This window comes from Bos taurus, chromosome 4 (assembly GCF_002263795.3).
Source record: "Bos taurus isolate L1 Dominette 01449 registration number 42190680 breed Hereford chromosome 4, ARS-UCD2.0, whole genome shotgun sequence".
In the NCBI taxonomy this organism is placed as follows: Eukaryota; Metazoa; Chordata; class Mammalia; order Artiodactyla; family Bovidae; genus Bos; species Bos taurus.
The window spans coordinates 71,612,265-71,684,353 of NC_037331.1; the positions used below are offsets into that span (position 1 = coordinate 71,612,265).

The 72,089-nt window shown below is 40.4% G+C and overlaps 1 protein-coding gene across 4 annotated transcripts; it reads right to left on the reverse strand.

The window, feature by feature from the left end:
- Positions 1-4,590: 4,590 nt before the first annotated feature.
- On the reverse strand, positions 4,591-29,546 carry NPY (neuropeptide Y). 4 transcript variants are annotated; one of them, XM_059885436.1, is made up of 5 exons: positions 29,457-29,546; positions 27,049-27,120; positions 10,299-10,486; positions 6,580-6,660; positions 4,591-4,789 (listed from the first exon to the last, which is right to left on the reverse strand). In XM_059885436.1, exons 2-5 carry the CDS (start codon positions 27,061-27,063, stop codon positions 4,765-4,767), a joined length of 309 nt encoding a protein of 102 aa, XP_059741419.1. In that variant the 5' UTR covers positions 27,064-27,120; positions 29,457-29,546; the 3' UTR covers positions 4,591-4,764.
- Positions 29,547-72,089: the final 42,543 nt, after the last annotated feature.

The following is a 72,089-nucleotide window of genomic DNA, read 5'->3' on the forward strand; positions in this document are numbered from 1 at the left end:
GACTCTGCGACCCCATGGACTGCAGCACGCCAGGCCTCCCTGTCCATCACAAACTCCCAGAGCCTACTCAGACTCACCTCCATTGAATTGATCATGACATCCAACCATCTCATCCTCTGTCGTCCCCTTCTCCTCCTGCCTTCAATCTTTCCCAGCATCAGGATCTTTTCAAATGAGTCAGATCTTCGCATCAGGTGGCCAAAATATTGGAGTTTCAGCTTCAACATCAGTCCTTCCAGTGAACATTCAGGACTGATTTCCTTTAGAAAGGACTGGTTGGATTTCCTTGCAGTCCAAGGGATTCTCAAGAGTTCTGTCCAACACCACAGTTCAAAAACATCAATTCTTCGGCACTCAGCTTTCTTTATGATCCAATTCTCACATCTATACATGACTACTGGAAAAACCATAGCCTTGACTAGACGGACCTTTGTTGGCAAAGTAATGTCTCTGCTTTTTAATATGCTGTCTAGGTTGGTCACAACTTTTCTTCCAAGGAGCAAGCGTCTTTTAACTTCATGGCTGCAGTCACCATCTGCAGTGATTTTGGAGCCCCCAAAAATAAAGTCTGCCACTGTTTCCAATATTTCCCCATCTATTTGCCATGAAGTGATGGAACTGGATGCCGTGATCTTCGTTTTCTGAAAGTTGAGCTTTAAGCCAACTTTTTCACTCTCTTCTTTCACTTTCATCAAGAGGCTCTTCAGTTCTTCACTTTCTGCCATAAGAGTGATGTCATCTGCATATCTGAGGTTATTGATATTTCTCCTGGCAATCTTGATTCCAGCTTGTGCTTCTTCTAGTCCAGCGTTTCTCATGATGTACTCTGCATATAAGTTAAATAAGCAGGGTGACAATATACAGCCTTGATGTACTCCTTTACCTATTTGGAACCAGTCTGTTGTTCCATGTCCAGTTCTAACTGTTGCTTCCTGACCAACATACAGATGTCTCAGAGGCAGGTCAGGTGATCTGTTATTCCCATCTCTTGAAGAATTTTCCACAATTTGTTGTGATCCACACAGTCAAAGGCTTTGGCATAGTCAATAAAGCAGAAATAGATGTTTTTCTGGAACTCTCTTGCTAGCATAATGCAGGTATATTAGAAAGAGAGGAATGACTATCTGCCCTCTTCTTTGCTTTCCTGCCATCAGCAGGGCACATGGAGGATTAGTGTGGACCTGGCTCCAGATAGCCCTCTTTGCTTAGTGGGAAGAAACTTTGTATCATTATGTGGAAGTCCCAAACAATGCTGATTTTTCCATTTCTTTTTATCTGCTCCTCTGTCCTGTTCCTTATTTAAGCAGGGGGAAGAGGCTGGTAGGTATTTAGGCCGTTAAAATACAGCAAAAGTGAGTTGTATCTCTCCTGAATTAGGGAATAGAACCAACTCTAAAATGTTTATTCTCTGAACTTGTAGGTTTGTCCATAAGATCATGATTAAGAACTCCCAGGCTGAGAAGTTGAGTCCTGATTTGGCTAAATGAAGAATATTATTAGGGGGGCTGGTTTTCTCCCAGATCCAAGTCTATAGGAAGGACAGGTGGGGTTGGAGGGGAGGAATGCCTGGGAGAAAAGGGTTTGGGGTGGCTATGGGGCTTGATTCCATCCTACATGGGATTCTGCTTTTAGAATAGTAACCCAGAGGTCTGAGCTTAGCACACGGTCAGTTTCAAAGTAGAGGAAACATGAATAATTTAAAACTACTCAAAATAGGTATTGTTTTCTCATACCTGCAGGTCCTCTACCTCCTACCTTGCATTCTTCATCTGGCAATTGGTGTTCCACCTTCAAACCTCTGCTCAAGCATCAGTTACTCCAGGAAATTTGACCTTCCTCCTCCACTCTTCCCAGCCTGGGATGGGTGTCCTCGCGGAGTTCCTGAAACACCTCATGCCCACTTCCCTGTAAGAGAGCGAGGAGATATCACGGCCCCTGAAATGGAATTACAGCTTTGAGTGTATTGAATTTGAAAAGCCCAAGTTTTGTCTTGGCTAGCAGAGGCTTCTGGGCATTCCTCCTCTATTCTCTTTTACTGTCTGCATCTGCATGGAATGAAGTTGCTATTCTGATTGATTCTTGAGACCACATTGCTCCGTGGGCACGAGCATTGTACCAGGAGGTAACATGGTTTCATGAGTGTCCCTTCTCTTCCTCCATCTGCTGCTGGACACAGCAGGCTAGCTCTTCCTGTCTGTGTGTCTGTTTAGGTAAGCGCGTTTGGGAAGCTGCCACAAACCTCACTATTCCTGCACTCTCCACCAGGGAGCTGAAATTTGGTGTGGGGGCTGGGCTACTCTGGAGGCTTAGACTTCAGCCAGGCATCCTGAGTTAGCTTAGGGCAGCCCTGCCTTTGACCTCACTGGATCGGCTACTTTGTTCTCCATTTGCCCACTGATTGTTAAATCTATAGCTCTTCTGTCAGGAAACTGCAAAGGGAGACATGATGAGTGGAAAGGAGGCCTCTAGCACCCCAAACTCTAACAGGCCCACCTCTGCAGTTCCAACGATACACCATAACTACATGTCTCCCTCATTAGATGACAAATTCCCTGAGAAACTGTTATTGATCTTTGTATCCCCAGTGTTCAGTGTAATGTCCAATGGGTTCTAGGTGCTCAAAACATGGTAAGTGTGTGAATGAATGAATGGATGAATGAGTTTGGTCATTTTTGGACTTTTCTTCACTGATCCAACCCTGGCCACTCTGTGAGCCAACCCACCTCTGTGTGGAGCTTAACTGGTCACCCTACCCAGAATGTACTCAATCCCAGCTTAACATTCACATTTTCTGTGAAGTCTCTTCTAGCTCATTCTGCCCACACTCATTTCCTCTTCTAAATGCCCTTTGCATGGTTTATTTGTTATTGTCTAATTTGTTTTAAGTGTGTCGTGATTAGGTTCTTAATTAGATTATATGTGACCTGGTCTTGACTGACTTCTTCCACGAAAACATCACCAGGCAGGCCTGAGTTTGTAAACAGAGCAGCTGCCATCAAACCTCCCTAACTTGAATGAGGTGGGAAAAGTCATTTGTTTTCTTTGGGCCTCAGTTTCCTCACCGGTGAAAATGGGGGGGATAATCCTCTACTTGAATGTGTCATGAGCATTGAAAGGATCAAAATAAAAACAGTGGCATCTACAAAAAACATACACAATTTATACCTCATAGAATGTCAGATAAATCTAGGATCAGAGGAGAGCTTCATAAATTCTTATACATTTACTTCATAATGACTATGTTGCTCATAGGCATCTCATTAATGAAGGTTGAATTTGTTCTTACTGTAACTCTAGTGAAGATGATTACAATTTGCAGTGATAGATGTGTGACATGTTGCATTTAAACCCATTCCAAGAATGGTTATCAGGCTGTAAATGTTTCAGAAATACTACTATGGAATCTCTTGGAATGTAGCTTTGCAATTAAAGTTTAAAATTTAAAGTTTACCATTATTATATTTCTTAAAGTGAATTTTTGTTTATTAGGAATGTCTTAATCCTGTTGGGCTGTTATCACAAATTACTATAGACTTTGGGGATTAAAAACAACATGGATTTGCTGCTAACAGTTCTGGAGGTAGAGAAGCCCAAAATCAAGGCACCAGCAGGTCTGATGTCTGGTAAGAGCCTGCTTCCTGATTCATAGCCAACCCTTGTCCTGCTATGTCCTCACGTGATGGAAGGGATGAGGGGCCTTTTTGGTTCCTTTCATAAGGGCACTGGAAAAACATTAGAATGCTTTATGAACACAGAATATCTTGTATATCATAAAATTCCCTAAGTCATGATGTGCTACAGGGATTTGGTAAGCAGTTTTAAGACATCACATAGAAATATTTATGTATATTTTTTAGAGTGTAGTTCAAAGTAAAAATATAGAATGAGACCCATTTCTTTGATTTAGAAATTACACATAAGAATCTAATAACATTAAGCCTATGCAGATAAGTACCTGAAAGAGAGGGGGAGTTTAATAACCTGTAGCTAAATTAACATACCCCATGTTGTGTGAAAAGATAATTATCCTACTCAGTGTGTTTCTGTTTATGACTCAAATTCTAAGAGTACTGGCCTAAGGAAACGTGCAGATCTGAGCTGTCTGATACAGTAGCTGCTGGAAACACAGGGCTATTTAAGATACACTAAAATGTAAAACTCAGTTCCTTGTTTGCACTTGATACGGGCAAGTGCTCAAAAGTCATGTGTGCCTAGTGACTACTATACTCAACAGACATTTTTGCAGAAGGTTCTATTAGACAGCAACCCTTTCTGCTGACAGCATAGGCTAACAAGGCTAACATGAATTCCCTGTGAATGGGGGAAAAGTTCAGCAAAATTGTTCCAAATTAGCATTGCTCTGCCCAGTGTTTCAGATATGTCTCCTGTTCACACACATACACACACACACCCCCACCACAGCTGAGTCTTAGTCATCATAAATTGTATCTTTATATCTTCCATAGCCACTGCTTTAATATTGGTGAAACAAACCTTGAATCTGCTACTTGAGGGAGATTGTGATTTAATGAATAACTTCAAATATTTCTTACTATTGCAACAGCAGATTTTGCATTGAGGAGCATACACTTTTGAGTGCATAGTGCTTTATTTAAACACACATATATACAATGATGACAAAGGGAAACTGCAGAGGTGAGCACAGGGGCTGCATGCATTGGGAGGACTGGCAGACTCTAGTTTTACAGGATGAAATGGGGGCTGAAAAAGAGGCAGAGACTGGAGAGCAAGTTTCATTTCCCATCACCACATAGAAGGGTCTTCCAGCCTGTCAAACACAAAAAGCAAAGCACGTAAGAGAAGCTTCTAACTTCCTGGGAGGCTTGCAAGGGTGATACATCCAGCTCAGAACTTAAAGATGATCAGAAACTGTTGAAAAGGCTGCTGGCATTCTAAATAGAAGACCATGTAGAATATCAGAGTGGGAGACAGTGGCATAATGTACAGAGACCCAGCTGAGTAGCTTTTCTCATGTTAACGGGAGTCTCAGGCAAATCTCAGAGGGAATATTTAAAAGGCTCGGTATTTATCAAAGAAGCCAAAGAACTCTGCAATATTTCTGAAGATCAAAACTATAGGAATCACATGAAACTGTAAAAAGAAAGTTATTGTTATTCAACTCTGAATATGCTTCCTGTGTTTTCCTGCAAGGCTTTTTATATAGTAAGATGCTGTTTAATAGACTATAAAGAACCCTTTTGAATAAAATCACATTCACAGCAATTTTAAGGCTGTCAGGTTTTGTCTCCTTCTAAGTGCACATGATTGAAGCTGTCAATCAGAGTACAATTAACTCTATTTCATTCACCAGCCATGTGACTTTGGGCCACAAAACAAAGAACAGCGTTAAGGCTGTAGGTTGGTCTGGATGATCATATTTCTAATCTTGAGTAGATATAGCATATCCTAAACTTATTACTGTGACAAACATCATATGCCTATTAATGAAACATTAAAGCATGTATTGCTTAGTATTTTAAAACCACCTTTATGAGTTTTCCACCTGCTTCCCTTGCATTTGCTGTTCAAGTCTGCTAGTGCCACCAGGGACAAGAGCACTGAGTTTTATTCCAATCCAAATTGTGTGTCCTTCAGAGAAAACAAACCTGACAACTCTAGACTTGCACCTTCCCACTGCCTGGCCATTGCACAAGAGAACAGAGGGAGAACCCAATGAAGAGTGACAAGCCAGTCACATGCACTGAGCAAGTGTTCTAGTGACCTCTTCTGGGGAGCTTGGTTCTTGATGTTGTAGAGCTCTGGGTTTAAGGTAGACAGGCCATCTTACTGGGGGAAGGGACAGTGGGCCTGGGACAGGAGAGCCAGCTATGGAAAAGGAGGAGGAGCAGGCGTCTTTTCACTTTCAGTCTTTACCTAGAATGACCCCAGCCCAATGTTTGACACCTAGATATTAGAGGGCACCTGTCCTGAGGCAGCTCCACACTCCAAGAAAGCCCCAAGTTTCCAAGCAAGCCCTAAGAATAACATGTTGTTCAATGCTCATTCACTGAATGTGATAAATTACAATGTGACATCAGATGAACTAAAATAAGTCAAAAAGTAAACAGGAGCACCCCTTGATTTATCTACAGCTTCTTGTAAAACCAGTGTGACTGGAGTGAAGCCAGGAGGGAACATTTCCAAGGATGTGTAAATCCTCTGCGTAGACTATAAGAACTAAAGATTACCTCAGCCAAAGACAGACAGTTGGTTTTTTCAATGTAGATATTAGGGCATACCCTATGCTTCCCCAATCTAAGTCAATCAGAAATTTTCTATACAGTAATTTTTGAGGCAAAAATCATTTATATTTGAAAATTTCAAAGGAGCATCAAATTAAGTTGAATCAGAAAATATTATCCCACAAGTTCAGAGATTTGTAAATGAGTATGTGAAGAGAAAGGTCCTCCATGCTCTGTTCCCCATCACTCTTTCTGTCCAAATCTTACCTGGTCTGGAGGACCCCATCCCAACACCTTCTTCCAGCAGTCCTCTCTGATTTCCTTTCCCTGACCACCTTGAGCTCTGCAACAGTGTTCCCACTAAGTCTTTTCATACCTAGTTCTGGGAATGTTTCCCGTGCTTTCTCTCATCAAGAGGTCTGAAATCAGGGTCTCGGGGCTAGATCGTTTCCCGTATCTGGAAGAAAAAAATGGGTTGGGGGAGTAAAAGTCCTTTAAGGCAAGTTTGGAGAAACCATAAACACCTTTAGAAAAGAAAGATTTGTGGTATTAAATATAAAACATCAACAAAATCATAACTCCTGCTTAAATTAGAATCTTGATGAATATCCACTGTAAGTCACAATGCTCTGAAAGCAACAGAGTGATATACAAAAATGCACATTACTGCTGCTGAAATGCATCCATTCTCACAGCTACCAGCAGATTCTGAGTCCTATATTTTCCATGTTTATTTGGGGTGCCAAAAGCTAAAAGTCTTCTCTCCTAACATGATTTTAAACTGCCCTGAAAATATGAAGGAAACCTACTGGTCCATAGAAATGTTCTTGGTCTCTTTTCTCCCATAGCAGGGTATGGGTAGTCTCTTTTCTCCCATAGCAGGGTATGGGTAGAACAATATATGGATTCAAGGTTATGTTTTCCTGCCAGGGTAGTATATGCTGCTGGCCCCAGGTGAGTGAGGACATGGTCTGTTTGTCTGTCTCTCTCTCTCTGCCAAAGGAGCTGAGAAATCTACACCAAGTTGTATTTTTTTGAAGACACTATTTTTCCCTTTCTCAAAAAGAGCATTGGACATCAGTAGCTGCTTTTTTTCACAAATAAAAAAATAGTCTACTGTGGATTGATTAGATATCAGATAAAACAGTGGAATAAAGCTGATAGAGAGTATATGCTAGCTGCCTATCAAGCACAATTAAATCTAAATTTGGAGGAAAACGTTCCTATTATTGCTCCTTTGCAGGGACTCAAGGAATACAAAAGCAAAGCCAACTCTCTCGCCCCCATCATTTGCGAGATTTCCTCAAAGATTTTCTGGTGTTGTGATATCAGACTGTAGGCAGCAATTTATATGTATTTATTCTGTCCATCAGTTGATTTTACTAATCCTAAAACTCTTGGGCAACCTTAACTCGTTTATTTTCATCATGCTGCAGTGAATTAAAGAACTGGTGAATATTTTCTCCAATTTACCATTAGAGAACTTAAGTCTGCAATAGCAGAATTTGTAGTCAGAAAGTAGTAGGTACCCAGAGCAGCATCAATGACTGTTCTCCCATCTCGAATTAATTCTGGATTATCCTTCTTCTTGACAATGCTTTATCTTTCAAAGATAGCATCTCTAGGAAAATCAAACCTGGCTAGATGTTAGAATCACCCTGGGGGTTTTTAAAAAGCCCATGTCCCACCTTCTGGGAGATTCTGATTTAACTCCTCAGGGGTGCGGCTCAGCATCAGTATATTCTAAAAGTTCCCCAGATGATAACAATGAGACTAGGAGGAAGAAACTCTAGTCCAGGGCTGAGTTTCTCAGTCTTGGCACTGTGCACATTTTGAGCTGGATAATTCTTTATTGTCAAGGGCTGTCCTAGGGACCGCAGGATGTTCAGCAGCGTCCCTGGCCTCTACTCACTAGATGCCAGTAGTAGCCCCCATGCCACCCCACCCCACCCCACCCCATCCCACCATTATGACAACTGAAAACGTCTCCAGATATTGCCCAATGTCTTGGGGAGCATAAAGTCAACCCCAGTTGAGAACCACTGATATAGATGACTGTAAAAATAAAATGCGGTAGATCTATGCTCTAGAATAAATGATGCCACCTTTGGAAGCAATGAACGAGGAGTATATAGCTTTAGAACATGAACCAAGTAGAAAAGGGGAGGAAAGAGAATATCACAGTACCATCTATACCAAATTAAAATGTATGTGTATAAACGTAATTTTCAAAAATACAAATGTGCAGATGAGTGGATGTGTGTGGTGGGAAGATGATGAGAGTATAGAATGGAGGTGATGGGTGCAGATTATGAGCCTCTGAGTGTTTCTAAGAAGGAACTTATATGAAAAGGAGATAGGAAACTGCTTCAGGAACACTTGCTAACCTGAATATTAGCCCTTTCCCTTATTTTCTCCTCCTCAAAGGTATTGAAGATCACTCTAAGTGCTGATAGTAGTGACAACATCCAGAGATCAAGAGGAGGGCTCCAATTTAATCACCCCTAAAAAAGGTTTCCATGAAATGTCCTTAATTTCATGATCTGTAAACTGGGGATAATTATACTCACTTCAAAGCTTTGAGGTAAAGACTGAACAAAGTAATGCCTAGGAAAACATTTTGAAATGCCAAAGCTTTACACAATAGTAAAGGTTTATATCAATCATCTTTGTAAAACTAAGTTCCATTATATGCTATAATTAACAGACTAAATAACTAACAAAGTCTTTCCTAGGGGGAAAAAAAAACAATTTGTACAGTTTTTTCTCTGGTCTTTATGATGCATAAGCAAGAATATGAAGCAATTAACTTTCTGAAGGTCTATTAAGATATAAGACATTCTTGCTTTTCACTAATGAAAAGTATCAGACTTCAGGGATCATAAACCAATGCTATTTAATTCTAGCATTTTCATATATTTCTAATTTCATATAAATTGGTTCTTTAAAAGCTTTTTGATGAAACAGAAAGTTTCATCAAAGTTAGAGTTTTCTTTAATACAAATTTTTCCCCACTTTAAATTCTTTCCAACTATTCCTTGAAATATAGTAAAACAGCAAAGAAAAAACAATACTTTAAAAACATAAATATGTTAAATAACATTAAACTTTGTAAAAAGCTCATTGTTTTCAGCTTGTTAAGGGCATTTGATCTCAGTAATAAAGCTCATTGTTTTCAGCTTATTAAGGACATTTGATCTCAGTAATTTTAAAAATTGAATGATTCAAAACTAAGATGAATTAATTTTGGAAACAAATTTTAAATCCTATGTTACTTCTAAAATAGTTTGGATTTGATTTCTTGCTTAAGATTTGATGTTGAGAATGAAATGTGGCCTTTCATTTTAGCTTTCTAGGGGTTCAGAATAAAGATGACAATTTCTCAAAGTACATGTAATCCCTGGATTCATCCTAAAGTGAACAGATCATTGTAAGTTTCTCCTTAAAAAAGCACCAAGTGGGCATTTTCTTTTCCGAACTCACCTGCTATGAAATGGGAAAAGTCTCAGCATTTTAGACTAATGTTTTCATGCTAAATCTCTACTTATTAGGAGCAGGATTTTCAGGTAAGGGGTTCAGACCGAAATAAAACACTGTACGGGGGAAATAGTTCTAGTCGTCTTTTCACTTCAGTCTGGGCAGGCTGAAAAATCTGGCAATGTCTTTGGTGACCCAGCTGTTTCCTCCCTAGCTTGTGCTGTTATTTTTCTAGATACCCTGCAGCCCTCTCAGCTAATAGCCACCTCCCAGCGCCCTCCTGACCCCTTTCACTGGGTACTTTCCTATCCAGGTTTCCAAACAGTCCCCCGACTGCTCTAAGAACAAAAAAGACAAAGGGATGGGTGAGAGGAAATGGCCAGTCAGACCCCCAGACTGGAGGACCTGAGTCTGGGGATCAGGATTTTGTGACAGTAGTGGCCGAGGTAGTTGCTCCCTGTGCAAACATTTACTGAGAGCTGAGTATGTGCCTGATGTTGTCTGGCCCTGGGATACAAAAAATAAAAAGAAAAAGACCTTGTCCTTCAAGATGCCCATGATCTCCGGGTGTGCAAGTGGGGCGCTCCCGGAGTCGTGAGTCCCGCGCAGCCCACCTACCTCTGCCTGGTGATGAGATTGATGTAGTGTCGCAGCGCTGAGTAGTATCTGGCCAAGTCCTCCGCCGGAGCGTCCTCGCCGGGGTTGTCAGGCTTGGAGGGGTACGCCTCGGCCAGGGCGCCCAGGCACACGAGCAGGGACAGGGCGAGGGTCAGTCCGGACAAGCCCAGTCGCTTGCTACCCAGCATCTGCGGACACCGAAGGTGCAGAGAAGGGGGCTTAGGGGATTCAGAGGACCCAAGCTCCGAACCTTCCTTCTCTGGCCCCAGCGCCCATCCCACTCCTACGACCCCCACACCCCAACCTTCAATCTACGCTCGACCCAGTCACGCAGAGGGAGCAGAGAGTGGTGAGACCATCCTGTGGGTTCAGGTCAAGATCTGCTCTGGCCCGGCCCCTCTGCTCCGCCCGAAAACTCTGAACAACTTTGGTCCAGTAGCAGAGCCAAGGATTCAGAGGTGAGAGGCGCTGAGTTGGGGAGGCTCCGGCGCCAATTTAAAACACTTTAAAAAACAGATTAGAAGTTCCTCCCCCTGCACTGAGAACTTATCCCTTTCCTACCCTCTTCCCCAAACGCCCTGTTAGAGGGAAGAGGTTTCTCCTTTTTCAGTTTTGGTCTGCCCCGCTGCAGGAGCTCGACAGTAATGGCAAACAGTACTCGGGTGGCGGGGAGAGGGGAGAGAACGGCTCCCTAGCCGGTGGGTCTCAGATCGGATCCGAAAGATCCTAAGAGGCAGCAGGGAGCGGCTCTTCCAAGCTCCGGGGATTCCTCATTCCGGAGCGCTGCCTGGGAAACCTCCCTCCAGGCGGCGACCCTTGAGGAAACTGCCAGCTGCCCTGGGATGGGGCTCGTGTTCTCCCTCCTTATCCACCATAAGATAACCCAGAGGGCCGGCGCAGCCAGGAGGGTCGGGGAGAGAGCAGCTGTACCATCAGAGGGAACAGGAAGGGGCAGGTGGAATTTAGCCGCCAAAAGGGGCTAGCGCGCGTCGAGGCGCCTGAAAGCCCGGCGCATAGGGGTTAGGGATCTGGGCGCGACCCTCCCAGCGCCCCCGGGAAGTTCACAGGCGCCCCCTCTCCCTTGCTTCGCGTCAAGTAAGCGGGTCTTGGCACTCACAGTGGCGGGCTGGCTGGCTGGCTGGCGGGCGTGGCTGGGTGGCTAGGGCTCAGTAGTCTGGCGAGCCTCTTCTAGGGGTGAGAGCCGGCAGAAGGGGGTGTCCGGAGCAGGTTGCAACAGGGTTTTTATGGCTCTCCCTAGCCACGGCAGGAGGGGCCTCGGGCAATCACGCTCCGCTACTCCCACCCCGCAGCTTCCCGCCCCCGTTGGCGGGGGATAAGGGAGGGGGTCCAGAGCTACTGCCGCGCGAGCCTCGGCTCTGGGAGCCACCCACACCCCAATTTGCCAACGCCAGCCAGGCCCCAGGAAAGGGAAGCTAGCAGGATGCTAGCGCAGCAACGTGCTCCGAGAGCACTGGACCACGCCAAAGCACAAGTTTCCTGCCCTCCTGCGGCGGCCAAACCTTGCCGTCCTCCACGCCCGGTCTAGTCCTGCCAGAGATAGGTGCAGCCCAGATCTTCTCTGTCGCCCGTCACCTGGACTACCACCAGCTGGGCACCAGGGTTGGGGTACCCGTATCCGCTACGTGGTAAAGGCTTTCTGGGATCCCTGTGGCTAGGTCGCGGACACGACTCCTGAGTGTTTTCGGGGGAGAAAACTTGGTGCCGGGATTTTCCTGCGCCTAAAGCAGCTCCCAGAAGCCTGCCCGAAGTCCCGAGCTAGAGGACCCCAACACCCACTCCTCCAGGGCTGAGCAAAACCTTCTGTGGCTTTGTCCCTTTTCCCAGCTTGGTTTTGGTGGAGATCGGCCCTCTCCAAGAACTCGCCCGAACGCCGGGAGTCCAGTCGTTACCTACAGTGTGTAGCGACTGAGAACTACTCAGAGGTGGGACACTTTCTGGGTTTGCTGAAAAAGAACGGAGTTTTAAGCTCGGAGAGACTACTTAAAGCGCGAACGAAAAGTCTTGGTCCAAATCGACCAGGTAGTCAAATGAACAGCAATTTTCTTTTATCTGCTGGCCTTTGAATAGTGCCAAATAGGTTTGATTAATTGATTGAGAACGTGGGTTCTAATTGAAACAGGTTTAAAAAAAATCATTAATTTGCCCATCGCATTAAACCTACAGAATGAATATGAAAGATTCATAAACTATTTTTACAGGGTCAGGATTTCATGTAGTGGATTAGGTCTTAAAGTTCCCTGAATAAATACTTCTAGAAGTCTGAATCTTCCTAAATAAATGGCATGTTAAGGAATTAAAGCACTAAGTTACAAGTTATTTCCATGCTAAAATGACAAGTGATTCTGTTAAACTGACATGTTGTTTTTGTGCTGTTTTAACAGCATTAAATTAAATATAAATTACTGTGCAGCAAGCAATCCCGTGTGTGTGTGTGTGTGTGTGTGTGTGTGTGTGTGTGTGGTTTTGAAGACCAACATCCTTTTCACTTAGGTGACATCCCCTTGCCACATTACACAAACATATGCCAGGAACACAAATGCCAGGCTCTCGGGGCTGCTCAGGAATGCTTATATGAAAGAGCCTTTGCTAAAGTTAGAGCAAAACACTTTCTAAGTCTTATTCCATTCTTGATAAAAAGAGAGGCACTTCTAGCTGCTGAACCATTTCTTTCCTTTGTTTCAAAATCATTTATTTATGCTTATTCTTAACAGCTTTGTTGAGATACAATTGAGATATACTAAGCTACAAATGGGGCTTCCTTGGTGGCTCAGATGGTAAAGAATCTGCCTGCAATGGGCGAGACCCGGGTTTGACCCCTGGGTTAGGAAGATCCCCTGGAGAAGGGATTGGCTACCCACTCCAATATTCTTGCCTGGACAATTTCATGGTTAGAGGAGACTGGCGGGCTACAGTCCATGTAGTTGCAAAGAGTCAAACATGACTGAGTGGCTAACACTAAGCTACAAACATTTAGCATATCCCATTGGGTACATTCTTAGTCATATTCCAGTGAAGTCATCACTACAATTAAGTTTCCTCATGTCCCTTTGTAATTCCTACCTCCTGCTTGTCCCTGTTCCCCTTCTCCATTGATCTGCTTCCTGTCATTATACATTTGTTTGCATTTACTGGAGCTGTATCAATGCAATTCCATGGTATGTATCTTTTGTCTGCCTTCTGTCATTCTGAATCATTGTTTTCAGATCCACCTATGTTGTTGCATGTATCAATAATTCATTTTTTACTGCTCAGTAGGATTTTGTTATATGGATATAATTTAAACTTAAAAAAATCTATTCAACTGCTAATGGATTTTGGGTTGTTTCCAGTTTGGACTATTACAAATAAAGTTTCTATAAACATTTGTTATAAACTTTTATACCAACATATGCTTTTATTTCTCTTAGGGAACTGCTTGGGATAGAATGGCTAGGTCACATCATAGGTATATGTTGTCCCACAGTTCACTGCTGGTCTGTTTGTTTTTGTATGCTTTGCTCTTTGTGTGTGTTGACTAATATTTTCCTCTGCAATGTGTAATCACTACAAAGACCATATAGTTTTATCTCTAGAATTTCAATTTGGATCCTTTTTTATTTCTTTCATGTCTTAATATGTCCAATCTTTTCTTTGGCTTCTTGAATGTACATTATAATAATATGTTTACTATTTCTCATTGGTATCACTTCTGCGCTACTTAGGATTATTTCTACCTCGCTATGACTTGTATTTTCTTTTTTTGTCTGCCTGATAATTTTGGAAAGGATGTCAGCCATTGTAAATTTTACCTTGCTGTTTTGTTGGATGTTTTTACAGTCCTAAAACTTTTTTTGAGCCTTGTTATGGGACACAGTTTAAAAAACTGGGAGTAGTTTGATTTATTGCATCTAAGGTTTTTTCACGTGTGCCCAGAGCTGGCTTTAGTCTAGGTTTAATTTTCCCCACTTTCAAGGAAAGCACCTTCTTACTTTAATTGATAGCTGATGTCCCCTGAATTATGAAGCTTTTCCCTCTGGCTGTTGGAACAGGATTATATTGTGGACACTGCACACTGTTTCCTCTATTAAGCATTTCTTTTCCTGGTCTCAGGTGATTTCTTCATGTGCACGATCTGATCAGCAATTCATTATATATTTGAGCTGGACACTCTGAAGATTTTGAGTGTTCTCTCTCTTATCTGGTACTCTACTCATAAACTTCAGCTGTTTCAGTTTCCCCCTCTACACTGCAACCTGGATAATTTCTTCATGCAGTGGGCTGAGACAGTCATACAGCTCCCCTCAATTGTTTCCCATCTCTAAGAGATCACTGTCCTTTGCTGCCTGATGTCCAATGTATTTGAATGTTGTTTCATGTATTTTTGTCTGGTGTTTCAGATATTCAAACAGGAGGGCAAATCCAGTTCCTCTTTTTATTTCTTTTATTTCTTACCCAGAAGTAGAAGTTTCATAGTGAGGCTTTGGGGGGAAAAAAGATGTTTATACTCATTGTCTCTTTTTCTTCACTTTGGTTTGGTCATAAAACCATGGCAATATAAGTTTGTCTGAATCTAGCTACTGAACCTGCTATCAGTAAGACCTCCAAATTGCAAGCTGCAAGGACCTTTACTAGTTATCTAACTTCTCTTGACTGTAGCCTTCACTGTTGTCCTCTGGGTCACTTTCTTTCCCTCTGAACTGGCCACAGTCTTCTCTGCTAACTTTCCCTTCTGTAACTACAGCCCCACCCTTAACCCTTCCATTCTGCACACACTAAACAAGTGAACTCATCTACTTCCATGGTTTATGAGTCTGAAATCTCTACCTCTAGCTAAAGGCTCATACCTGGAATCTGGGGCTAAATGTCCAAATCAGAAAATCCTGATCAAGCCACAAGTACAGATTATCTAAAATAGAGCTTCCATGAACATAAATTTCTAATTTTCTAATTCTGAAATTCCTAATTCTTAAATTTCATAGGAAGTCCAAAATATTTTCAGAATCCTTAAATTGAAACGCAGGGTTCACATATTTTGAGCCTTATGTACCTCCTAGGTTTATCTAACCTAACTTTCTCCTTCATTCCCTATATTCCTGCCCATGGGCTTTCTTTCTGATCCTTAAATAACCTTTCAACTTGGGTTTTCATAGTGCTATATTCTTCCTCTGAGACATTCTCTCTCTCAACTCTTTACCTGGCCAACACTTACACATCCTTCTAGTTTCACATTGAAACGTCACTTTAGATTTTCCTAGTCCTTGAGGCTGGATTAGATCCCCTATTATAAATTCAGAGGACCTTGAACTTACTAAATGCCCCTAGCTACAGTTTGAGTGTATTATATAGTTATTATATTGATATTGTTAATATCTATTAATGCCATAAGAGAAGGAACTACACATTTTTTATTAATTTCTGTATCCCTAGTGTGATTCCTGGAGAAGGCAATGGCACCCCACTCCAGTACTCCTGTTTGGAAAATCCCATGGATGGAGGAGCCTGGTAGGCTGCAGTCCATGGGGTCATGAAGAGTCGGACACGACTGAGCAACTTCACTTTCACTTTTCACTTTCATGCATTGGAAAAGGAAATGGCAACCCATTCCAATGTTCTTGCCTGGAGAATCCCAGGGATGGGAGAGCCTGGTGGGCTGCCGTCTATGGGGTCACACAGAGTCGGACACGACTGAAGCGACTTAGCAGCAGTGTGATTCCCAGCACTAAACTGACCCCTAAAGAATACATCTTGATCAGAAATATTTTTATGAAATTGAGTTTCATAGGAGCCTATTATTAAGAATAGGGATTGGCAAACTATAGTCTGAGCCACTTCCATCAATAAAGTTTTCCTAGAACATAGCCATGCCCATTCATTTACATATTGTCTAAGGCCACTTTCCTGCTATAATGGCAAAGTTGAGAAATTACGACAGACGTACTGTAGGGGTTGTAATCCTGGCCCACAAAATCGAAAATATTTACTCTGGCTCTCTATAGAAAGTATTTTGTTGTTAAGTTACTAAGTCATGTCTGACTCTTGTGATCCCATGGACCATAACCTGCCAGGACACTCTGTCCATGGCATTTCCCAGACAAGAATACTGGGTTGCCATTTCCTTCTCCAAGGGATCCTCCCAACCCAGGGATTGAACCTGCATCTCCTGTACTGCAGGTGGATTCTTTACCACTGAGCCACCAGGGAAGCCAATAGAAAGTATGCAGACATCTGGTTTAGAACTTTAATATTTTACATAAGGGGCTTCCCTAATGGCTCATTGGTAAAGAATCTGCCTGCAATTCAGGAGACACAGGAGACAAGAGATTGATCCCTGGGTCAGGAAGATGCCCTGGAGGAAGAAATGGCAACCCACTCCAGTATTCTTGCCTAAAAAATTTCATGGACAGAGGAGCCTGGCAGGCTACAGTCCAAAGGGTCACAAAGGATTGGACACAACTGGGCATAAACCACAATTTGAGGGTCCTTAATATGCCAAACTACTTCCCATCCCAGGTCTCTTGCATATGCTTTCTCTGCCTGGAACACTCTCCTTTCCTTTGATTCTACTGGCCAACTCCCACTTATCCTTCATATTTTACTCTGCATGTCATTTCTTTATAATCTCTGAATCTAGAATAGGTTTCTCTCCATCTTGCCTCATTGTATGTTTCATAGCACTTTAATCTTTCCCTTTAAAGATACTTTCATAGCTGTCATTGTCAAATTAGCTGTATTAGTATATGTATTATTATTTGCTTGGTGTCTCTGACATTTCATAAGTGTAAGCTCTGTGAGAGCATATGTTTTGTTCATCATTATATTTCCAATGGGGCTTCCCTGGCAGTTCAGTGGTAAAGAATCTGCCTGCCAATGCAGAAGACATGGGTTCCATCCTTGGGTTAGGAAGATCCACTAGAGAAGGAAATGACAACCCACTCCAGTATTCTTGCCTGGGAAATCCCATGGACAGAGGAATCTGGTGGGCTACAGTCCATGGGGTTGCAAAAGAACCAGACACAACTGAGCAAATAAAGATCAACCAAAAATACTCCCATAATATAGAATAATGAGTTCTATGGAGAAAATTAATTGTCAGAGAAGGGAGATTGAAAGTGCAAGTGGGGGATTTATAGGAAAGTTCTATTCACAACACTTCTGATAGCAAATGTGTGAGTTTTTCTATACCAAGCAATCCTTCAGTTCTCAGTGGTCACTGATTGTATGTCCTACCATTAAACTCAGTTCTGACACTACCTGCCTGGACTTAGTGCAGCTCTCACAAGTTAAGGATTCAGTCTCACAAGACTGCCCCCAACTTCTGATGACAACCTTAAGTCTAAGATTGTCAACTATACTTCTGGCCAACCAGCTATAAATTGGTTGAGGTTGGGGTTCTAACCTGAACCAATTTATATTGGACTTGGTTCCCACAAGCCACCAGTTACTCACAAAACATCTGGTAGAATGGCTTACAAAACTCACGGAAACATTTACTTAAGTTTTTTGGTATATTACAAGGGGTTTTGTAAAGGACAAAATGAACAGCCAAATGAAGGGCAAAGTATGGGAAAGGGGCACCGTGAAATTTCCATGTTCTCTCTGGATGCATTATCCTCCCAGCACCTCCAGATCATCACCAACCTGGAAACTGTCTGAGCCCGACAGTTTGGGGGTTTTTCAATGGAGATTTCATCAGAAATGTGTGATAACTCAATTTCTAGCTTCTCTTCCTTCCTTGCAGGTTGCAGGGTAGGAACTGAAAGTTCCAAGCCTCTAATTATGACTTGGTTTTCTGTGACCAGCCCCCAACCTGAAGCCCTCTAGGACCTTCCAGACACCAATCATCTCATTAGCATACAAAAGACACCCTTCTCACTCGTGAGAGTCCAGAGGACTTAGAAGTTCCTGTGTCAGGAACTGGAGTTAAAGACCAAATATTAGAACAAAATATGCACCTAACACCCTTTTATCACTCAAAATAACAAGGGTTTTAGGAACTCTGTTCTAGGAACCAGGAACAAAGATTAAATATATTTCTTGTTATAACACAAGTGGTCAGGGCAGATCTCATTGAGAAGATGACACTAAGCAAAGACTTGAAGAAAGTGAGGGAGTGAGCCATGCAAATGACATGAGCAGAGCCGCAGAGGCAGAGGAAAGCCTGATGTAAGGACCTTAGGGCAGGTATGTGCCTGGTATTTTCAAAGATCAGGAAGGAAGCTATTGGGGCTGGAGCAAAGTAAGAGGGGAAAAGAATAATAAAAGATGAGGTTAGAGAGAAATGGAAGAGAAAAGATCTTAGAGTGCTTTGTACATATTTTGGCACTTCCATTAGCAAATTGGAGAGTTCACTGCAGGTTTTGAAGCAGAGGAGTGATATAATCTGACTTATTTTTAACTGAATCACTCTGGCTGCTGCATTGAGAACCTGATGAGGGCTTGGGCAGCAGTAGTGAAGCCAGTTTGGAGGCCAGTAGAGTAATGCAATGAGACATCATGGTGACTAGGACCAAGGTGGTAGAAGAGGAGAGGCGAGAAATGGTTGATTCCAGATATATGTTAAAGGTAGAGTGAAGAGTGTAAAAGAAAGAGGAGATGGTCCCACATATTTTGGCCTGAGCAACTAAAAGGATGGGGTTACCTCCCATTATAATGGAAGTAACCTTGGGTAGAGTATATTTGAGGTTGACATTGGGAGCTCAGCTGAAAATATGGTAAGATCTTAATGTTTATTAGACTGCAAGGGGAGAAGTCAGGTGTATGTAGGAATCCAGAGTAAAGGAGAGTGATCTAGCTTTGAGACTTAAATTCCAGAGGTATTTACCTTTAGGTGACGTTTAAAGCTGTGACAATTTGTAAGACTGACCAGGAACCCAGTTAAGAAAGACAAGGGCCCCCAGTGGAGTCCTGCAGTGAGTGAAAATTGACGAGTTCAGGAGATGACAAGGGATGAGCACAGTAGCCTGCGATGGAGGGACCAAGGAGGTAGAGGACAACCAAGAATTTGATGCTTGATGTTCTCACAGTCAAGTGCAATTTTTTTTTTTTTTTAAGGAAGAAAAAGTGAATATCTACAGCACATACTGATGAAAAGTCAATTGAGATACAGGCTGAAATTGACCACTGTCTTGAGCAATGTAGGAATCTTGACTACAGCAGTTTTGGTGGACCAGCAGAGCTTAAAGGAGAAAGAGAGGAAAGATCTTGGAAACAATTCTTTCCAAGAGTTTCACTGCAAAAAGGAGTAGAACATGAGGTAGTAATTGGTGACAGAAATGGGGTCAAAAGAAAGGTTTTTTAAGACTTTAAGACTGGGAAAAGGAGTAGGTTGGCCTGCTAATGGGAATAATTAGGGAAGAGCAAAAAATAATGGAGAGAGTTCTAGAAGTTTTATATATTAGGAATTTTATCCCATTTTGAAATGAGTTGCAAATATTTACTCATGGTTTATCATTTTATCTTTTGACTATCCTTAATGTGTTGTTTTTCCCCACTGGTCATGTATGGATGTGAGAGTTGGACTGTGAAGAAAGCTGAGCGCCGAAGAATTGATGCTTTTGAACTGTGGTGTTGGAGAAGACTCTTGAGAGTCCCTTGGACTGCAAAGAGATCCAACCAGTCCATCCTAAAGGAGATCAGCCCTGGGATTTCTTTGGAGTGAATAATGCTAAAGCTGAAACTCCAATACTTTGGCCATCTCATGTGAAGAGTTGACTCATTGGAAAAGACCCTGATGCTGGGAGGGATTGGGGGAAGGAGAAGCGGAGGACAGAGGATAAGATGGCTGGATGGCATCACTGACTCAATGGACATGGGTTTGAATGAACTCCTGGAGTTGGTGATGGACAGGGAGGCCTGGTGTGCTGTGATTCATGGGGTCGCAAAGAGTTGGACATGACTGAGCGAATGAACTGAACTGAACTAAATGTGTTGTTTTTACCTTGTAGAAGTATTTAATTTGTGGTTGAATGTATCAACATTTTTTTTAGTGGCTTCTGAGTTTGGGGTCTTACTTTCACATGCTATAGGGGCTTGTGAAATATGGCTCAAGGGTTATATCCAGCCCTTTATTTGTTTTGTAAATAGAGCTTTATTGAAAAACAGCTATGCTCATTTGCTACAGTGGCAGAATTTTGTAGCTGCAGCTACTATTTACTATGTGCATGCTTGTGCGCTAAGTCACTGTAGTCACTTTTGACTCTTTGTGACCCTATGCACTGTAGCCCGCCAGGCAAGAATTATGGAGTGGGTTGCTGTGCCCTACTCCAGGGGATCTTCCCAAACCAGGGATTGAACCCACATCTCTTATGACTCCTGCATTGGTAGGCAGATTCTTTACCACTGGTGCCACCTGGGAAGCCCATTTACTATGTGACCAACCAGTTAAAATACTGCTAATTCCTGTTCTATAATTAAAAAAAAAAAAGACTTTGCCCTTTTTTGTCTTGTACTTTCATAATCTCTTCCTTCTTTTATTCCTCCCTCCCTTCCTTCCTTCCCTCCTCTCTCTCTTTTCTTATATTAAGACCTGGAATTTATCCTGGGTATGGTGAATAAATTAGGATTTCAAATTTATTTTTTCTTTAGATTATCTATTAGTTTTCTCATACAACTTATTGAAAAGTTTGTAATTTTTCCCATAGCTTTGGGATGCTACCTTTATGTGTACAGTAATAAATTTCCATAAATATCTGTGTCAATTTCTGAACTTTCTGTTTTATTCAATTGGTCTTTCTGTCTATACAAGTATAAATACAAGTACCATACTGCTTTAATGATATAGGTTAATATCTTTAATGATATAGGTTATTTCCTTTTGTTTGCTATCTTTTGCTTTATAACCTATGGTTGTTGTTGTTGTTCAGTCACACAGTCATGTCCGACTCTTTGCGACCCCATGGACTGCAGCATGCCTGGCCTCCCTGTCATTGACCATCTATCTCCTAGAGCTTGCTCAAACTCATGTCCAATGAGTCAGTGATGGCATCCAACCATCTTATCCTCTGTCGTCCCCTTCTCTTCCTGTCTTCAATCTTTTCCAGCACCAGGGTCTTTTCTAATCAGTCAGCTCTTTGCATCAGGTGGCCAAAGTATTGGAGCTTCAGCTTCAATTTCAGCATCAGTCTTTCCAATGAATATTCAGGATTGATTTCCATTAAGATTGACTGGTTTAATCTCCTTGCAGTCCAAGGCACTCTCAAGAGTCTTTTCCAACATCACAGTTCAAAAGCAATTCTTTACTGTTCAGCCTTCTTTGTGGTCCAATTGTCACATCCATACATGACTACTGGAAAAACCAAAGCTTTGATTATACAGACCATTGTTGGCAAAGTAACATCTTTGATTTTTAACATGCTGTCTAGGTTTGTCATAGATTTTGCTGTCTAGGTTTGTCACAGCAAGCGTCTTTTAATTTTGTGGTTGCAGTCACCATCTGCAGTGATTTTGAAGCCCAAAATCCTATTTCCATTGTTTCCCCATTTATTTGCCATGAAGTGATGGGACTGGATGCCATGATCTTAGTTTTTTGAATGCTGAGTTTTAAGCAAACTTTTTCACTCTCCTCTTTCACCTTCATCAAGAGGCTCTTTGGTTCCTCTTCACTTCCTACAACAAGGGTGACGTCATCTGCATGTCTGAGGTTATTGATATTTCTCCTAGCAATCTTGATTCCAGCTGGTGCTTCATCCAGCCCAGTATTTCACATGATGTACTCTGCATATAAACTAAATAAGCAGGGTGACAATATATAGCCTTGACATACTCCTTTCCCAATTCTCTTTAAGAATTTTCCACAAAATCACAGGCTTTAGAGTAGTCAATGAAGCAGAAATAGATGTTTTTCTGGAATTCTCTTGCTTTTTCTATGATTCATCAGATGTTGGCAATTTGATCTCTGCCTTTTCTAAATCCAGCTTGTACATCTGAAAGTTCTCAGTTCACATACTGTTGAAGCCTAGCTTGAAGGATTTTGAGCATGACCTTGCTAGCATATAGTAGTGCTTTGCTTGTAGCTCAGCTGGTAAAGAATTGCCTGCAATGTGGGAAACCTGGGTTCGATCCCTGGGCTGGGAAGATCCCCTGGAGAAGGGAAAGGCTACCCACTCCAGTATTCTGGCCTGGAGAATTCCATGGACTGTATAGTCTATGGGGTCACAAAGAGTCAGACACAACTGAGTGACTTTCACTTCCTAGCATGTGAAATGAGTGCAATTATATGGTAGTTTGAACATTCTTTGGCATTGCCCTTCTTTGGGACTGGAATGAAAACTGACATTTTTCAGTCCTGTGGCCACTGTTGAGTTTTCCAAATTGGTTGGCATATTGACTGTAGCACTTTAACAGCATCATCTTTTAGGATTTGAAATAGGTCAGCTGGAAATCCATCACTTCCACTGGCTTTGTTTGTAATGATCCTTCCTAAGGCCCACTTGACTTCACATTACAGAATGTCTGGCTCTATGTGAATGATCACACCATCGTGGTTATCTGGGTCATTAAGATCTTTTTTTTGTATAGTTCTTCTGTGTATTCTTACCACCTCTTCTTAATATATTCTGCTTCTGTTAGGTCCATACTATTTTTGTCCTTCATTGTGCCCATCCTTGTATGAACTTTTCCCTTGGTATCTCTAATTTTCTTGAAGAGATTTCTAGTCTTTTCCCTTCTATTGTTTTCTTCTATTTCTTTGCATTGATAATTTAGGAAGGCTTTCTTATCTCTCCTTGATATTCTTTGGAACTCTGCATTCAGATGGATATATCTTTTCTTTTTTCCTTTGCCTTTTACTTCTTTTCTTTTCTCAGCTATTTGTAAGGTCTCCTCAGACAACCATTTTGCCTTTTTGCAATTCTTTTCCTTGGGGATGACTTTGATCACTGCCTCCTGTACAATGTTATGAATCTCTGTCCATAGTTCTTCAGGCACTCCATCAGATCTAATCCCTTGAATTTGTCACTTCCACTGTATATCACAAGGGATTTGATTTAGGTCATACCAGAATTTTTTAGTGGTTTTCCCTACTTTCTTCAATTTAAGTCTGAATTTTGCAATAATGAGTTCACGATCTGAGTCACAGTCAGCTCCCGGTCTTGTTTTTGCTTACTATATAGAGCTTTTCCATCTTTGGCTGCAAAGAATGCAATCAATCTGATTTTGGTATTGACCATTTGGTGATGCCCATGTGTAGAATCATCTCTTGTGTTGTTGGAACCTATGGTAGTTTCTTTATATGCTATTTCTAGCATATTAGAAAGTGTATGATCTGTTTTATTTCTTTCAGTGATTCTCATAACAAGTTAGAATACTCTGAATTCAATAATGATTGTTATTTTGACTGCCCATCTAGTTGCCTGCTGCTTCTTTGCTAACAGATCCCAGTTTAGTTCTGACATTAATATTTCTAGCAAGGGATGGATTTATGACTATTCTCTTGCCTTTGCCAGTGATTAGTTTAGGGGTGAACATATGAACCACTTCTGGCCAATGAAATACCAGGATAAATAAGCTGAGAGCTTTTAGGAAAGTATTTCCTTTCTCAAAAGAAAGAGGAATATCCTTTGCTTTGATTCCCCTCTTGTTCTGCTTTGAATACTGTTGCATGCAGCTGTGAATCTTAGAGCTATGGCAACCATCTTGTGGTCATGAGGAGCAATATTGCAAATATATGGAAGCTGACAGAATGTAAACATAAGACAGGCCTAGATATTGATGAACTCAGTGATGCCAAACTAATTTTGGTACTGCCTACCTCTGGATGTCTTAACAATTGATGTCTACATAGTTTAAGCCACTGTTAGCTGGGTTTTCTGCTACTTGCAGTCAAAAGTATTCCTAATTAGAACTCAGTTTTTAATTCTTGACTTTCTTTACTTTTTCCCTCTATTTCTTTTGGTATTTCATTCTTTTTTATTTTTAGATATTGTGGAAAATTATGTGGAAAATTCTTAAAGAGATGGGAATACCAGAGCATCTTACCTGCCTCCTGAGAAACCTGTATGCAACAAGGTCAAGAAGCAACAGTTAGAACTAGATATGGAACAATGGACTGGTTCCAAATTGGGAAAGGAGTACCTTTCCCAAGATAAGGAAAACCTCTATTTGAGTCTTGTATTTATCTTTCTATTTGTAATCAATTTCTTTGCATTTCTCTTAGGCCTAACTTAGGCTGTTGTATTCATGGGTTGTGTTACATCTGCTCTTCAGTTGTCTGAGGAGAGGGCAAGGATGGGACCAAAGGGAGTCTGGGGTGGGAGGATGGAACCAGGGCTGTGGGTATCACAGTTGGAGGGCTTTGCCACTGAAGACTTTTGCTGTGACTTAGTTAAAAGTTCTGTACTGAGTTTTACTCTGATTAGTTAAGGGTGCATCTGATGCAGTGATAAAAATATTTGGTTTTTAGGTTGTTCACCAGATGCTGGGGAAATCCAGGGCCTCTTCATTTCTCAAAGACAAGTTGCCTTAGTGGTAACTTCCTCCCCTCTTCTCTATTTGTCTCCCCTGTTTCCTTCTGGGATATGGGTGGAAAAGGCATTAAGAAAAATACACAAACTAGGAATTCATCAGAGGTGTCCCTTTACTAGTTATATCCTGTGTTTCTTTTAGATAATAAAACAAAGTGCCAGTTCTTAGTAGTTCTTACCATCTCTAATGAATGAGCCATTTTCCTCTCACACTGAGACAGGCAACCATTTAAAGAGACTCCTGATACTTTTCTTCTGAGCTTCATTTCCAAACCCCATCCCTCACATCATTGGCCCACTATCCTCCAAATAAGAGGTAGAGTTCATTTTTTAAGGACTTTTATTTCTTCACATTTTTATCCATTGTTCAGCTTCTGGAGGAGTCAAGTAGAAGCTACAGTCAATTTCTAGACTCTTTTCTCAATAGACATTGTTTTAAAATGGTGACATTATGAGGCTGTGCTTCTTCCTTAGTTTGGATGTTTCTGACTTTTTTTTTTTTTTTGCTATTCTTATAGATTTGTCTGCATTTTATTACATTTGAGAGAAGAGAAGCTTCTTGATTCCTGTATATCTTTCCCAGCTTCTCTGTGAAATTGAAACAGGGTTTACCAACAGCACTGCTTTGATTGCTATGTATTTTTAGCAGTGTCTAGAAGTACATGTACAAGAGAATTTGGGCAATTATAAAGACTGTTTGGACCAAAATTACCCCCAAATTTATCTGAAATATCTAGATAATTGCAGGAAAATATAATTTTTAAAATTTGAAAGTATTTTGATAATTGCTGCAAATCTCTCCTCCACTTTGCGTATGTGGGAAGAAACTGAAGATTCCAAAATAGCATCCACAATGCTGAGTTGACACTGGCTTTGTGTTTTTCTCACCACAGTTTCTAATAAGTTGTTGTTATTATTATTAACTCAAGTCCCGTGCTTCTAGTCACAACAACTTGTGCAATAGCAGAACATTTATTTTGCTAAAAGAGAACCTTAAAAGTGATTGTAGGGATAAGAGCACTTTTTACCACATTGAAAGCAGACTTTCTAGGAAAGTATTGATTTCTTTTTTTGTAGCTTGTTAAAATTCAGTGTAGAGCAATATGCCCCTCAGGTGATAGCATTGACTACCTGGTGGGCTCACTGAGGAGTCTTATCTTCATTCCTGATAGAGCTGAGTTTGAAGGCAGTTCCATTTTTGGTGTGAGGCTATGTTGTTTGCACTTTGGGGACCGTGGATATTGTGGATTGGATGTTCCTGGAAACCCGCTGCAGGATACCTCCAGTCTCCCAGGACTCCAGAGGCTGGCAGGTAATCATTAGCTTCCCAGCCTCACTTGCTACTAGGGTTCAGATGTGGCTTAGTTCAGATTCAGTTGTTTGAGATCTTGATTCAAACCTGAATGCTGGGCTTAGTCACTCAGTCGTGTCCGACTCTTTGTGACCCTATGGACTGTAGCATGCCAAGCTCCTCTATCCATGGGGATTCTCCAGGCAAGAATACTGGAGGGGGTTGCCATTTCCTTCTCTAGGAGATCTTCCCTACCCAGGGACTGAACCCAGGTCTCTTGCATTGCAAGTGGATTCTTTACTGTTTGAGCCACCAGGGAAGCCTCAAAACTGAATAAAGATGTTCAATTCTCCAGGCATATTATTAAACATAATAAAAGTTTTTTTTTTTTTAAACATAATACAAGTTTTAAACAACCTTGAGTTATGAAAGAACTAAGTTATGTGGGGAGGAAAACAAGTGTGAATATTCTCTTCCTGACCCAAACAGAACAGGAACAGAGTGGCCTGGAGCAGATGGCCCTGATGGAAGATTCCAGATTCTGCAATTTCCTGACTGAGGCAAAGATAGCAGTGTTCTTGGTGGTCTGTTTCTATGATGATATTTGAGGGGTTGTTTATTGAAGCTCCATCTAGAGTCTATTTTTTTAGCACTTATTGCCAAAGAGTCTACCCTTTAATAATTCTTTTCTGAGTGAAGTAACTGGAACAAATCCTGAGAGCTAAAAGTAAAAACTCTGAGTGAAACCATGGCAGAAACAATGCTAAGTCAGGAATTTAGCTGCCACAGATTGGGTCTCTTGAGTCTCAGAGATGGAAAATGCAGGCCTCTGTGAGGTGTTTCCCCTCATCTACTTACTTCTGTGGGTTCATTTAAACTGATGGAAAATGGTCATGTGGGAAATAGGGGACCATTATTAGAGATATAAGATGTTGAGATAGCAATTGGTATCTCAAAGTGTGACAGTGGATACAGAGCCATGGAACTCCTTCCATCTTACCTGTAGGAGCATCATCTCAGGGCCTTTCCCCAAACCTTCCTCTGCATAGGATACCCTCTTGGGATGATTTTGCTGAAAGTAAGAGAAATCAGGTTTAGTTGTCTAAAATCATGATGCAAATTTATAATCTCACAAAATCAGAAGCCAAAAGATAGGACACCTCTACTAAAAGTTAATTCTACAGTTCAGTTATGTCACCAAGACCCAGATTCTTTGCATCGTCTGCTACACCATCTAGGTGTGATGAGTTTGAACTAGAGACTAGCCCCAAGTCTGCATCCAGACATACTGACATCCTTTTAAAGAAGAAAATTTATTTACTTTGTCTTTTCTTACTGAACATTTACTTTCCCCCCTCTATATCCTTTTACTACAAAAAATATATCAATGAGTAACTGGATATTCATTTTTGCCCATGTAGGCAGATGCAACTGTTGGATCCCTAGAAATGGAATTTCTTGGTCAAAGAAAGCATGCATTTGAAATGTTGATAGCTCTTGCCATATTTCTTTCTCCAAAGATGTGTCAACTAGTAATGAATGAGAGAACATGTTTTCTGAAAGAGGGTATGTACCTTTATGGATGAGGTAGAGGGGCTACCTCTGTGAGTGGTGGATCAGAGGCTTACCTAAGGCTAAGCTGATGAATGTGTCCACTTAAATTTCTGGTCCCTCCATCTTACCTCAAGACAGGATGAATGGGGCTCTTTCCAAAGTGAAAATACATGCTTGGTCCTTAGTAGGACTGTAATCCCAGGGAAGTGAAAATTAACTGAGCCACAAGGCATAGCATATTTCATGAATAAACCCAAAATAAGGCTAGAGAATTCCTGTTTTTTTTAATTAAGATGATGGGAGTTACCCGAAGGCTGTTTTCATAGACCTTTCAAACTCTGCTGAGCTCATCAGAAGTATTTTTCAGAGTACCCTTGCTTCTAATTGGTTCAGTGTTAGTTCGAGGGAAGTCCTTTTTACTTTCAAAAATTTTAGAGTTCAAATTTTAAAATACCTGTTTTTCCCCTTATAGAAATCTGAGGGTTTTGCAGTATTGGGAAGTAATGGTTAGGTTTTATAAATATATTTTAGTACCATAAGAATGGATCAGTTTACAAGGTTTCCAAGGAATGTTACTGCATGATATTCTTAATTTTATCTTTTTTAATTGCCCCCTTTCTGGAGATATTAAAATAGTTGTTGATTTTACATTTGGAAACATTTATTTTAGTTGATCAAAGTCTCTTTTTCAATTCAAATTCACTCTGTACTTTTTTTTTTTTAATCTTATTGGTCCCTGATGGAGGCTGTTTAATATACAACTAAGTAAAAAGCCCTTCAGGATAAATGAAGAAAGTACACACTCTGTGTACCTTCAGCTGCTCTCATCAAACCATTAGAGAATTCTGACTCAGAAACCCACGGCAGTCTACCCATGAGAACATGATTCTTTAAACGTTAATGCTACAGCTAATATCACCTCATAAGATAATTGTCTCCAGTGGGATGAAATTAGGCCAAGAAACCAAAGTTCTCTAATCTCATTCTAAGGCTGTGTTTTATCCCCTCTTATTCCAACAGGCCATAGGCTACCTCAGGTCCCACTGTGACAACATCCTTAGAACAATCTGGTTTGCAGGCATGTTTTCACCTCAGTATTTCCTTGCCCACACCTTCTGGTGGCCATTTTATTTCATTTTTACAAGAGGAACAAGGATAGAGGGCCCCAAATAAGTAATGATGGTCTTGAATCATGGTTCCTTGATTATTTAATGCGGGAGAGTTATCCTACCAAGACATATCCACAGGTCACACTGTATGCCTTCAAAGCCACTTCATACAAAAAGCATTTCAAATCTAGACAGTTTTCTTACCTTCTTTAATTGGATCTCTTTGCTAACTAATATTACATAACATTCAACATTAAACTCAATTGGCACATGGATTTACCCTGCTGAAATCTGTTTTAGTGTATATTTGCCATCCTTGAGTCCACTTTTGATTCATAGACTGAGATACAAGTTAGGGTTATGCTCGACACACATATCATAAAATCTAATGAGTATGGACTTTCTCCCTAAAGGAAGGGATTTCTTTACCCTGGTGAGAAGAAGTCTGGGTTTAAGCAAATCAGGGCTAGTACATTACCTTGAAATATCATCAAGGGGCTTGCCCTAGCATCCTGAGGATGACAGATACCCCTCTAATATCAAGCTCACATTCTAGTCAGAGAGAAAGAAGAAGCAGAAGAGACAGAACCAGCTGACTTGAACTTATATCTTACTCCCCAGATCTCACATGGTTTCTTCTAGCTGCAAGGGAGTCTGGGAAGGAAAGTTTTAACTTTCCAGCTTTATAGTATAGGAAGACAAGATATGCAAATGGGTTTTGAGTGAGCCAGTTTACAATATGTACCTAGTAGGTTTGTGCTTTCTGGAACCTGATCCAATCTGCTCCAGGTTGGTCTTCATCCTTCATTACTGCTGCTGAGATTGAGCAATGAAGGCCAAGATGTAAACAGTGGTTGTGATTTGCTCAGACATTTTTCTAAATAATGGAAAGAGCACAATGATCAGAGATCAGAAAACCTGCAGTTTAGTCTTGTATTATTTGTCCTAAAATGTCACATCTAAGTCAAATCACTTTACCTCTGAGTCCTAGTCTCCCATATCCAAAATGGAGGAGTTGAGCTTCAGTCTTCTTCTTTCCCCTCTTATGTAGGGTCTCAAATGTCTACTGTTAGAGAAAATTTCACACATGTTCCCATGAGGACTCAAAGAGGCTGGGACCAGTGAGAAGGCCTCACCATGCTGTCATCAACCTCATCTTCTTCTCTCCCCCAGTAATCTCTTAGGACCTCCTAGCACGTAGGGAGAGTGGAGAGGAATTTAGGACCTGTGTAGTAAACTACATTTCTCACTGCCCCTATGTCACTTTTCCCTTAAAGGACTGAATAAGTCCAATCTTTGTTACTAGAATTACAATTCTCTCTTCAGATAGGTGTGTCTTCTCTGGGATCACAAGAGTGACTGAGAGGTCAAGCCACTGAAATGCTATCTTCTGCCAGCTTTTCATTACCTCGTGACTCAACACTGCCCAGGAAGCTGTCTTGGAGCCAGAGCCTCCACTCTTGATAATAACAAGGCTTTACTAGGCCCACACCTGCAAGCATAATTTCAGTCTGTAAATTATTCCCATGATTTGCTTAACTGTCCAGAATCCTGCAGTGTTACTGAAGCTGGAGGTATCCAAGTATGCAGCTGACTGCAATTACTATAACTCTTCTAAATAACTTGGCACCCATCTGGGTGGGGTTTGTATTTAATTTTCAGGTATTTTCTGTAGCTATCATCATTAGTGTCCCCTTTAGACTCTATTTTGGCCTGGGCATCTTTACCTATATCACATCAATTCTATTCAGTCAACTTTGGTCAAAAAGGTAGAACTTTAACTACTCTGGGAGATGTTCAAGCCCTCTCTTCTAGTGTTTGGTCCATGTGAGAAGGAGGAGTGCACGAGACAGATGATTGAGGCATTGACCAGAGAATGTGTCTCCAAAGACTGAATGCTCAGTGTGTAACAGGCCAACTTTGTGGGTGGAGGAGGGGGTATGCTATGCCCATGGCTTCAGGGAAAGCCTGGAGCCAGCTTAGCTCTTCAGGACTCTTGGAGTCTGCTAGAACATTCTCATTCTTCTCATCTCCTCACTATGGAGTGGCTCTTCCTCTCTGGCCCATTAATCTTTATCTAGAATTTTTCATGGCATGAGATGAGGAGCTAGGAGGTGTGATATGATCTGACTCCTGTGAAACTATACATCTGAACAGTTTAGTCTCATGCTGCCTTTGTTACTATTTCAGTTGGGAGAGGGCTTAGGAGATTCTAGCAAGAGTTCTTAATAAGGGGTTTGTAGATAGAATTCAGGATGTACATGAACTTGAATGAAAAATACACCTCTGTTATCACTAATCTTTAACTTCAATTTGCCATTTCCTTCATTTATCAAGGTGGGCAGTGACCATGGCCATGTTAGCAGTACATCTGACTTTGACAATAGTAGAAATTACAAGTTTCATATCACATGAAAGTTGATATGGAAACTTCAAAAGAACACAGTGCTTAAAACTTCAAAAGTGTGGTATTTACTAGACACACCACTTTATTAGACCCACTGCTAGATTTCATTACTTAATTCATTAAGTATATATATATACAAACACATATATTTTATATCACATTAAAACATTGAAAGCTTTTATTACTGCTTTTCAATATGAAAATTTTTCTTTGGAATCCTATGTTTTTTGTTATGCATTTAAAAACATTTTTCTAAGGAGGGGTTTCACCAGACTACCAAAGCAGTTTATATCACAAAAATAAGTTCAAAGACCTCTACTCTGAATATAATTTATAAAATACATATAGAACAAGATGGTGGGGGGAACATGCTTTAAAATTTAAACAGATTAGCATGCTAACTACAGTACAAAAGAAATAACCATAAACTAATGTGCAAAAATGATTTCAGTCTAAATTGGATTGCTCCAGATTCCATTAGCCTGTGGGTATAAGGCAACCCACTCCAGTATTCTTGCCTGGAGAATCCCAGGGACGGGGGAGCCTGGTGGGCTGCCGTCTATGGGGTCGCACAGAGTCGGACATGACTGAAGCGACTTAGCAGCAGCAGCAGCATACTGATGTTGGCAGCTACATTTCCCTTGTATCTAAGTTTATTTCTGAAACCACACTGCGTGAATCATTTACCTTCCAGAAATCTGGTTGCAAAAGTAGTCATTCCTATCCACATTCCCATCCTCATACATTATTGAGATGCCCTCTGTGGGGAAAGACACCATGATTGGTGCTCCCACAGAAGTGGGAACATTTAGGGAGAGCTTAGAGTCACCCAGATGGACTCAGGTGTCATCAATCTAGTGAAAACAATAATATCCAAAGCAAGACAGGAATAGGAAGGCACTGGGAATATACATTTATTTAAAGCAGTAGTCTTTATGAAATATGCAGGACATGGCTAATGGGTCGTATAATGCCTACTGTAGATATTTCCCTGCCTATTTGCAAAGCCATCAACCATACTATGAACTGGCACCATGGGAAACACAAAAAGAAATAACAATTAATTGGGGCCCACTGTATATTAAGCACTGCATTTGAACTCATCCAATTATAATGACAGCACTATGAGAAAGAGACTATTATCCCCATTTTACTGAAATGGAAACAGAAACTTGGAAAGATTATAGAATATGTCCAAGTACACATAACAAGAGACAGGGCAGGAATATAAATGAGAGTCTTAAGCTAAAGTGGACATAACTAAAACTTTAAGCTAAAGTATACAGATTGGACATACTGGCTCTATACCTGTGAAGATAGGACTGAGAATACCTATACATTCATACACAAAGTGTATAGACATATAATACAAGACTGAGCCAATACAAGGTCCAAATAGGGAAATAAATGTAAGACTATATATAGAAGAATGTGTGCTTGTTCCTGGGACAGTCACCAAGGATGTGAGATTTGAACCTGACTTTGAATAGCAGTGGAGGTTTGGGATAGATGGGCCAAATGGTGAAGGTCAACTAACAGACAAGCAAGTGTAACAATCTGTCTGGGTGTGAGGGTTCATACAAGGAAGTAATGGGAAATGCAGCTGGAAAAGAAGATTGAGAGAGACCAGCTATGAGGGAAATGACTGGAAGGCTATACTGTGATTAGACTCAGGTGTTAGAAAGGAGATTTGAAATAATTAAGCAGTGTTTCAGAAAGAGTTACCAGGCAATCACACAGCAGATGTCTGGAGAAGGAAAGTAACTAGATTTCTGAAGCCCAGGAAGAAGGCTTCAGTGGTTGTCATGTGTGGAGTGAGAGAGGTCTGGATTCAGGTGATAGCAGTGGGTATGAAAAGAAGGTATTTAGAAGGAAAAAAAGAGCATATGGCAAGTGACTCATAATAATACTAACAATGTAATAATAGCTAACATTTATTCTTCTGTTCATTTCTACAAATGTCACTATACCAAGTCACAGTTCTGGGCACATGGTATATATCAGTGAGCCAGAGAGTCAGCCTGCTTTCCTTATGGAGTTTACATGCTGATAGACAAGATGTATATTAAATAAATAACAGATACACATTTAACAGATAAACAAATGAAATATAATTTCAGGTGGGTAATTTGTTCAATAAAGATTTATAAAAGAGAGTTAAGGGGCTAGATAGTGAGGGGGTGAGGAATTTAGGTCAGAGTAGGTGTCTCTGGAGATGAGAAATTTGAATGAAGCTGGGGACCAGGTGAATAACTCTGAGAAAAGCATTCCAGGCAGAAAGGGCAGGAAGTGCAAAGGCCCTGAGGCAGCTGTATTCTCCCTGTGATCCAAATAGTACAGCCGGTGTTGGCAGAGTGACGAGGAGGAGAGTTGGGGTGAGGCTAACAGACCCAGGCGCTGAATGGTGAAGGACCCTGCAGGCCATGGTGAGTACTTTACATTGTATTCTAAATGATAGGAAGTTGGAAAGTTTTGAGAACTGAGATACGATTTACCTTTGTAAAAGATCATGCTGACCGCTTCAACGAAGTTGACAAGGTGGAATAACAGTAAAGGCAGGAGACCTCTTAGGAGGTAGTTACAATAATCCAGGTTGCTGGAAGCTGCGCCTAGTGGTGGAAGTGATGAGAAGCAGTAGGACTGGGAATATGTTTTGAAGGCAGAATGAACAGGACTTGGTGACGGATTGTATGGAGTAAAGAAGGAGAAAAATTAAGAAGATACCTCTGAGAAGCTTTCTGCTCTTAGATTTCTTAAAACTTCTTTCGGGGTAGGGATTTTCTTGAATCTTTGACTTTACTACATTCCAATCATGTAATTCATTAATAATGCCTCCCAAACCAATCTTGAATGTGTCCTTTCCCACAGCCACAATGGCTCATTCCCTTGTACTGTTGCAAATTCCTGCTAGCCTCCCTGCTTCTGCTCTTGCCTCTTCCCTGACCAGCACTTCTGTAGAAATCTATGGATTTGATTGGCCTTTACTTAAAAACCCTTTAGTACTATAGATTCTTGGAATAAGAAGCATTTAGAACAAAATCCAAACTTCTCAGCCAGGCTTACAAAATCTTACATAACCTGATCCCCTGTAACTTTGCCGACTTATCTCATACCACTGCCTTGCTCACCACCCTCCCAGTCACTTCTGGTTTCTCAGGCTCTTTATTCCCTCTGACAGGACTATTAGCTTTCTCTTTGTACCTTCAGGGTCCAATCCTTCTTAATATTCAGCTCTCAGCTTAAATTTTACCTCCTCAGTCAGCCTTCTTGATCACCCAAGTCATTTTTCACTTTGAAAGGAAGGGTTTGATCCCTGGGTTGGAAAGATACCCTGGAGAAGGGAATGGCTACCCACTCCAGTATTCTGGCCTGGAGAATTCCATGGACTGTATAGTCCATGGGGTTGCAGAGAGTCAGACACAACTGAGGGAATTTCTCTATCTATCTATAAAGGACAGCAAGGGTAAAGTGAATACAACATACACATATACTTATACATATAAATGCACAAAAGAAAATCTAGATAAATATCTCCAAATATTACCCTCCAGGTTCCCAGAGCTGGCAAAAGGCAAAGCCTGGGTTTAAAAACAGATAGTTTGCTTTTCTATCTGTACTCTTAAATTATACGCTCTCCATTGGAAAAAACAAACACACAAGCAATGGGTAACAGTTAATCCTATTTGCAAGTTCATATACTTTGATAGATAGAACTGGAAAGGGAGAGAGGGAGGGAGAGTAGGAGGAAAGGAGAACCATAGCATTTGTTCCAAACCCTCACCTTCTCATTTCTAATTTATCATTTCTGGGGCAGACAGTTACTATGGATTTTAAAACAGCTATTTATTATTATAGCCAATTTCTAAATTATGTCATTAATTTAAACAGATTTTGGCTTTCTGATAGTTTTCTTAGTAAATAATCATATTAATGATGAAAACATAATTTTCAGATTTTCCTGTTTACTGATAATTTGTTTCTTGTCTTATTGCTTTTATTAAAATTTCCAAAACTAATATTCAATAATAGTAGTGGTAGCAAAGATCTCTCCTATTCTTGATTTGAAATTCCCTCATTTAATAAAACATTTGCTTTTTTTTTTTTGGTACAGTCTTCTTCAATTTTAAGAACTGTATATTTCTTTCATTCTTTTTTTAAAATTTTTTTTTAAAAAAACAAAGGATAGTTCTTGAAATGACTCAAATATCTTTTTAGCATCTATTAATCAAGGAGTTTTTATTTTTTAATTTGCTAATATAATGAATTATATCAACTGATTTCTTAATACAGTATCATCCTTACATTCTAGAATAAATTCTATTTTATCATCACTACTATTCTTTGATATGATAATATTCTATTTTGTAATCCTATAGTTTTATTCATAAGTGAAACAGTTTTGTTTCTATATTTATGTTCTGTCTTTTTAAGATTTTAATATTAAGATTTTGTTTAAGAGCCGGAGACGACTGAGTGACTTCACTTTCACTTTTCACTTTTATGCATTGGAGAAGGAAATGGCAACCCACTCCAGTGTTTTTGCCTGGAGAATCCCAGGGATGGGGTAGCCTGGTGGGCTGCTGTCTATGGGGTCACACAGAGTCAGACACGACTGAAGCGATTTAGCAGCAGCAGCAGCAGCAGCAGCAGCAGCAGCAGCAGCAGCAGAGTCCCTGCGGTCTGGAATGCTTTAATTAAATATTGAAATGGTTTTCTCTTAAAGATTAGATAGAGCTCAGCTATAAAAACCCTCTAGTTCCAATTTTTTTTAAAAATAAATATTGTATTGTTCCCATCTCTATTGGTCTGTTCAAATTTTGTATTTCTTCTTCAATCACTTCTAGTAGACTTTTTTAAACTAAAAAATTGTTTCCCCTAGATTTTTAAATTTATTACCTTATACTTACATATACTATTATCTTTTAATTTATATAATCTCTTTAGCATCCAGGATTTAGTCTCATGTTCTCATTTCTCACATAGTATATATTTGTTCTTTTTATCCTCAATCAGACTTGTCAGAAGATTATTTTATTATTTTTCCCATAGAACCAACTTTTGGTTTTACTTTTCCTTTCTACCATTTTTTGTCTTCTATTTTGTTGATTTCTGCTTTTATCTTTATCATTTACCATAGTCTAGTTTCTTCTGTTTTATTTGCTTTTTCTTTTTATAACATCTTATGGTTGAAAATTATTTAATTTCCTTATTTTTTTTAAACTTTTGCAACTCTAAAATTTCCTTAGACTAGAAATGTATCTGTGCTAATAGTCTTTTCTATGAGCTATTTATACTTTACCTCTTTCTAGAAAATATATAATTTTACTTTATTTTTGATCCACGGGCTATTTATTTTCTTTCCTTTCCAAATTAATTTGGAAGATCAGCTACATTTTTCTTTTCTTCTACTGCATAGCTTTCCTTCTCATCTGTCAGGATTCAACTTTCATTTATCTATTAAATGCTATTAATGACATCTCTCTTCAAGGTATTTTACTTCCTCATTCCTCTATACCCTACTTCCATTCATGCTTGGACTTCTCTTAATGCTTCCAAGAGCACAGATAAGAAAGAACTGTGAGTTGATAATATTAAGCCCACAGCAGTTGTCTGCCTTAGAAATGCTAAATTAGATTATGAAAAAGTGAGGCTGAGAGCGTGCTTTATTCCCTATAGTGACGGTTATCTATGTAAGTTGAAAAAGTTTTAACATATGTGTTAAAAAAAATTATAAAATTTTGTTGAGAGATATAATACAAGTTCTAAAAACATGAAGAGGCATACTATACTTCTCAAATTGATAAATTAATTTATTGTAGTTTCTATCATATCTTATTTCCTTAAATAACCACAATACTGTTTCAACTAGCAGAAAAAACAGTAGTTCTTTCGTATTATCTAATACCTAGCCTAATTTCTTCAACTGACCCTAAAGTATCTTTTACAACTGATTCATCCAAAGTGTGACCCAATAAAAATCACTTATTTCATCTGGTCATTATGTCTCTTGAATCTCTTTTAATCCTCAGTGGTATCCCCGCACCTTTTTTCCATGGTAGTGATCTGCTGGAGACTAGCCAGTTGCATCACAGAATGTCCCACCTCCTGGCTTATTTCCTTGTAGCTTTCCTTATTGTCCCTGTGCTTTCTGTAAACTGAAATTAGATCTAAAGGTTTGATTAGATTTAGGCTAAGCATTGGGCAAGAGGATTTCACAGGGGTCACACCATACCAGGGGGAGCAGATAATGTCTGGTGTCCACTATTACTGGTTCTAGGATTATTCATTGGGTCAAGGTGGCAATAACATCGTTCTATGCTGTAAAGTTGTGTTTCCCAGCTGTGATCAGTATGTTATTTGTGAAGCAGTATTCTGGCAACATTTAAACACACAGTTCTCCATTCATCTTCTCCCCAATTGCTTTGGCATCTACTGATAATCTTAACCTGAATGAATTTTTTCATCATGGGTTGAAAAATGGCAAAACTTTTATCATTTGTACAACATTTATTACCTGGAATTCTTCTCTAAGACCTGTCCCTCTTCATTAAGGTGATCCCTATACAGGTATCTCCTGCTTTTTGAAAATTCACTTTAAGCCACTTCACTTTTATGATAGATCTATAATGGTACCTGTTTTGACTAATACAGATAGATCTGAAGAGGCTTTTCGCCTTTAGGGAAAAAGTGAAAAATGAAAACACATTTAGTGTGTTTCACAGTCAGTGGTTCCAGAGGCACCACCAAGCTCCTTCTCTTGGAACCAGTCAGTATCTCACCATTAGGCCACTTTAGCTTTGAACTGTGTCTGTGAGCATCAGAGCTTGATCTTGATTTATTTTGTGCATCCATTAGAAAGATGTATCCTTAGGTAATTGCTTCTCCACCTTATACCATTTCAGCTTAGGAAAGGTTTCATGGGAATGCTCTGCTTTTGGATAGTGGGGGAAATTGTAGAGAGTTTATACTAAAAAGGCAAGAAAACTCACTAATTCCTCCTGCTTTATCAGCAGTTTTCAGAGGAAGAAGTGAGTCTAATAACTACCTCCAGTGATGATTCATGAGGTTCCTCTTTTCTTTCTTACTTTAAAAAAGATGGCTTTCTCTTTTTCTGTATCCACCTAGCTCTCTACCTACCTGCTGCTGCTACTGCTAAGTCACTTCAGTTGTGTCCGACTCTGTGCGACCCCATAGACGGCAGCCCATCAGGCTCCACCGTCCCTGGGATTCTCCAGGCAAGAACACTGGAGCGGGTTGCCATTTCCTTCTCCGATGCATGAAAGTGAAAAGTGAAAGTGAAGTCGCTCAGTCGTGGCCGACTCTTAGTGACCCCATGGACTGCAGCCCACCAGGCTCCTCCGTCCATGGGATTTTCCAGGCTCTGAGTACTGGAGTGGGGAACATTGCCTTCTGCCTACCTATTTACCTGGAAATCAAGCAGCCCCTGATGTCCGAGAATAACCCAAAAACCATAGCCAGGCCTCATGTCATTACAGATGGACCTAATGCTTACAGCAGAGCCATGCTGCTCTCCTCTTAGAAATAAACAATCTCATAGAACATCCACTTCAAAATCTCCATGTAATCCATAAAATACCAAACACTCCTCTCTGGCAGCTAGTATGAGTGACTTCTGCTTCTTGAGCCATTTCAGCTTTTATCTTCGCTCTTCTGCCTTCCCTGTAGATAAAATTTATGAGATATTCAATTATAGCATTGCCTCCACTTTCTGACAACACCCAATCTAGAACAAACATCCTTAGACCTGCCCCCAAATTACCTACCCAAAGCCAGAAGTCCATACTACTATTGACTTTTTCCTTCCTGAGGTGCCTCCTTTACTGCCCCCTCACACCTTGCTTCCCCGTGGTGTATACTCTTCCTTGCTGCAATGAGTGAGAAAAATTAACTCAATTTGTTCAATTACAGGTGTTCCTGATAGCCTTTTGATGAAGGAATTGAAGAAGATATACATACATATGTATGTTATATGAAATATTTCAATTTATTACAGCTATTACTCTTTTTGATGCTTAATTTGTCCCAATTTTGTTAGTGAGACATCTTTCTAACCAGCTTAAGTGACTGTTTGCCAGGATATCATAAGTCTCTGAGAGCCTCGTTGTGTTTTAAAGATGTCCTAATATCGTTGGATATATTCCCTGTCCCAGACATGGATAAAAATTAAAAGAGTAATATGATCCAATGACTTCTAGAATGTGGAAAGTCAAATACTTTCATAGCTTGCTGGTTGAAGCTGAATTTTTATAATGTTTTGGGATGGAACTGTAAGGTATTTGAAGTGAAAAAGTGAAAATGTTAGTTGCTACATCATGCTCACTGACTCTTTGAGACCACAGGGACTGCAACCTGCCATGATCCTCTGTCCATGGAACCCAGGCAAGAATACTAAAGTGGGTAGCCATTCCCTTCCTGACCCAGGGATTAAACCTGGGTTCCCTGAATTGTAGGCAGATTCCTTACCATCTGAGCCACAAGGGGAGCCCTTCAAAGTACTGACTAATATTTAAAATATCCATGCCAAAGAATGTTCAAACTACTGCACTCATTTTACATGCTAGCAAGATTATGCTAAAAATCCTTCAAGCTAGGCTTCAACAGCATGCGAACTGAGAACTTTCAATATACAAGCTAGATTTAGAAAAGGCAGAGCAACCAGAGATCCAATTGCCAATATCTATTGGATCATAGAAAAAGCAAGGGAATTAAAAAAAAAAAGTCTACTTCTGCTTCATTGACTATGCTAAAGTCTTTGATTGTGTGGATTACAACAAACTGAAAAATTTTAGAGATAAGACTACCAGACCTCCTTACCTGTCTCCTGAGAAGTCTGTATGCAGGACAGGAAGCAACAGTTAGAACCAGACATGCAACAACAGACTGGTTCAAAGTTGGGAAATGAGTATGTCAAGGCTGTATATATTCACCCTGCTTATTTAATTTATACAGAGTATATCATGAGAAATGCTGGGCTGGGTGAAGCTCAAGTTGGAATCAAGATTGGCAGGAGAAATATCAACAACCTCAGATATGCAGATGACACTACCCTAATGGCAGAGAATGAAGAGGAACTAAAGAGCCTCTTGATGAGGGTGAAAGAAGAGAGTAAAAAGCTGGCTTAAAATTCAGCATTCAAAAAACTAATATCATGGCATCTGGTCCCATCATTTCAGGCAAATAGATGGAGAAAAAGTGGAAACAGTGACAAATTTTATTTTCTTGGGCTCCAAAATCACTGTGGACAGCTACTGTAGCCATGAAATAAAACGCTTCCTTCTTGGAAGAAAAGTTATGATAAACCTTAACAGCACATTAAAAAGTAGAGATGTTACTTTGCCGACAAAGGTTCATCTAGTCAAAGTGATGGTTTTTTTCAGTAGCCAAGTACAGATGTGAGAGTTGGACCATAAAGAAGGCTGAGTGCTGGACAACTGATCCATTCAAACTGTGCTGGAAAAGACCCTTGAGAGTATCTTGGACAGCAAAGAGATCAAACCAGTCAATCCTAAAGGAAATCAACCCTGAATATTCATTGGAAGGACTGATGCTGAAGCTTAAGCTCCAATACTTTGGCTACTTGATATGAAGAGCAGACTCACTGGAAAAGACCCTGATGCTGGGAAAGATTGAGGGCAGGAGGAGAAGGGGGTATAGAGGATGGGATGGTTGGTTGGCATCATTGACTCAATGAACATGAGTTTGAGAAAATTCTGGGACATAATGAAGAATAGGGAAGCCTGGCATACTGCAGTCCATTGGGTTGCAAAGAGTCAGATGTGACTTAGCAACTGAACAAGAAAGTATTCATTCTTTCTGATTCAGCAAGCCCATTTTTTGGGAACCTAAGAGAAGGAAAGAACTATAAGAAAATGTAAGAATTTATGTTTAACTGCAACACTATACTGGCAAAAGAATGAAAACTGAATATCCAGTAAAGAGAAATGGGGGACTAAATTACTGTACACAATATAGAGCATAGAATATTAGGCAGCTACTTTTTAATAAGGCATAGCTACAGCTAGAGAATATACATGTAATACTGATAGATGAAATATGTTGCGATCTTGTGATATGTAATCACAACACTGCAAAATATTTCATATATATATGTGTGTGTGTATATATATATATATATATATATGTGTGTGTGTGTGTGTGTGTGTATATATATATATATATACACACCACAGTTTAATTTGGAGGGGAAAAACACCCTATGCTTGTATTTTTGTTTGATCATAAAAGAGGAAATTTATTATACTTAGCTTAAAGGAGTGGGGATGAATTCAAACTATCTTTGATTTATTCTAGTGTGTAGCACATATATATTCCTTTTGAATTTACAAAAAAATTAAAATATAAGGAAAAATAAGTAATAATAATCAAACTAAAAAATGGAATTTGATTTAAGCAGCTTTTTATTTATACCCAATATATAAGACAAAAGATAGACATGTAAGGGAGAGAGTTTCTTAACAAGGGCCTGTGTTTCTCCCAGGAGACTATGGCATTAAAGCCTTTGTCTGCCACAACAAGTCCCAGGTCTCATATTAGAATACTCTCTAACACCATACACAAAAATAAGCTTCACATGGATCAAAGACCTAAATATAAAGCCATACACCATAAACCTCTTAGAGGAAAACACAGGCAGAACACTTTTTGACATAAATCACAGCAAGATCTTTTTTGATCTGCCTCCTAAAGAAAATATAAATAAAAATGAACAAATAGGATCTAATTAAACTTAAAAACTTTTGCACAGCAAAGAAAACCATAAACAAAACTAGACAACCCTCAGAATGGAAGAAAATATTTGCAAATGAGGCAAGAGACAGAGGATTAATTTCCAAAATACACAAATAACTCATGCAGCTCAATACAAAAAAAACAACCCAATCAAAAAATGGATGAAAGATCTAAATACACATTTATCCAAAGAAGACATTCTCATGGCCAAAAGGCACAAGAAAAGATGCTCAACATCACTAATTATTAGAGAAGTGCAAGTTAAAACTAAAATGAGGTATCACCTCACACTAGTCACAATCGTCATCATCAAAAAATCTACGAACAGTAAATTCTAGAGAGGGTGTGGATAACAGAGAATCTTCTTACACGGTTGGTGGGAATGTAAATTTATTTAGAACAGTATGGGGGTTTCTTAAAAACTAAAACTAGAACTACCACATGACCCAGCAATCCCACTCCTGGGTACCTACCCAGAGAAAACCATAATTCAAAAAGACGTATTCATCCCAAAGTGCACTGTAGCACTATTTACAATGGTGGAATTTACGTGGAAGCAATCGAAAGTTATGGGCCATCAAAGAGTTATGGACAAATAAGATGTGGTACATATATACAATGGAATATTACTCAGCCATAAAAAGGAAGGAAATTATACCATTTGCAGATATGTGAATGGGACTTTTATACAGAGTGAAGTAAGTCAGAAAGAGAAATAAAAATATCATTTGATATTGCTTTTATGTGGAATCTTAAAAATGAGTACAAGTGAACTTATTTATAAAACAGAATCATAGATGTAGAACAGATATAGAAAACAAATATGGACATCAGTTGGTAAGTGGGAGGAAGGATAAACTGAAAGATTGAGATTGACATATACACACTGCTGCTGCTGCTGCTAAGTTGCTTTAGTCGTGTCCAACTCTGTGCGACCCCATAGACAGCAGCCCACCAGGCTCCGCCATCCCTGGGATTCTCCAGGCAAGAACACTGGAGTGGGGTGCCATTTCCTTCTCCAATGCATGAAAGTGAAAAGAGTAAGTGAAGTCACTCAGTTGTGTCCGACTCTTCGCAACCCCATGGACTGCAGCCTTCCAGGCTCCTCCATTCATGGGATTTTCCAGGCAAGAGTACTGGAGTGGGGTGCCATTGCCTTCTCTGCATATACACACTGCTAAGTCGCTTCAGTCGTGTCCGACTCTGTGGGACCCCATAGATGACAGCCCACCAGGCTCCCCTATCCCTGGGATTCTCCAAGCAAGAACACTGGAGTGGGTTGCCATTTCCTTCTCCAATGCATGAAAGTGAAAAGTGAAAGTGAAGTTGTGTCTGACTCTTAGCAACCCCATGGATTGCAGCCCACCAGGCTCCTCTATCCATGGAATTTTACAGGCAAGAGTACTGAGGTGGGGTGCCATTGCCTTCTCCATATATAGTCACTGCTGGTGCTGCTGCTAAGTCGCTTCAGTAGTGTCCGACTCTGTGTGACCCCAGAGACGGCAGCCCACCAGGCTCTGCTGTCCCTGGGATTCTCCAGGCAAGAACACTGGAGTGTGTTGCCATTTCCTTCTCCAATGCATGAAAGTGAAAAGTGAAAGGGAAGTCACTCAGTCGTGTCCGACTCTTAGCGACCCCATGGACTGCAGCCTACCAGGCTCCTCCGTCCATGGGATTTTCCAGGCAAGAGTACTGGAGTGGGGTGCCATTGTCACTAGCAGTCTGTTAATGAAAGAAAGGAATGTCTTAAAACTCAGAATGGCACCAGGCCCCTCATCCATAAGATGTATTTTGGGATAATCTTGGCACCAGATTCATCCCGGGCCATAAAAGGATTGACTTGAATCTTGTAGAAAGGGCAGATACCATACAAATAGTTTTGTTTACATAGATTAGGGGAACAACATCTGAGTAAATAGATAACTAACAAGAACCTGCTGTATAGCACAGGGAACTCTACTCAGTAGTCTGTAATGGCCTAAATGGGAAAAGAATCTAAAAAAAGGAGTAGACATATGTATATGTATAACTGATTCACTTTGCTGAATTCTAACACAATATTATAAATCAACTATGCTCCAATCAAATTTGTAAAAATAATAATAATTTTAAAAAGATTAATACAGGAACTCTTGTGGCTTGAACTGAGCTACTCTTATTTCTTCCACCCACTGTAACAAAAAGAGAAAAAGGCTTGACTCCTTAATCAATGAGGAGAGAAATTTCTCCTTGTAGCTTCATAGATTGCCTGTAACTAAAGTTTGCATTTGGCTGTTGACCACAAAATGTACATACATATGGAAATTTTATGGGATTGGTACTCTGGGACAAGTACCTAAAGTCATTATATTTTGGTGATTTAAAAATAAATGAACAGAGCTTTTCAGAGATATGGGACTAAAGCTAAATGGGAAAGAAAGCTGAAATGAGAAAAAGGTTCATCCTTACCACAGCAGAAGGACTTTTCCGCCCCAAGTAATTTCCGTTTTCCGGGTGAGTGGGTTTGCATTCTGGCTACACTAATGCAATAGTTCTATGTATGAGTAATTTTAGAGGTCCACTCAACAATTATAGCTCTACTGATAAAGCCTTCTTGTGGATGAAATAGTATGGTTACCTTTATCAAAAATACACTTCCATATGAGAGTAAATTGTGACAAATATAAGAAAATAAAGGTGCTATAAACAAGCCAGGGCTCTGCTCATGGCCATGAGAGCTTTCAGTAATCACATATTACACAGTGTAAGTATAATTTTCTGATGACACAATAGCCCCAAGCAGTTTTTTTGTGTGTTTTGTTTTTAAGACATGAGGCATTACCCAGAAAGTACACTGCCTACAAGCCTAACATTACAGAAACAGGAAGATAGTCATTCTCCTCTTTCTCTGAATATGTACCTCATTTATTGTGTTGTGGTTTCAACAGAACCGAAAGGAGGAGACTCTCCATGTTTAATCTCATGGTGTAGCTGTAACATCTGCTGTTTTGGGCACTCATTTGTCACTAGTTCCTACTTGCTAAGTCACTTCAGTCACGTCCAACTCTGTGTGACCCCATAGACGGCAGCCTACTAGGCTCCCCCATCCCCAGGATTTGCCAGGCAAGAACACTGGAGTGGGTTGCCATTTCCTTCTCCAGTGCATGAAAGTGAGAAGTGAAAGTGAAGTCACTCAGTCGTGTCCGACTCTTTGAGACTCCATGGACTGCAGCCTACCAGGCTCCTCCGTCCATGGGATTTTCCAGGCAAGAGTACTAGAGTGGGGTGCCATTGCCTTCTCCAAGTTCCTACTTAAATACCTGCAAAAATTAGCTAATGGTGGGGGGAGATGGAGCGGGGGATGGGGGTGAGAAGTGGAGGATGATGAGCAGTGAATCTTCTCCCCAAGCATAAATACTTAAAATTTCAAATTTCACTTGGGGCCCAAGTATTCTCTATAACTCACCTAATTTCTTCTGTTGGTGGTTGGGATTGTTGTGCCACTTACCCTCCCTTATTTTATTTAAATCTTAGAGACTTATCCTTAGTCAAATAAGAAAAAAGATTTTTTCTAACTTTACTATCCGTGGGCATATCACTCTCCCTTTCCTCTCTTCACTGCACCCCCTCCCCCTCTAATGGGATTGATGATAGATATGTGCTCTACAACCCTTCTCTGCTAACATAACCCACCCCACTGCCTTCGATTTGCTGGATGGAAACTTCTATTCCAGGTCTGGCAAATATCTGGTGGATACTTGAAGCTATACTTTCTACCTATAGAAGGTGGCATGTGAGACTTATCATTCTAAGTATATTTTTTCTTTTCCATTTTAAATGATTTTTTACATAAACACATTTCATATAAACTCACACAAAGCTAAGCATATAGTAGATGATACGTATTTGTTAAACTAAATAGTCTGTCATAAATCTTACTTACACACTAAGCTTGGGATGATATTGACAGCTATGACTTGATGAGAAAGATATGTAAGAGATTTGGGTTTATACAGAGTCAAGGTAACATGCAAGAGCTGGAACCAATGAGCAATTGATCAGCAGCTGAATCACTTTTCCACTGGAGAGAGATCTGTTTTATCCAGAAATTGGTCCCTACAGGTTCTGTCTAAGGAAGTTGAAAGAAATGCACACTTAAGATAATCTCTCCTAACAGATTTTAGGGTCAGTTCTATGAAAGCAACTTTTCTAAGCATCTAGAAAATAAGTTGGGCACAGAAAAGACTGCTCACCTCTAGAAATGGATAAAAATATATTCTGGCCACATAGAAGAGAGCAGTAATTTCATTCATTTTATTATGAGTGTATTTCTATAGACCATCCATGTGTGCATGCTTAGCCATGTCCAACTTTATGCAACCCCATGGACTGTAGCCTGCCAGGCTCCTCTGTCCATGGAATTCTCCAGGCAAGAATACTGGAGTGGGTTTGTCATTCCCTTCTCCAGGGGATCTTCCTGACCCAGGTCCAAACTAGGATCTCCTGCATTGCGGTCAGATTCTTTACCATCTGAGCCACCAGGGAAGCCTCCCTTTATAGACCATGACTGACTGGTAAACCATTCTTATTTATTGAATTGTGTACTTATTTACGTGGATGTTCACAAGATCCAAATACCTTATATAGTTCACAGTATCAAAAATCATACTATTTTAACTGATATAATCCAAACAGGATGTGTTAGAAGAAAATCTCAGTGTGTTTCTTTTGACTAAACACATTGGAGGTATAAGATGAAAAATGGCTATAGCAACTTGAATTCAAATCTCTACAGTGCTCAGGGAGTTACACAAACTCTCAGTGCCTTGATTTGTAAATCAAAAGAAGGTTTACACTCTTGTGCGTCCACTGTGCACCGGTCAAGCTTTCCTCTTAAAGTCTTTCCCAATTTAGCAGGACCTTCCTACACTCTCCAGATGTCCCAGATGGCTAAGCATTACAGAAACTGCCATTATGCCTTCGGGTCTTACTGCCCTTAAAGCATGGAGAGTTCTGCCTCCTTTATTTTCTAACTTGTATTTCAACATAATTATAGTCATAAAAGACAGCAGTTACAAAGAACGACTCAATACCATTCACCCAGATTCTCCAAATGTTGGTATTTTACCAATATTTCTTTATCATCCTCTCTCTGTATACATACATATATGTAAAATATATAAGTATATACTTTAATGAACACTTGAAACCAAGTTAACGGCATTTACTCCTAAATACTTCAAGCTGCATTTTTCTTTGAAGGAGAGACATTATATAACCACTGTTTAAATGACAAAATCAGAAAATTATCATTACACTATCCTCTAGTGTATTTACAGAAAAAAAAATCCAGTATACACATTTTAAAATTCTTTAAACTTTCATGAACTTCACAATTTTGATGAGTACTGGTAAGTTATTTTGTAGAGTGCCAATAGTTTGAATTTGCCGAGTGTATCCTCATGATTAGACTTAAGTTATGTATATCAGGTAGGAAGACCAGAGGATGATGTCATGTCCTTCTCAGTGCATTATAACAGGAGACATGAGATTTGTGCTTGTTCCATTACTGGTATTGCTCTCTTTGATTACTCAGTTTAGGTGTTTCCTAGGTTTTCCACTGCGATGTTACTTTCTTCCCTTGAAAGTAATAAGTAACTTGTGGGGAGGTACTTTGAGACTGTTGAAGCCTAGCTTGAAGGATTTTGAGCATTATCTTGCTAGCATGTGAAATGAACACAATTGTACAGTAGTTTGAACATTCTTTGGCATTGCCCTTCTTTGGTTGGAATGAAAACTGACCTTTTCCAGTCCTGTGGCAACAGCTGAGTTTTACAAATTGACTGACATATTGAGTGCAGCTCTTTAACAGCGTCATCCTTTAGGATTTGAAATAGCTCAGCTGGAATTCTACTACCTCCACTAGCTTTGTTGGTAGTAATGCCTCCTAGGGCCCACTTGACTTCACATTCCAGGATGTCTGGCTGTAGGTAAGTGACCATACCATCTTGGTCATCTGGGTCATTAAGAATTTTTTTGTACAGTTCTGTGTATTCTTGCCACGTATTCTTACTCTCTTCTGCTTCAGCTAGATCCTTACCATTTCTGTCCTTTATTGTGCCCATTTTTGCATGAACTATTCCCTTGGTATCTCTAATTTTCTTGAAGAGATTGCTAGTCTTTCCTGTTCTATTGCTTTCCTCCATTTCTTTGCAGTGTTTACTTAAGAATGTTTTCTTATCTCTCCTTGCTATTCTTTGGAACTCTGCATTCAGGTCGGGTATATATTTGCCTTTCTCCTTTGTCTTTTGCTATGTGAACCAAAACTTCCAGATGTACAAGCTGAATTTAGAAAAGGCAGAGGAACCAGAGATCAAACTGCCAATATCCGTTGGATCATAGAAAATGCAAGAGAATTCCAGAAAATCACCTACTTCTGCTTCATTGACTATGCTAAAGGCTTTGACTACGTGGATCACAAAAAACTGTGAAAAATCCTTAAAGATAAGGGGATTTTCTTCCAGGCTACTTTGCCTGCTTCCTGAGAAACCTGTATGCAGGTTAAGAAGCAACAATTAGAATGGAAAAATGGGCTAGTTCAAAATTGAGAAAGGACTATGTCAAGGCTATATATTATCACCCTGCTTGTACTGCAGCCCACCAGGCTCCTCCATCCATGGGATTCTCCAGGCAAGAGTACTGGAGTAGGGTGCCATTGCCTTCTCCGTATATGCAGAGTACATCATGTGAAATACTGGGCTGGTTGAAGCATAAACTGGAATCAAGATTGCCAGGAGAAATATCAACCACCTCAGATAAGCAGATGGCAGCTTTCTAATGTCAGAAAGTGAAGAGGAACTAAAGAGCTTCTTGATGAAGGTGAAAGAGGAGAGTGAAAAAGCTGGCTTAAAACTCAACATTCAAAAAATTAAGATCATGGCATCCAGTCCCATCCAAATAGATGGGGAAAAAAATGGAAACAGTGACAGACTTTATTTTCTTGGGCTCCAAAATCACTGCAGACAATGACTGCTGCAATGAAATTAAAAGACATTTGCTCTTTGGAAGAAAATCTATGACAAACCTAGATAGTGTATTAAAAAGCAGAGACATTATTTTACTGACAAAGGTCTGCATAGTCAAAGCTATGTGTCCAGTAGTTATGGATGGATGTGAGAGTTGGATCATAAAGAAGGCTGAGCACTGAAGAACTGATGCTTTCAAACTGTACTGGAGTAGACTCTTTGAGAGTTCCTTGGACAGCAAGGAGATCAAACCAGTCAATCCTAAAGGAAATCAACCCTGAATATTCATTGGAAGGAGTGATGCTGAAGTTGAAGCTCCAATACTTTAGCCACCTATGCCAAGAGCCAACTCACTGGAGAAGACTCTGATGCTGGGAAAGACTGAAGGCAGGAGGAGAAGGGGATGACATAGGATGAATGATGGTTGGATGGCATCACTGACTCAATGGACATGAGTTTGAGCAAACTCCAGCATATAGTGAAGAACAGGGAAGCTTGGTGTGCTACAGTTTATGCAGTTGCAAATACTCAGACAACTAGGTGACTGAACAACAATAACTTTGAGACTATATAAATATCCACTTAGCATCCATTGAGGATTCTTTTCTGCTTCTTTTAGTTCTTGCAACACATAGTACTTTCTCAAGGTAAACTGGTAATATCCTTCTTCTCCTTATAAAAAACATTTTGTAATGGCTTGGGAAATGCTCTAGAAATGCAATGTTTGCTGTAATAACTATCTATTAGAATGTTGTGAGAATTTAGTAGAAAAGATTAAGTTTTCTATTTCACCCTCGGTTTATGTGTAGAATTACAGCAGTTAATTCTAGTATAATTAAACTAACCCCATAATTCAGCAAAACTGTTTAAAAGACCCATTGATTAAGTTGTAACAACAGTAATTACTTAAAAAGACATGAATTTGACAAATATTAAAGTGGGCTTCCAGAAAGAGGTGAAAGTGAGAAAATTAGAGATGACAAGCTAATGCCATTGTTATTTAAATTCATAGTTACAAAGGCAGGTATGAATTATCTTGGCTTATTTAAGATATATATTTCTTCCTGCAAGACAATGAACGAGAGAATGAGGCTCTCCATTTAAATTAAATGTTGATGACAGTTACTTTCTACACTCTTCTCTTTAGGTTGATACAGTGACTGTTTATTTGTTTTACAAATGTTTATTTGAATCATAGGGCTTTCTGTTTTATTGTACATAATCTTTCCATCTCTCACGATGTTCCTTAACTGCCTTCAATTCTGGGAATGTAAAATTCACTCACTGGTGGCAAATAGACAAGTCATAGAAAAAGTGATGGAACTCTTACTGGGGCAAAAAATATTAACTTCTTCACTGGAACCAAAAATATATTCATTCAGCTCTCTTGAGAGCACCTAAAAACCATTTGTGGCTGTATTTTCTCTGAGGTTCCCAGTAGGGTATGGTTTTAAGGGTCTTTAGCAGTTGAGACAATACATCACCTCAATGACTTCAATGGTAGTTCTTTAATAATGTGGTCCATTCCTGTAAGGATTCATTCCATCATCAAAAAGCACCATACACCTTGAGAGCATGAGCCTTAAACCTTGGCAGTACATTGTAACCCATTGGCTCCCGTTCTGACTTCTGATATCATTAGTTTGGGATACAGCCTAGTGTTCAGGGCTTTTAAAAGGTCCACAAATGATTCTAATGGAAGGAAGCCAAGGCTGGGATCCTCTGCTGTAGAAAGTTTTTATTTTCCCCTTCAGGCTGAAGAAATAAAATTCGAGTCTCCTTGTTTATGCAGATTTCTGTGACTCACCATACTTTCAGGATAGGGTCGCAAAGAGTCGGACACAACTGAGCGACTGAACTGACTGACTGATACTTTCAGGATGCCCCTACTAATGTATTTCTACACATATGAGTAGACAGAGAAGCAATTTCTCTAATCTGTTTTGTACACTAGGGGTTGTTAAAAAAAATCCAGGGATTAATGGGCTACAAATGTTTTTGCTCAAGTTTTACCTTAGAGAATAATGAATTAGAAATATCTTATTTTCCCCATTCAAATTCCATCATGAATGTCACAGCATTGCTTCCCCTTCATGTTTGTTTCTATCACTAGAATGCTTTCTAATCTGACTGAGCTGGTCCCAGGATAGTTATAACCTTGTCATTTACTGAGTACCTCCCAGCTACCAAATTGTTTATAGATAACTTCAATTTATAGATAACATATTTTAAACAAAAAATCATCAGCTTTCAACTAGATAGGAGAGAGCCAGGATTAGGACCTGGGTCTGGGAGGAGCCTGGTAGGCTGCAGTCCATGTGGTCGCTCAGAGTCGGACATGACTGAGCAACTTCACTTTCACTTTTCACCTTCATGCATTGGAGAAGGAAATGGCAACCCACTCCAGTGTTCTTGCCTGGAGAATCCCAGGGACGGGGGAGCCTGGTGGGCTGCTGTCTATGGGGCTGCACAGAGTTGGACACGACTGAAATGACTTAGCAGCAGCAGCAGCTAGGAGGTACGAAAATCATCATTACTAATAAAGACACTATAGGGATAGTTCCCCTCTGCTGATTAATCCAAACCATTCAACCCATTACTTCCTTTGGCAATTGTTACTGGTTTAGAGATAACCATCTGTTCTAGGGTCTCCTGAAAATGGTACATTACATTCCATTGCTGAGGAACAGGTTAACATTCTCTCCTGCTGAATATGAATAAGGAGGCACAGAGCCCTGACCTTCACTGGCTGTCAATTGTGATACCAGGTAAAGAGCCTTAGGCTCTTTTAAAAAAGTCAAGGCTGAGAAGTTTCAAACAGCCTCCAGTGGGACAAATATTATCCATGGGCAAATAATTGCCTAAATAAGTGGTTTCAGAGATATTGGAAGGATGTCCCTAAAACAAATCCTTTCTGCTAGGTGCTGCAAATCCCTCAAAAGGAGAAAGAAACTTTTATTCCATATTTAGAATGAAGACTTAAAATGCAAAGAGCTTGGGACAAAGTAATTCTCTGTCTCATATTCAGTGGTTGACATGAGAATATTTTCTGGGGGCAAGTTTAAAGGTGAACACACACAGAGACAGAGGGTGGGAAGGAAATCTAAGAGAGGTGGGAAAGGGATGGCGGAAAGGGAGGCCAGGGCTGCTTGGTCCTAGGACTGTCATCAAGAGAGACTGTGGAATCTCCATCTTTAGCAATAGATGAGATGTCTAGCTGAGATGATTACGTATTATCTCACTTGAAAGAATGCTGATGGCCTAAATGATAGCTCAGAGGTTTTTTTAAACTTTACTTTTTTGGATACACATTTCTACAATTTTTTTTTCTGCACAAATGAATATGATCATGTGTTTTTTCTTCTTTAGACTGTTAATTTGATGGATTACTTTGATTGATTTTTGAATACTGAGTTGCTCTTGCATTCTAGGGCCAAATTGCACTTACATATTGTTCTTTCTCTCACGTTGCTGGATTTGATTTCACTGATGGATATTACTGAAGTATTTTGTTGAGGGGGATTGTGTTGAGGAGGATTCATGAGGGACTTTGGTCTGTAGCTTTCTTGTATTGTCTTTGTCTGGTTTTAGTATCATGGAAATGCTGGCCTCATAAAATGAGCTGGAAAATATTCCCTCCTCTTTTGTTTTCTGGAAGAAAGGGTGTAGAACTAATGTTATTTAAATTTTTGATAGAATTCACCCATGAAACCAACCTCAGGCTGCAGATTTCATTTTCAGAAGGCCTTTAACCACAAATTCATTCTAAAGCAGATACAGTACTATAAGTTATCTATTTTATCATGGCTGAGGAATTGTTCCATTTAATCTAGGCTGTTAAGTTTATATTTGTACAGTTGTTGACAGCATTGCCTATTGTCCTTCTAATGTCTGTGGGACTTGTAATGATTTCCCTTTCTTCACTTATGATAATGGTAAGTTCTTTCTTTCTTTCTTATCAGTCTTATTTGAGCCTTATCAATTTCATTGCTCTTTCATAAAACAACCTTTTGTTTCACTGGTTTACCTGTTTGTTTTCAATTTCATTGATTTCTGCTCTTTATTATTTCCTTTTACTTGCTTAGGTTTTATTTTGCTCTTGTTTTCTAGTTTCTTAAGAAAAAAGTTTATTGATTAAAGAACTTTTTTTCTTTTCCAATATAAGCATTTAATGGTGTAAATTTCCTCTAAACAGTACTGCTTTTCAGAGCCCTCCAACAGTTCCTTATTGCATTCTTTCCAGGTTTTACAGCTGCATTCAGTGGGAGACACATGGTGGAATATGTTTACTCAGAACAAACTAGTGTTTTTACATATAATTTTTTCCAGGAGTCTTCTGTCAAAGAAAATGCTTCTATTGCACATTATCTGAGCACATATAACTTTATTACTTATCCAAGATAAAAGTGTGGCACTTTTCTGGTGAAAAAAGTGCCAGCACTACTGGCACAAAAAAAAAAGTACTACTTTGCCAGAAGTACATGCTTAAAGTTCATGGTTACCATGAAAAAAAATTTTCAAGATTAGTGGTTAGCTTTTGCACAGTTTATTACTAATTATTCCTCCAAACTCTCCTGTTAAGAGAGGAATATATTGTCAACTGTTCTTAAGAAAGCCAGGGGCCTTACAAGAGCAATCTTTTGGCTGGAGCCTGAATTGTTATATTCTCTAGTGCAGAGCATCATTCCTTAGCTGTGTCCAGTCTACTAACAAGCCCATTAAAGGCATTTTTCTTTTCTGTTACAGTATAATTGATCTCAAGCATTTCTGTCCGTTCTTTCTTAGGATTTCTTCTCTCTGCTTACATTGCCCATCTGTTCATGTATGCTATTCATGTTGTCCATTAGAGCCCTAAGCATATTAATCATACCATGTTTTAAATCTTTGGTCTGATAATTCCAATATCCTTGCCATGTCTGGTTCTGATGATTGCTCTATCTCTTCAAATTGTGTTTTTTGCCTTGTAATTTTTTCTTGATAGCCAGACATGATGTACCAAGCAAAAGATGCTGCTATAAATAGGCCTTTAGTGATGTGGTGGTTAGATATGGGGAAAGGAAGCAGTCTTTGGTCCTGTGATTAGGTCTCGGTTTCTAAGTAAGACTGTGAACTTCACAAGTGCTTTTCAATTTTTTTCTCCCCTTAAATGTAATAGGATGGCTAGAGCAGGCTTGAGTTGGGTATTTCCTTTCCCCCAGGTCAGTAGGGGCTCTGATAATTCCCCAGCACGTTGCTGCTGCTGCTGCAAAGTCGCCTCAGTCGTGTCCGGCTCTGTGCGACCCCACAGATGGCAGCCCAACAGGCTGCTCTGTCCCTGGGATTCTCCAGGCAAGAATACTGGAGTGGGTTGCCATTTCCTTCTCCAATGCATGAAAGTGAAAAGTGAAAGTGAAGTCGCTCAGTTGTGCACGACTCTTAGCGACCCCATGGACCGCAGCCTACCAGGCTCCTCTGTCCATGGGATTCTCCAGGCAAGAGTACGTTAGGCTCTGGTTAACTAGTTTCTGCTGAGGGCAGGCTTGTTTAGAAGAATAAAATGTTCTAGGGTCTTTCACAAAGGTTTCTTTTTCCCTCCCTCTCCCAGAAACATGAGACAGTTTTTCTCCCATATTTGTTGTGGGAATCTGGTCAAGCTTCAGGAGGTAAATTTCACAATACTGTGGAGGGCCCCATATGACTGGGCCCACCAGGAGTTTTCAACTCTCAACTTGTACACACTAAGCCTCCAGCAATTCGTCAATTACAGTCCAGGTTTTCCTACCCAACCCTGCTTCCTGTGGTCATTTCTGCTGATCTTATTGCATACATTTGTTTTTCAGTGTTTATAAAGAAAAAGAAGTGAAGGAATGAACCAGGATTGTGCTTCCAACCTCTGAGGCAGCAGACCGTTGCTCTTTACTCTTCTTTGTCAATGATACAATGACAATTTATCATTTTCTTTCTAACCTTATATGTTTTAATGCTTAGTATCTGCATTTGATAAGAAGGCATCATTCTGGTTTCTAAACTATCTTTGTAGTCATGGTCATGTTTCTCTTTATTAATTCATTTGGAATTCAATACAAACAATGAAAGTCACTCAGAGGGATTTGTGAGGCACCAATTCAAACATCAGACCCTTAAATTCCACATTTTGTCACAATGATTCAGGGTGCATACTCCCAACTTCTCAATAGTATTTTGTTTTTATCCCTTTCTTAGTGAAGATGAACAACAAAGAATACCCTACTTTTACTTCTAGGAATTTGAACTGTCATGGTTGTAGTTATAAGAGGAAAACTTTAGAACTAGTTTCTGAACATTAGAGTAAGAAAATTAAAACAAGCTTATCAACCGGAGAGGTCCTTTTCACCACGGAGTAGTTTATGAAAATCACTGTATGTGCTTTACTTCCTAGAATACCAATTTTTAAGAATCTGAACCCCCCAAAAGTGAGTTAACTATAATATTTGTCAACCTTATTTAAACATTTTTGGGTGATTTTTAACTCTCTCTTGAAATCCCACAGCATCTTCATCATAACTATCAATCATATGTGAGGAACAGATGTGCAGAGTGAGTTTGTAGAAAATTCCGGTCAACAGAATGTAAGCTAATCAAGGGTTCACTCTCCAGGCAGCATTTCAGGCACCAGGGAGAATTTATTTAAATACTGACATGGATGACAATCTCTTTTTCTGACCTGTCTGAAACTTTTCTGCCTGCAGTCAACTCCCAGCAGCATCCTGGCCACAGATTGTCACCATCTGGACCATAAAATTTGAAAATATGATGCTTAGCAAAACTGAAATGAGTGTGATACCAGGAACTGTTTACATCATAATATTAATATATATGTAATGGGAAGAGACATGAACATACCTTCCCCAGAGAAGCCCTGATTTCCTCAGTGATGAGTCTCTGCTTCCTGTACAAACTGCTCAGAAAGGAGCATGGTTCATCTTTTTCTGGTCATCCAGGCATGATTTTCTGAGAGCAAGGGATTGACTAAATTTCACTTATATCCTAAATGACAGAAGAAAGTAGAAAAGTCTATAATCACTAGTCCTCATGCTTACCAGGACCTTCGTGTGGTGACATCATTGGGTCTATTTGTCAGCCTTGACATTCCCTCATTAGGTTTTTTTCTTTATCCCTACTCATATCAATTGTATAAACACATACATAGCTTCCACTATTCCTTGATAGCATATAATATTAAGAGCTTGAAAACTGGAGTGTGTATTCCATGAGAAAGTTACTTACTCCTTTCAAGTCTACACTTCCTATAAAATGGGGATATGACCTCTAGCTTGCAGAAGCATTGAATCTGGGACAGAGGAGGTCCCCCAGCACTGGAAATTATCATGGGCAGCTCTCCTCTCCCTTGAGTACCTGACTGTTCTACTTACCAAATAAGGTCACCCATGTGTCTTTCAGGCTATGCCTCATGAAGCAGGGTCTTACTAACTCCATCTGGTTCCATCATACAGGACACATCAGAGCACCATCCTACTAATTCCATCTGGCTCCACGTGGGACATGCCAGAACATGGTCCTACTAACTCTATCGGGCTCCATCACACTGGGCCCACCAGAACACTGTCAATCAGTTTGTAAGTTACAAGACCTGCTTTCAGCAGTTGATCTATCAATAGTTAAAACATGTCAGTGTTTAGGACAATGGTTTGTGGGACCTGTTCAAGTTCAGAGGGAAAAAATAGCTTGAAAAAACATAGAATTTAAGGTAAAATGGGGAGAATATTCACCTGATTATAAGCTCAGAAAAAGTTTTACAAGGGATGTCACTGGTTTTAACTAAACAAAAACATCCTTTAACAATATTATTTGTTGTTATTGTTCAGTCACTGAGTCATATCCAACTCTTTGTGATCCTGCTGGCTGCAGCATGCCAGGTTCCCCTGTACTTCATTACCTATTTGTAAGCTAGCTAATTTGTGTAGGCATATAGATATAGATATACCTTTTACATATATCCATTGTTTATTTTCCTGTGATGATAAGCATTTCTGTTCGAATGCAATGTTATACAGCTAAAAGGGCTCTTCTAGTCCCACAGCCAAGCAAAGCACTCTTTCATCCTGTTGATGGTTTTAAATCTTGTCCCTCTCCTCTCTGGCTCCCCTACTCTAGGGAAAAAACACACATGAATTAACACAACCTCCATGTCATAGTGCCACCATTCCCCCATTTAGCAATCTCATTCAAGCTAGCTAGTTTATAGAAATACATGTCATGTCAAGTCAGGATAGAGAATATGTGATCTTCAACTTAGATATCTGTTCATCACTCCTTGTCTCTTTCTCCAAGCCCACTCTTCCTACTCAGGATGTAAGATCAAGTTATTTGTGCTGCTGTTTGAGGGCTTTCAACCTAAGTTCCTTGGTGCAGGTTTTGATTATCAGTTTTACAGATTTGGAAACTTAAAAAAAACTGGCCTTGAGATGTATTAGTCTCTGGAAAAGGGACTCACCTAAGAGATACTGCTGCTGCTGCTACTGCTGCTGCTAAGTCGCTTCAGTCATGTCCGACTCTGTGCGACCCCATAGACGGCAGCCCACCAGGCATCACCGTCCCTGGGATTCTCCAGTCAAGAACACTGGAGCGGATTGCCATTTCCTTCTCCAGTGCATGAAAGTGAAAAGTGAAAGTGAAGTTGCTCAGTCGTGTCCGACTCTTAGTGACCCCATGGACTTCAGCCTACCAGGCTCCTCCATCCATGGGATTTTCCAGGCAAGAGTACTGGAGTGGGGTGCCATTGCCTTCTCCGAGAGAGATACTAACCACAGACAAATTTATAAGCTATATCACCTTATAGCAAATATAGGGGTTTACAGGTGCAGCTAAAGAACCATGTCTGATAATCAACAAATAGCCATTTCTTGATTAAGGGTTAGTTCTTCTGGAAAAGTTGAAATGGAACAGAAGGTTATTGGTGGTGGAGCATCAGAACAGTCTGTATTAGGTGCCCCAAAAGGCAGTGGTTTTCAACCAGTGGTTATGTTGCCCCCTGGAGGACATTTAGTAATGTCTGGAGACATTTTTGTTTGTCACAACTGGGTAGGGGGTGTTCCTGGGATCGAGAGGCCAGAGAAGCTGCTGAGTGTCCTAGAAGGCACAGGACAGCCACCCACAACAAAGAATTATCCTTTACAAAGTGTGACTAGTGTTGAGGCTAAGAAGCTGCTTTAGGAGGCAGTTCTGTTCAAGTCTCAAATCTCTTCTGTCATCTCTCTCTTCTCAGCATATAAGTGAAACACAAAACTACTCAATAAATCAAATTAAATGATTAACCTTCCTATAGGGCCAACAAAATACTATCAAAAGTCCCAGTTGTTACCCAGAACAAGCAGAGAGTGCTTTTGGGCTCATTTTTCCTTCCTCTGAGTGACAGGTGACAGCATTATTTAAGAATATGTATTAATATTTTCTTCTAGGCACCGTTTGTGAGAAAGGAGGAAGGTGAGCTGGGAGGAAAATACTCAAGTTTTAATCAAGCCACAAAAGGACAAAAAGCTCAAACCCCAGGCTGGATAAATGTATACAAAACTGCCCACAGTCAATGACAAATTACTGCTGTTAAATAACCTATCAAAGCTTCAGGGGATAGAAAGATAAGCTTATTTAAAGTGACTTCTGGTACAGGCACTGAAACACAAGCTTCTCCTGAAAGCTTTTGGATTGGGATGAGGAAGGGAGGGAGTTGGGGTAGAGATTAGGGCCCGGGTAGTCACAGCTGTAGGTGGGGGAGGTAGCCGGTAAACCAAAAGAAGAATAGGAGGCTCTTTGGGATGTGGGAGGAGTGCTGGAGCTGGAGATGATATGGGCCTTGGATAGGATTATTGTGGGCTTACCACCAACCTTGGGAAGCCTGGCATGCTGCAATCCATGGGGTCACAAAGAGTCAGACGTGGCTGAGCGACTGAACTGAACTGAACCACCAACCTTCCAAATCCTGGTCCAACTCCTGAAGTTTCAGGTCCTTCATAACAGTAGAACAAGTTGACCCTCACTGATACAACCTAACAAATAGCCTTGGCTCCTGGCACCATGCCCTGATCTCCAGCTGGCAGGGCAAAAGATGATGCACAGGTAAATGATAGTTGACCCCAGGAAGGCAATGCTGACATCAGTGGATGGCCTGAGGTCTGAGGCAGCAGGTGGTCACAGAGCTGGGAGGCTCCAAAGGAGCCTCCACTGGGTGAGTTCCAGTTCCACTGGGTGGAAGCCAGTTCCACTAGGTGAGTCTGTAGGACCTCTGACCTCCACTTCCATTTCTGTAAAATGAGTAAGTTAGATTAGACCATAGACAAGGTTCTTTCCAACTCTGAAAAGTGCCTGATTTTGTCATTCATTTCTACTACCTTTTGTAAATCAGCTAATGCCTACAAGTTGTTTTTCTTTAATTCTAATTTCCTTTCACCAGCTTTGCTCTATCCCTAAGTTAATGTTAAGTTTGGAAAACATTTTTGTATCAATAATTGTTAAGAAAAAAATAATACTGCAATTTTGAGGGAGCCAATTAATCACAACCTTTGTCTTGATTTGGACTCTTCCAGAAGCCAGTCAGCTTCCCAGGTGGCACTAGTGGTAAAGAACCCGCCTGCCAATGCAGGACACATAAGAGACGCTGGTTTGATCCCTGGGTCAGGAAGATCCCCTGGAGAAGGGCATGGCAACCCATTCTAGTATTTTGCCTGGAGAATCTCTTGGACAGAGGAGCCTGGCAGGCTATAGTCCATAGGGTCACAAAGAGTCAGACATGACTTAAGAGACTTAGCAGGCACACACAGAAGCCAGTACTGAGAAGGATTTGACTCTAAGTACTTTTCTTGGGAGATGATCCTAGGAAATGCAAATGGTCATGGGAAAGGAAGACAGGGAGGGAAGGAAGCAAAGTGTGTAGCCAAGTCTATTACACTGAGGGCAACTGGAGCTCAATCTATGGGTTATCTCTGGGAGGCAGGAACTTTCTCCCCACTAGATGGCGAGAAGTTGAGGAATTTAGACACCAATTCCTCTTTAATGTGCTTGATGCTGCTTCTTGGATACTATTAGGTTGGTGCAAATTCAAATATGGTTTTGGACTGTGAATTTTAAATCATTATAACTAGGCTCAAACATATCTTTATTCATCAAAATAGGAACCATAACAATCAACACATTTTTGCCAACGAGAAGTAAGTGCCTATTTTTATAGCATAAAAATCCATGCTTTGGGATTCTACAAACTCTTAGAAAGCTTTTTCTGCATTCTGCTGATTGTGGAAGTGTTTTCCCTGCAAAAAAGTTGCAGAGATGCTTGAAGAAATGGTGAGAGTTGGCAAGAGGTCAAATGGTTGGCAAGAGGTTAGTGAGAGTTGTTGCTGACTGGTTGTCAACAGGTCAGGTGAATACGGCAGATGAGATAAAACTTTGTAAAGAGAGATAAAACCCAATTTGTTTGTCTTTTGAAGCATTGGTTGTGTGAAGTGTGGTCAGGCATTGTTGTGGAGAAGAGTTGGGCTCTTTATGTTGACCAAAGCTGGCTGGAGGTGTTGGTTTTCAGTGCATCTCATTGGTTTGCTGAGCATACTCCTTAGATGTAATGGTTTTGCTGAAATTCAGAAAGGTATAGTGACTCAGATGGCCAGCAGACCACCAAACAGTGACCGTAACCTTTTTTTGCTGCAAGGTTGGCTTTGGGAAGTGCTTTCGAACTTCTTCTCTGTCCAACCACTGAGGTGGCTGTCGCTGGTTGTTGTATGCAATCCACTTTAAGTTGCATGTCACAATCCGATCAAGAAATGGTTTGTTGTTGTTTCATAGCATAAGAGAAGACCAACCTTTCAAAATGACAATTTCTTTTTTTTATTTCTGGCCAGTTCACAAGGCATGCACTTACCAAGCTTTTTCACTTTCCCAAGTTCCTTCAAATGCAGAAAGACCACAGAATGGTTGATGTTGAGCTCTTTGGCAACTTCTCCTATAGTTTTAAGAGGATCAGCCTCAATGATGGCTTTCAATTATTGTTGTCAACTTCTTATGGCCAGCCACTAGGCTCCTCTTCAAAGCTCTTGTGTCCTTTGCAAAACTTCTTGAACCATAACTGAACTGTATGGTTGATAACACTTTCTGGACCAAGTGCACTGTTGATGCTGTGAATGGTCTCCACTGCTTTACAACCCATTTTGAAACTCTAATAAGAAAATCACTCAAATTTGCTTTTTGTCTAATATCATTTCCATAGTCTAAAATAAATATAAAATACAGCAAGTAATAACTTATTATCAAAAAATATAAAGAGAGAAATGCACTTAAAATGATGTGTAACCTAACCACATTTATTTAGAATGCATTCCAATATCAAAAAGCAAATTTCAACAATGCGAAAAACTGCAATTACTTTTATACCAACCTAATAACTCCTTCTGTACAGACTGACAGTCCATGGGCAGAGAGTCGCAAGTGCCCACAGTAGCCAGCCTTCAGTAGGTAGACATGCTAACAAGATATGGATATACTACCGATAGCATCTGCTTCCAGACCTGGATGCAGGAGCCATATGGGAACCAAATGAGTTTTCTCACTGGTAAAACTGGGATGGAGAATGCAGTTTGGATTTGAGGCTGAAAGCAAAGGCAGGCAGATCAACCCTAGAGCTGCAGGCCACTCATGGGGGTCATGGAGACCCAGTCTCAGAAAACTTACCCTGTGGGGTACGCAACCCGGCTTGTGGATGAGGAGCTCAGAGATAATGAGAGTAAGTGTGCAGAGGCCCAGCTGTGAGACTCTACCTACCCACAAGGGATTTAAGGTGGGAATGAGGGCAGAAGCTTCTGCCTCCCAAATTCCCTGAGGTGGTGGGAAGGTTGACCCTCATTTTAGGAGAAATTCCTAATACGTGTGCCCCAGCCAAGAGGTAGGAAGAACAATACACGCAAGGAAGCTACCCTTAGCCTGCAGCTCCCAAAGCCCCAGAGGTCTCAGATAACTTAATGACATCTGAGACCTCACAAGGACCCCAGATATAATACCTGGTATTTACACGTGGGGCTTCCCAGTGGTAAAGAATCCATCTGTCCGTGTAGGAGATGCAGGAGATGTAGGTTCAATCCCTGGGTTAGGAAGATACCCTGGAGGAGGCAACAGCAAATCACTCCACTATTCTTGCCAGAAAAATCCCATGGGCTGAGGAGCCTGGGGGCTACAGTCATGGGATCGCAAAGAATCGGCCATGACTTTCTGGAAGGCAGCTTTCCCTTGTGCTTAGGCAGTCCTGGGCTCCTAGAGTGAAGGTGGTGGGAGCCTGGCAGCTCCAGTGGAGAATCATCAGAAAAAGGATATGATGACTTCTCTGTCAGCTTGAACTCAAATAGAAAAGATCTGTGCAGATGATCAAGAGATCAAGCCCTGAGCATTTGGAGTGGGAGCACTGACTCCAAGACCCTAGACTACCAGAGAATTAACCCTAGGGAGCATCAAATAGTGAGAACTCACACAGATGAAACCACTTGAACACAAGACCCAGCATCACCCAATCACCAGTAGCACCCTGTGCAGGATGCCTCATCTAAAGTGAAGGCGAAGTCGCTCAGTCATGTCTGACTCTTTGCTACCCCATGGACTGTAGACCACCAGGCTCTTCCATCCATGGGATTTTCCAGGCAAGAGTAGTGGAGTGGGTTGCCATTTCCTTTTCCAGGGGATCTTCCTGACCCATGGAACGAACCCAGGTCTCCAGCATTGCAGGGAGATGCTTTGCCATCTGAACCACCAGGGAAGCCTCATCTAAACAAGAAACAAACAAAAAAGTACAAACCCAATCATCAGCAGACAGGATTATCACCTCACTCAGCCTTGCCCATGAGAGGAGAAACAAACAAACAAAAAATCTCAGCACAAATTTCACCCTATAGGAAGCTTACACAAACCACTAGACCAACCTTGCTGCTGCTGCTAAGTCACTTCAGTCATGTCCGACTCTGTGCAACCCCATAGACGGCAGCCCACAAGGCTCCGCTGGGATTCTCCAGGCAAGAGTACTGGAGTGGGGTGCCATTGCCTTCTCCGAGACCTTAGGAGGGCAGAAACCAAAAGGAAGAAAGAATTCAACCTTCCTCAAGAAAAGAATTAAACTTTCCTTGAAGCCTGGGAAAAGGAGACTTCAAACACAATAAATTAAAAAAATAAATAATGAAAAGGCAGAGAAATACTACACAAATAAAGGAACAAACTAGAAACACAGAAGTCCAAATAAATGAAGAGGAAATAGGCAAACTCCCTGAAAAAGAATTCAGAATAATTATAGTAAAAATGATCAAAAACCTTGTAAATGAAATGGAGAAAATGCAAGAATTAATTAACAAAGACCTAGGAGAATTCAAGAATAAACACACAGAGACACACAACACAATTACTGAAATTAAAAATACTGTAGAAGGAATCAATAGCAGAGTATCTGAAGCAGAAGAACAAATCAGTGAGCTGGAAGATAAAATGGTGGAAATAACTTCTGAAGAACAGAATAAAGTAAAAAGAATGAAAAGAACTGAGGACAGAGTCTCAGAGACCTCTGAGACCATATCAAATGCGCCAATATTTGAATTATAGGGGTCCCAGAAGAAGACTCAGACAGTAACTGTCTGCCTACAATGTAGGAGATGTGGGTTCAATCCCTGAGTTGGGAAGATCCCCTGGAGAAAGAAATGGCAACCCACTCCAGTGTTCTTGCCTGGAAAGTCCCATGGATGGAGAAGCCTGGTAGGCTACAGTCCATGGGGTCGCAAAGAGTTGGACATGACTAAGTGACTTCACTTTCACTTTCACTTTCAGAAGAAGAAGAGAAAAAGAAAGGGTATGAGAAAACGTTTGTAGAGTTATAGTTGAAAATTTCCCCAACATGGAAAAGTATTAGGGAATGTTTAACAGGAGGATTCCTACGTGCTGTTTCTCAGAAGTCCTTTGTTTCTTTTTAAGCGGAACAGCACGCTCCTCCCAGGAACTGGGGTCATTGTGTGAGACAGGCTTGAATCTCCTTTAGTAAACATTCTCTTTATGACAAAACTGCTTAGTCTCGATCCCCTTTCTTGAGATATGGATTGTCTCCTGACCTTGTGATCATCATCATCCCTTGTTCCCTTAGTAACAGTTATTTGTACATTTGGTTTTCTGATCTTTATCATTGATGAAAGAAACTTCTTGCACTACAGTCTATATATACTCACAGAAAAATCATTAAAGCATCTTTGCTCCATCAGAGCTTGGGTCCCCATGTGTTTCTTTCTTTCTTTCATTCTCTCTCTCTCTCTGACTCTCTTCGGCTGATTCCCTGGAGCGCAGAGACCTGTCTTGCTCACTCTCCTGCCCAGGCTTCTAAGACTCTCTCAAGAAGGCACCCTGTGCCTTCACCCCACTCGAGAGGGCGCCCAGTGCCTTCATGAGAGATGCTAGTCCTGTGTCAAGGACTTCATTGATTTTCTGCATAAACCAAGGAGTATCAGCCTCTTTTTCTCTTTCACTTTCTTATCGTCACCTCCGGACTGCCAGGTCCCGGTCTATTAAAGGACCCCAACAGAAAAGGAAACAGTCAATCAAGTCCAATAGGCAAAAACAGTCCCAATACAGGATAAACCCAAGGAGGAACATGCCAAGACACATACTAATCAAACTAACAAAGACTAAACACAAAGAAAGAATATTAAAAGCAGCAAGGGAGAAGCAACAAGTAAAGTACAAGGGAAGCCCCATACACTTAACAGCCAATGTTTCAGCAGAAATTCTGCAGGCCAGAAGAGAAAGGCAGGATATATTTAAAGTACTGAAAGCGAAAACTCTACAACCAAGATTACTGTACCTGGCAAGGATCTCATTCATAATTAATGGAGAAATAAAAAGCTTTTCAGACAAGCAAAAGTTAAGAGTATTCAGCACCACCTAACCAGCTTTAGAACAAATATTAAAGGAGCTTATATTAGTTCTGGGTGTTCATTGGAGGGACTGATGTTGAAGCTGAAACTCCAATACTTTGGCCACCTGATGTGAAGAGCTGACTCGCTTGAAAAGACCCTGATACTGGGAAAGATTGAGGGCAGGAGGAGAAGGGGACAACAGAGGATGAGATGATTGGACAGCATCACCGACTCAATGGACATGAGTTTGGGTAAACTCTGGGAGTTGGTGATGGACAGGGAGGCCTGGTGTGCTGCAGTCCATGGGGTTGCAAAGAGTTGGACATGACTGAGCGACTGAACTGAACTGATATAGTCAAGAAATACAAGAAAAGACAAAAGATCTACAGAATCAACCCCAAACAATTAAGAAAATGGCAGTAGAATATATATATCAATAATTACTTTAAATGCAAATGGATTAAATGCTCCAACCAAAGGCACAGACTGGCTGAATGTGATGCATTCAGACAAGGCACAGATAAGACCCATATATATACTATCCACAAGAAACCCACTTCAGACCTAAAGACACATATAGACTTAAAGTGAGAAGATGGAAAAATATATTTCATGCGAATGGGAAGCAAAAGAAAGCTGGAGTAGCAATCCTCATATCAGACAAAATAGATCTTAAAATAGAGAATATTACAAGAAATAAGGAAGGACACTACATAATGATCAAGGGATCAATCCAAGAGGAAGACATAACAATTGTAAGAACTGGCCACGACTGAGCACACACTCACAGAACTTATACATACTATTATTTTTCAAATACAAATTCTTTTAAACATATGATTGAATTCACAGTAGGCTTTATTCATTATGTAGTTTTTTTCAATCAGTGCACAATATATCTGTATGTGAAGTTATAAAATTATTATGACTTTAAAAATAAACTACAGGCATTGAACTTTACACAAATATCCTCTCAGTTGGCCCCCCAAACAAGTATTACCTTATTCATATTTTGCACTTGAGGAAACTAAGGCTCAGAGTCATTAAGCAAATAATTCTAAGTCATGGAGTTAGAAACCAGAGGATCCAACTGAAAATCTGTTCTCAGTATATATTCATGTACAAAATAATTTCTGGTGTAAAAGTCATGAATGAATGAGATAAAAAAATAAGCAGTATGTAAGTATGCTAATGTTTGCAGGATTGTCTCACATGACACTCCAGGAATAGTATGTTTTTTTAGGATGGACTGTCTGAAGGCAAGACCCCATGTGCACCAGCTTCCATAGGTTAGAGCGTCTGAAACTAGGATGACTTCAAAACTGGGTCTTAATTCTCTGATTCTGCATTTGTTGCAGTTCTCTTCAACTCACCCTTAATTGACTATTTTGAAAGAGACACATTGCAGAATAGCTGCCAAAATTCTGAAATCTACCACTACTCCCCCCACATCATGACTGTATCCCTGGATACACAGAGGTGGTCCCAACATTTTCTGTGTGATATGACTCTGTGCCCCTGGCTTCATGATGAATGATCCAGTGGGGCACCTGGCTGAAAATGACCTAGTAAAGTTCTTCCCAGGAACATAAAGCTGGGAACTGAAAGGCACTCAGCATGGGATCAGAAGGGGTGGAGCCATGCTCCCAGCAGGGCATTGGAGAGTAGGTCCTCTGAACTTTTCTGCCATTCATGGGGCCTGGAGCTGCCCCTTTGAGAGATATGATGGCTTATCTCTTCTGCTAATTCTTTGATTAAATGTATTATTCCATTAAATCCTACCTTTTACTTAAGCTAACCAGAACCTGTTTCTGTTGCTTTATACCACAGAACTCAAATGGTCATTCTCATGAAAGTCAAAGTCTCATCAGAGATGAGATCATCCACAGGAGAGGACATAGTTGCAGGGAGCTTACATCCCGTGGGCAAGAAAAGACAATGAGAAGCTGCTGCTGACAAGCATACAAATAACCATCACATGAGGCCAAAGGACAAAGTGGGATCATAGATAAGCACAATATATAGATGGCAGGGATTGAAGAAGGCTTTATGTAATGCGGCCTGGGCCTTGAAGGATAAGTGGGAAATTAACAGGAGAGACAAGGGAGGGAGATCCTGGGCAGAGCAGATACCATGAGCAAAGGGAGAAGTGGGATTTCGATGCAGGGTGGGTAGGAACTGGATAAAGTCTGGACAATGGCTTGGGACCAGGTGCTTTTCCAGCAAGGTTCTTTGTAGCCCTTCTAATAACACCCTGTGATTAAAACATAACTTGATATATAGTAACTGATCTGTTTTTCATTCTCAGTATTTTCTTCTGCTTCTTGACCCTCCTCCATTTAACCATCTAGACATTCCTACACATAGTGCTCCCTTAGGGAACAGAAAGCAGAAAACAAAACAGCAGTCAACTCTTGGATTTTGAGTTTCCCAATACTAGCCTGCAGAGAGGGACAGTGGTTAAGGCAGAAAATAGAAATGCTACAGTAAAACACACCTAGAGAGAACCAGTCCAATAAGTTTGACTTTCTCAAGTCCTGTCAAGGATTGAGGGATTATTTTTTAAAAAGCAGCAGCAGTAGCAGCTGACTGTGGCTTGGTACTAATCTAAGCTGCTTCATTCCAGGCCACTTGAAAAGTCATTGACTTTGAATCCCAAATGGGACCAGATTATCAGTCACCAATGTGGAGCAGCTCAGTGGCAAGGCTCAAAGGATTTCCAGGAAAGGAGTTCCTGAGCACTCAAAGTAGATCCTAATTGTTGTTAGCCTTCAGGAAAACTCCCTTTCCCTGACCTCCCCTTACTTGCAGTGTCCTTGCTTTCTTTAATCCTCAGGCCTTCCATTTCAGCAACTCCCCTGGACTCCCACCTTCAACTATGCTTTACTCTTGACCCAACCAGGAGATGTCTCAGGTGACCTTTCCTCCAGTAGCAATGCCCAGCCCACCACACCCTATATGTGCCCATTTCTGCTGATCACCCTTGTTTTCACAGAATCCTACTGATTCTCTGTCTTTTTCTGCCCTATTCTGAGTGTTGGAGGCAGACCTATGTCGACTAAAAAGAGATGAACAACTTGAGAGTTAAGTTTTGTTTGGGGCAAAATGAGGACTGCAGCCCAGGAGGCAGCATCTTAGATAGCTCTGAGAGACTGTTCCAAAGCAGCAGTGGGGGAAAGTCAATATATAAGGTTTTGGTGAAGGGGGAGTTCAATACCATGAAGCACTCATTTTACAAAACGGTTTTTGTTAGTCATGAGGATGTGACGTCACCACGAAGGGATTTAGTGCTTCTCTAGATATGAGGAGATGCAAGGGTTGAGATCATAAAATTTGTTCTGAAAAACATCCAACTATCCAAAGACCTGTCCCACCAGATTCCCTGGAGCACAGAGTGCTTCACCCTGAACTCCCTCAGGGATTGTTGAAGATCAGCAGCTATAGCAGAATGAGGTTCAGTCTCCATAGAGGCAGATGGCAAATGCCTTTGTTGTTCAGTCATTGGAAATGCTCTTGGTAAGTGCCAATTTGTACTTGACACCTACACAGGGTGTCACCAAACCTCTTTCATTTTCCAGCTGTTGGTTGGGTTTGTCAAATAGGAAGGGCCAGGGGAAGATCAGAGGGAGGGAAGAAAGGGAGGCCAGGGTGTCTGATTCCCCATCTTACCCAGGGTCTTGCCGCAGCACGGGCTGTTTCCCCACAGCAGTCACTCTGACCTGCTGGCCCTTCTTCTAGAGCTCCCAGCTCTCTCTAGGCTCCAGCAGCACTGTCCCTTTCATTCACCCCTTGAGACTTGGGATGGTAATGGCAGACTTTTCACTGAGTGTCATGTCTCTTGCTGCAAACCTAACAACTACAGATTTCCTACAGCTCTAGTTTTTCTCCTTACTGGAGGGGACTCTGCAGTGGTGATAACCTGTAATTGTTAGAACATATCCAAGCAGCCTCTTAATCATAGGAAAGAATATAATTGGGCAGAGATGGAGTTGCTTGTGGGGATTGGTAATGAAAAGCAGGAAGATCTGGTTTAATATTATAGTTAGAGCCTTTGATAGGGAAGCCAAGCACCCACATTCTAGCCCTGAAATTCATCACATGAAGTTAAAAGAACTTAAATTCTTAAAAGTTAATGCTTAAGATCAAGTCTTAATCATTTTATATCTCAGCATTCTTAGTTTGTACCTACCTTAAACATCAATCACCTGGTATGAATGTGGCTTTTTTATCTGTCTCTCCCATTGAGCAGTGAAACAAAAAGCCAAATTGTATTAATCTTTACAACCAAGCACCTTGCAAAATGTTTGTCTCTAAGCATTTGTTCAATAGCTTTTTCTGAATGAATGGAAAGATGATCCCTTTGTTTAAATTTCCTCTGATGATTGGGCTGCCAGTGTTCACATCCTGACCCTGCCACTTACAAGCACTCTGTACCCTGGGTCAAGCTGCTTAACCTCTCTTTGCCTCAGCATCTCAAGCATAAAATGAGGATTAATAACAGTACTTACTCAATGGAGCATTTTATGGATTAAATGATATAAAAGAATAGCAGTTAGTACAAACCAGGGTGCATATTTATCTCCCAAACATTGTCAGTTATTGTTGGTGGTAGTACATGGGGAAACCCTCTGCCATACAGCATATGTTAGGAAAATTATTGTAAAACTGATCTTGTAAACTGAGATATGCTAGGTCAATATTAAAATAATAATGTCAGTGTTGTAAATGAATCTTAAAAGGATTTTGAAGGAATCAGGAAAGTGAAGTGAAAGCAGTGCCTTTCGAATGGAAATAATTTTGATCCCAGGAGACATCTGGCATCGTCTGGAGACATTTTCAGTTGTCATAACTGGGGGATGTTATTGGCATCTGCTGAGCAGAGGCCAGGGAGACTGCTAAACATCCTACAATGCAAAGGACAGCTCAACAGCCTCCCCCCGCTTCTTGCTCCACTGAAGAATTATCTGGTCAAAATGTCAGTAGTGCTAACTTAATGAACAAGGACTCGATTTTGCACCTGAGACTCTGAACTCACAGGCCAGGGACACCTGAGCCTGTCTGTTACTCTCTCTTACTTGGCAAAATCCAATGTATACCCGGCTGTGATCACAGAGCATGTTGTACCTTCTCCCTGTGTGCTGTCTCTCCCACTGGAGGCAGCACCTACACCAGGAATAGGCTACTTCCATCAGCATCCTCTTGGGTAATTTATTTTTAAATGTTTACAGAGCAAGTGGAAAGGGTGAAAAAATCAGAGAACATTTGAGAAAACATCCACTCATGTTCATTTGTTCTTGGAACGCATGACCAGCCATCAGAGCCACAAAGAACAGGGCTGGAGTTCCAGGTACCAGTATAGAAACAGGGACATTAAGCACCTGCCTCATTGTCCACAGCATGCTGCTTTAGGCTTTGTCATTGCCAAGGCCAAGTTTTGTCATCATTACTTGTTAGAGACCATGGCAAGGTCTTGCCCCCTACAAACTGTAGTCTCATTACTTCATCTCCTTAAAATCTTAATATGCATTTAACACCCACTTCAGTGTGGCTTCATTCCAGAGTTTTATTTTTACTTTTTCCATGCAATTGATCCTCATTAGTTCTCACATTTTTGGCAGGAACTCTCATATCAATACTTGCTGAGCCAAATCCATTTCCTTGAAAGACATTCATTGATTTATTCATCTATTCATTTGTTGATTCATTCCCTAGTCACGACTACAGTGAGTAGGATTGCCAGGTCCTAGGGTACATGCATGACAGACCTTGTGCTAAGCTCAAGGTTACAAAAACAAAAATAACAGCTATCTAGTTAGCTGATAGAATTATTTTAAAAGCTGCTGCATATCCTATGACTTAGCAATTCCAATTTCCAGCAGCTCTCTAGGGAAATGCTCACACATGTGTGCAAAGATGCAGAAATAAAATGATTATTGTAACGTTGGGCTAGAAAAAAATTGGAAACAAACTGAATGTCCATCAATATGATTAATGCTAAATAAAATGTGGTTTATGCATACCATGGGTTTTTATGCAGCAGTTAACAAGAAGGGTCTATTTCTAAATATATCAACGCAGATAGTTCTCTGAAACATACAGTCTTGGAGGAGAAGTCCCCAGAGATTCACACCAAACTCAGAGCAGAGGTTGCCTCTGGGCACATGAGAGAGGATGGAATATGGATTAGGAAAGGTGGTCAGAGAAGACTAATCTAATGGAAATAGTTTTATTTCTTAAAAGGGTTAAATGTGTTGCTTATGCATGTTACATATAAAACTAATAAAATGCCACTTTGCTACGATAAGGCAAAGTGGTAGTATAAAATGAAGGCTCTGCTCTTCTTTAATACGTCAAAAAAGCTTTGGGAGACAAAGAGATTACGAACTGGGTCTTTAAAGGCCTTGTAGGAGCCTGACAGGCTGAGGTGAGGTGAGGGGGTTTTATTACATATGGGGGACAGCAAAGATGCAGACATACCATTCACTTGGAGCCGTTCCACATGACTGGCCCATGCAGTAGAGAGGAGTGGACTGCAGGTGAGGGAATGCGACACTGAAGGGGGCAGATATTATACATCTGGGACCTAAGATGCCACTAGAAAATGAATTTTTTCATATTTCTTGCTGAGAAGTTCTCCATTTTCTCCTGTAAGCTATGGAAAGGCTACAAATGAGGGGTGATATGACTAGAAGCTAAGTTTGGAGAAATCAATTAGGTAAGAGTGATTTTCTCCCCAGAGGCTGTAGAGGACAGATATGCCCACTGCCCAACCCATCTGTAAAGGCTAAAGTGTGTATAAAAGGAAGTGTGGTGTATTATACCCAATATCCAGACTTTAAAATTGTGTTAAAATACACCATATACATTGAAGAGTTCATCTTAAGAGTAACTTTGATGCAGATTTACAAAGCTAATACACCCGGTTAATTTTGATAGAAATCAAGATATAAAATGCGCCTACTTTCCCAGGAGTGCCTCTTATGACCTCTATCAGAAATTATACTTCTGAAAGAAAACCATGATGAAGACTTCATCAAGCTTTGATTTTTTAGTATAATGTAAGATAGGGGTCAAGGATTTTTTTCTCCCATATTGCTATCAGCTTGGTTCAGTTCCAAAAATGGAGCGCTGAAGTGAGAGCTCTGGGGAGAAAAGAGGAACTCTTAAAGATAGGAAATGTAATGAAGAAGGCTGGAAAAAAAAAGCACATTTAAAAGTCCACATATTGAAACTAGATAGAAGTGACGGTTGTACAACATTGTGAATGTTCTAAATGCCATTGGACTGTATACTTCATAATGGTTAAG

What these genes read in the sequence shown, in the direction of transcription:
- NPY (XM_059885436.1), bottom strand. An exon ending in AATCTCATCACCAGGCAGAG is followed by an intron (nt 6,661 to 10,298) that starts GTAGGTGGGCTG and finishes TTTTTCTTCCAG; the next exon opens with ATACGGGAAACGATCTAGCC. An exon ending in GGAAACATTCCCAGAACTAG is followed by an intron (nt 4,790 to 6,579) that starts GTATGAAAAGAC and finishes TGTGTTTGACAG; the next exon opens with GCTGGAAGACCCTTCTATGT.